The 70,775-nt window shown below is 44.0% G+C and overlaps 5 protein-coding genes across 13 annotated transcripts in view; 1 reads left to right on the forward strand and 4 right to left on the reverse strand.

Moving 5' to 3' along the window:
• Nucleotides 1–4,512: 4,512 nt before the first annotated feature.
• Nucleotides 4,513–22,792, reverse strand: rtn2b (reticulon 2b). Its single transcript, XM_042092994.1, has 7 exons — nt 22,506–22,792; nt 8,780–8,987; nt 7,863–8,001; nt 7,651–7,720; nt 7,160–7,206; nt 6,949–7,007; nt 4,513–6,286 (listed from the first exon to the last, which is right to left on the reverse strand). The coding sequence occupies exons 1-7, from the start codon at nt 22,516–22,518 to the stop codon at nt 6,196–6,198; spliced, it is 627 nt and encodes a 208-aa protein (XP_041948928.1). The 5' UTR covers nt 22,519–22,792; the 3' UTR covers nt 4,513–6,195.
• Nucleotides 22,793–23,319: 527 nt separating this feature from the next.
• On the forward strand, nt 23,320–35,495 carry ppm1nb (protein phosphatase, Mg2+/Mn2+ dependent, 1Nb (putative)). Of its 2 annotated transcripts, XM_042092992.1 has the most exons (7): nt 23,320–23,680; nt 25,269–25,607; nt 27,234–27,805; nt 30,455–30,572; nt 32,593–32,707; nt 33,382–33,445; nt 33,932–35,495. In XM_042092992.1, exons 1-7 carry the CDS (start codon nt 23,581–23,583, stop codon nt 33,959–33,961), a joined length of 1,338 nt encoding a protein of 445 aa, XP_041948926.1. In that variant the 5' UTR covers nt 23,320–23,580; the 3' UTR covers nt 33,962–35,495. The 2 variants fall into 2 exon arrangements, with proteins under 2 accessions (XP_041948926.1, XP_041948927.1); XM_042092993.1 differs by lacking the exon at nt 23,320–23,680 and having other exon boundaries at nt 25,114–25,607.
• Nucleotides 35,496–41,152: 5,657 nt separating this feature from the next.
• On the reverse strand, nt 41,153–47,608 carry LOC121709252 (potassium channel subfamily K member 13). Of its 4 annotated transcripts, none has more exons than XM_042092477.1 (3): nt 46,649–47,608; nt 41,925–42,969; nt 41,153–41,676 (listed from the first exon to the last, which is right to left on the reverse strand). In XM_042092477.1, exons 1-3 carry the CDS (start codon nt 46,995–46,997, stop codon nt 41,640–41,642), a joined length of 1,431 nt encoding a protein of 476 aa, XP_041948411.1. In that variant the 5' UTR covers nt 46,998–47,608; the 3' UTR covers nt 41,153–41,639. The 4 variants fall into 4 exon arrangements, with proteins under 4 accessions (XP_041948411.1, XP_041948414.1, XP_041948413.1 ...); XM_042092480.1 differs by having other exon boundaries at nt 41,888–42,969; XM_042092479.1 differs by having other exon boundaries at nt 41,881–42,969.
• Nucleotides 47,609–50,701: 3,093 nt separating this feature from the next.
• LOC121709815 lies at nt 50,702–54,166 on the reverse strand. Of its 5 annotated transcripts, none has more exons than XR_006032037.1 (4): nt 54,047–54,166; nt 52,468–53,594; nt 51,990–52,121; nt 50,702–51,372 (listed from the first exon to the last, which is right to left on the reverse strand). XR_006032037.1 is itself a non-coding variant. In XM_042093430.1 (4 exons), the coding sequence occupies exons 1-3, from the start codon at nt 52,522–52,524 to the stop codon at nt 51,232–51,234; spliced, it is 330 nt and encodes a 109-aa protein (XP_041949364.1). In that variant the 5' UTR covers nt 52,525–52,664; the 3' UTR covers nt 50,702–51,050; nt 51,204–51,231. The 5 variants fall into 5 exon arrangements, 3 of the variants coding, with proteins under 3 accessions (XP_041949364.1, XP_041949363.1, XP_041949361.1); XR_006032038.1 differs by having other exon boundaries at nt 54,001–54,149; XM_042093430.1 differs by lacking the exon at nt 54,047–54,166 and having other exon boundaries at nt 50,702–51,050; nt 51,204–51,372; nt 52,468–52,664.
• Nucleotides 54,167–57,529: 3,363 nt separating this feature from the next.
• qpctlb (glutaminyl-peptide cyclotransferase-like b) overlaps nt 57,530–70,775 on the reverse strand; it is a 13,414-nt gene continuing 168 nt past the window's right edge. Inside the window, exons 1-8 of the mRNA XM_042093791.1 lie at nt 70,752–70,775; nt 70,160–70,382; nt 69,796–69,942; nt 69,073–69,366; nt 64,213–64,377; nt 60,823–60,922; nt 60,385–60,501; nt 57,530–58,904 (exon numbers count right to left, since the gene is read on the reverse strand). The exon at nt 70,752–70,775 is cut by the window's right edge and continues 168 nt beyond it. Of these exons, the coding sequence (XP_041949725.1) occupies nt 58,759–58,904; nt 60,385–60,501; nt 60,823–60,922; nt 64,213–64,377; nt 69,073–69,366; nt 69,796–69,942; nt 70,160–70,366 (1,176 nt within the window). The 5' untranslated portion in view covers nt 70,367–70,382; nt 70,752–70,775 and the 3' untranslated portion in view covers nt 57,530–58,758. The remainder of the gene's footprint in view (nt 58,905–60,384; nt 60,502–60,822; nt 60,923–64,212; nt 64,378–69,072; nt 69,367–69,795; nt 69,943–70,159; nt 70,383–70,751) is intronic.

Below are 70,775 nucleotides of genomic sequence, written 5' to 3' on the forward strand. Positions count from 1 at the left end.
CTGGTTGAGACCATGCTCTTGCCTTCATACGCTCCGTGGATGTTTCTGGTTGAGACCATGCTCTTGCCTTCATACGCTCCGTGGATGTTTCTGGTTGAGAACATGCTCTTGCCTTCATTCGCGCTGACATCCCTGGGATCAGGTTTCTCTATCGGCCTCTGAGGTCTCACCAGCAGCCCCGTGTGGGCTGACAAAAACAAATATGGATGCCATTGTGGCTGGACCATATACAGCTTTATTTAATATGGGAAGGGGGCCTTCTCTGGCCTATTGTTTTCTTCTGTTGATTTGTTCCTGATGTGGACATCTATTTTAGACCCACGTAGAAGTAGACCTCTTTGAAAATTCAACTTGAAAACTCTAAATGTTTTATTGCTCAAAATAGTTTTCCAATTATAGTATGTTGTATGCATAGAAGTATACTATGTTTCCAATGATGGTGTGTTTTAAATCCAGCCATCTTGGCCCATTCGTTTGGGATAGAAGCGCGGACAGGGTGGAACTACAGCATGGAGTACTGAGGAGAGTACTGAATATGAGGAGAGTGCTGAATATGAGGAGAGTGCTGAATATAGCACTACAGCGTGGAGTACTGAGGAGAGTACTGAATATGAGGAGAGTACTGAATATGAGGAGAGTGCTGAATATGAGGAGAGTGCTGAATATGAGGAGAGTGCTGAATATGAGGAGAGTGCTGAATATAGCACTACAGTGTGGAGTACTGAGGAGAGTGCTGAATATGAGGAGAGTGCTGAATATAGCACTACAGTGTGGAGTACTGAGGAGAGTGCTGAATATGAGGAGAGTGCTGAATACAGCACTACAGTGTGGAGTACTGAGGAGAGTGCTGAATATGAGGAGAGTGCTGAATATGAGGAGAGTGCTGAATATGAGGAGAGTACTGAATATGAGGAGAGTGCTGAATACAGCACTACAGTGTGGAGTACTGAGGAGAGTGCTGAATATGAGGAGAGTGCTGAATATGAGGAGAGTGCTGAATATGAGGAGAGTGCTGAATACAGCACTACAGTGTGGAGTACTGAGGAGAGTGCTGAATACAGCACTACAGCGTGGAGTACTGAGGAGAGTGCTGAATATGAGGAGAGTACTGAATATGAGGAGAGTGCTGAATATAGCACTACAGTGTGGAGTACTGAGGAGAGTGCTGAATACAGCACTACAGCGTGGAGTACTGAGGAGAGTGCTGAATATGAGGAGAGTACTGAATATGAGGAGAGTGCTGAATATGAGGAGAGTGCTGAATATGAGGAGAGTGCTGAATATAGCACTACAGTGTGGAGTACTGAGGAGAGTGCTGAATATGAGGAGAGTGCTGAATACAGCACTACAGTGTGGAGTACTGAGGAGAGTGCTGAATATGAGGAGAGTGCTGAATATGAGGAGAGTGCTGAATATAGCACTACAGTGTGGAGTACTGAGGAGAGTGCTGAATATGAGGAGAGTGCTGAATACAGCACTACAGTGTGGAGTACTGAGGAGAGTGCTGAATATAAGGAGAGTGCTGAATATAGAATCTACTGCAGCCGCACTACGCTCTCCTTCTACCTATGTAAAGACGTTGGGTTGGCATCATAGATCCATAGTTATGGACATAACTTTTAACTCATTGAATGCCAAGCTGTTTTCGGAAGCTTTGTCCTAGAGTGCCAGCAATCTAGACCATTGTTGATGATTTTTGTACAGCCACAGCATATTCTGTGTTATAGCTATGAACACATACAATGTCTCGTTTAAAAGGTGAGACTTTAAGCTCTCAGTGGGTGCAAACCGTGTATTTCTACACGCCTCTGATCCTGAGAAATCCCAAGCTAAACAGTGGCTAGTTTTCATCAAAATCGCTGTTTTTTAAAAAAAAATGGAGATATAACGTCTTTCATGAAATATGAAGTGTTGCCTGTAAACTTTCTGGGAAGTGATCAGCAAGACCTGGCGAGACTGCCACCTAGTGATAGACCCATGAAAATGGTTTTGACCTGACGTGCATGCGTCACTGATTCGACCCAAAGCGGCGACCGAGTTATGATAAAATGTCCAGATAAAATGTCAAGATTGTGCGTTTTCATGAGTTTTCGATCGTCATATATTTCATTTCCATTCATCACAGAGTTCCCAAAATCACATACAAGGTGTGTTAGAGTGTCTAGTTTCGTAATTTAAAAAAAAAAAACTAAAAACATAATATTAAGTTTTTGGCAATCAACACATGGGAAGGAAAAACGTAATATTACGTTTTTGGCACTCATTGAGTTAATAGATTATCAACTCTATTCTGTAAGTATATATATTTATATTGTTTCCATACAGTATCCACACTCCACCCAGGGGCCCATAGAGTCCAATGCCTGCTTGTGTATTGTGGGGCCCGGGGCCCGTAGAGTCCAGTGCCTGCGTGTGTATTGTGGGGCCCGTAGAGTCCAATGTCTGCGCGTGTATTGTGGGGCCCAGGGCCCGTGGAGTCCTAGCCTGGTTAGCACGCAGACCTTCTCAGTAGTAGTTGAGAGTGGGTCTGGAAGGGCCCGTGGAGTCCTAGCCTGGTTAGCACGCATACCTTCTCAGTAGTAGTTGAGAGTGGGTCTGGAGACATTAATTGACTTCTAACGACTTCCAGCAGGGGCGCAAATAGAAATTAAACTTAAATTGGAGCATTACACTCTTACCAAATCTTTTCAGAAGTGTAGCAATCTTCTAAACCAAAGTTCTAAAGACAGTTTTTTACTCAATTACAAAGAAATATATGTCAATGCCGGATTAGCATTTGTATTTGTGTGGCCATACTTTATGGGCGTTAAATGGCCTTCAATGGCCTCTTGGCCAGGCGGATCTGCAGAGCAAATCCCAAATTTAGTATGAGTATTCCCAGGCTGGTAGAGTCCAAAACCTGCATGTGTATTGTGGGGCCCGTAGAGTCCAGAACCTGCATGTGTATTGTGGGGCCCATAGAATCCAGAACCTGCGTGTGTATTGTGGGGCCCGTAGAGTCCAGAACCTGCATGTGTATTGTGGGGCCCATAGAGTCCAGAATCTGTGTGTGTATTGTGCTGCACTGCAGCAGACTGGTGCTGGTTCTGTTTGAGTCCAAGAGTCCACTAAGTGTCCCCTCCTTGCGCTACGCCCACTGACAGGGTTCCTACACATTTTGCATTTCAAAATTCCATACTTTTTCCATACTCAAATTTCCAAACTTCTCAGTAGATTTTTCTGACCATATTCTCGACATTGCGGCCACTTCTGGTTTGGGATAACTCGGTGAAAACAAAGGTATGGACAACTGAAGTGAATTAAAAAATTATACTTAATATTCGTCCATTTAGCTGGGTCATTTTTAGTTGTATCTTAGTTGTATCATAGTTGTATATTGACGATGGGGACTGACAGTTAAGCTGCACAACAGTAGGAATGGTTCATTATGACCTGAGTGAAGTGATTAGTACTGCAAATGCAATAGTCTGGAAACACAAATATTTCTCCATACCCTTGTTTCTTTTTTCCATACTTATCCAGACCTGGAAATTATTAAAATAAACTTCCATACTTTTCCAGGTTTTCCATACTGCGTAGGAACCCTGCACTGAGGAGGCAGATTGTTCCATCTCCGCAGTCCGTAGGTGTGTGTGTGTGTGTGTGTGTGCTCAGACCGCAGGTGACCTACATAACTCAGCTGCTCTTAAAAGTGCTTTAATAGAGACGGCCCAGAATAGTTTCTTACTGCTCTGCATACACAACAACTTTAAATGTAGAGAAGTTTAGAGGCTGCCGTGCCATTACCACACCTTCCTCCTCTTCTACCAATCACATCAGCTTCTACTCTACCAATCACATCAGCTTCTACTCTACCAATCACATCAGCTTCTACTCTGACTCCCAGCAATGACGCCCAAGATGGAGTACGACTCCAGAGTGGATCTAGATTAGAGAAGGTTCCGTTAGATATACCAGAGGTTCTGTTAGATATACCAGAGGTTAGCGTGACATGCGTTTTCTAGAATGGTTTCCTGTTCCATTTATGGAAACTATTTTCATTCCAAGCTTCAGTTGCCTGTGTAAGCACAACATGAGCATTCCATTTGAAATTATATCTAACGCGATTGCCTGAGAAACATTGCAAACCGATAACCAGTTTTTTTAAAAAGACAAAAAAAAAATGTCTGTTTTTGATTGGGACATCACAAATGTAAACAAAGCATGTCGAAGAATGCTCCACTGATTGCACAGCTGAGTGCTCTAAGATCTGCGGTAGCACGACCCTGCATCCTTATTTAACTAAACTCCCCACATCCCAGCTGGGCTAGTTCTGACCGGTCCTCTGGCTTCATTTACCCTGCCAGCATTTGTTGGAAGTGTTCAAAACCACTCAGATGAACCACAGCTCTTTGGTCTCATCCAAGACTAAATGTCCCATTTAGGCCTACGTTCTCCCCTGCTGTCAGGTATAAGCCAAACAAACAAACAACACAAAATGCATAATACGTGCTGATTCACCACGACCACACGTGCTGTTTATCAGGGGTCTCATTTTATTTCTGTTAAAGTAATAAAAAACATTTGACACACAAATGATATTCTGGCGGTATCAAAAGAAAAAGTTTCATGTGTAATGCCGCCCTCTTGTGGGGGAAAAAGAATTAGTCATTCCGGTCTGGACATATTTTGACTTTGTTTTGTCGGTGGGACAGATGTTTTGCAGTCTTAAATTGAATATAAATATAAGTGTACTGCCGGCACAGTGCAATGGCCTACATGGTATATGATGATGATGATGATGATGATGATGATGCTCAAATGCATCCCATTAAACACTTTTGTTGAACATGACAGTGTTTCTCGGCAAATGTGAATCTTTTCAGACAACAGTTGCATCTCAGAGGATTATAAATAAATGTAAATGTTTCAACTGGTAGTAAACATGAACAGAAGGCGCATAACTGGAGCTGCTTTATCTCCAGACAGTCAGAGGTCATACATGTTAAAGAACCTCTCTGCAAAGAGGACTTGCTTTTTTGCCTCAGCTGTAGCTTGCCTTACAGAGGCTGGTTTCATTTGTGTGTGTGCGCGCGTGCGTGCGTGTGTGTGTGTGTGTGTGCGTGCGTGTGTGTGTGCGTGTGTACATAACTCAGCTGCTCTTAAAAGTGCTTTAATAGAGATAGCTCAGAATGGCTAGTTTCTCACTGCATACACAATGCACATGTGTGTGTGTGTGCCACATGAGCTTCTACTCCCTCCGTGCTGACCGGCTGACGACCAAGATAAATAAATTAGGTTCAATAATCACAGAACTGAAATGAAGAGCCCTGTTGCTAAACCTGGCCCTCGGGGAGAGGAAGAGAATGGACGAACACACTCAATCTTTATAGGTACAACTCTGATCTTCACATTTCAAATAATATATAAAAACACACTCAATCTTTATAGGTATACCTCTGATTGTCACATGTCCAATAATATTACAAAAAAACAACAGGAAAAAGTATCACACACTCAAAGTTACTCCATTTAGGTTCTAGATGACCCCCGTCATGTTAACCAGCTACGCTGAGTGTGTGGTACTTCCCCCAATTTGTCTTCCGTAAATGTTTAAATATATTGGTGTGTCTTTGCCCATTCTCTCATTCCAAAAGTGCAGATGAACTTGGTGATCAAAAGAACTTAAGTTACAGTGTGAATGCAGTGTTTTTTTCCTGATTGAATCTGGATGGGATCTGGCTCAGATCCCTAGAGGCAGAGCTGCCAGCGACTCCCAGACTACATTCTGGGACATTATTAGTGTACGGGCTTAGGGGGTAAACCTTTAAGACATTTCAAGATTTTTCTTTTAAGACAACGTTTTTATGAATGTGAATTCTTCCTGACCATTTCGATCAGCGATCCGTTTGCACAATTAAGACAATCTTAAAATCCTGCTCCATTCTTAAGTTATGATCTTAAAATCCTGCTCCATTCTTAAGTGATGATCTTAAAATCTTGCTTCATTCTTAAGTGGCCGATACACTCCACCTGTATTCCATCAGGCTGAACATTAAGACATTTTAATATTTTTTCTATTTCCCCCTCCTGTGCTTTTCACAGATTCTCCATATCTGTTCACAGATCTCCAGTTTCTGCCCATTCACCCCACACCCCCCAATGCCCTCCCCAGAAAACCCACTGCCCCCCCCCCGCCTGTGTCGTTCTCCCTCATCACTTGGCCTTCAGCTTGGCCTTCAGCGTTGGAGTCGAAGCAGGAGGCGGTGGAGGAGACGGGTGGATGAGCTCATAGATGCTGTCAAGGCTGCAAGAACAACAACAAGAGTTAGCATCCAGTACAGTCACAACAACAAGAGTTAGCATCCAGTACAGTCACAACAACAACGACAAGAGTTAGCATCCAGTACAGTCACAACAACAACAAGAGTTAGCATCCAGTACAGTCACAACAACAAGAGTTAGCATCCAGTACAGTCACAACAACAACGACAAGAGTTAGCATCCAGTACAGTCACAACAACAACAAGAGTTAGCATCCAGTACAGTCACAATAACAGCAAGAGTTAGCATCCAGTACAGCCAGAACAGTATTCATCATGCATTGGAGTTACATGCTAGTGTAGATCTACAAAAGTCTGTTTCTGCATATGTGTGTGTATGAATGTATAATTAGAAGATCGAGTTTTGAGCTAGATTGTTTATAGACTCGTTATCTGCATTAGCAACAAAATGGTTTATAGACTGTAGCAACGGGCATGTAGTTATGTCCAAATAAATTGCTCGCTACATGCCTGTTGCTACAGGCAATTTGCTCAAAACTGAAAAAGAATTTAATTGAAGAAGACTTGTACACACATTAAGTGTTTTTGGATCAGGTCATGCTAATAGTTTTGAGATCATATTTCTATATGCTAGTGGTATGTGGTTGCTCTGTGCTGTATTTAAGAATATAATGAAAGCACTTACATTAGTTTGCCTCTATCTAAAGAGGCGTTCACTGCTTTCACGATCCTCTCAATGCGTCCCTAGAACAAACATAACACAGCAGAGAGTGTGAGTCTGTGTATGAGTGTGAGTGAGTGTGTGTGCGTGTGTGTGTGTGTGAGTGTGTGTATGCCTTTAGATGAGTCTTTCTCCCTCCCCTTCCTTCATAGAGGAGGACAAACAATGTCCTTACCTGCTGCAGCCGGTAAAACAGAGGGAGAGAGAAGGCACAAATCACCGCTGTGGAAAGACAAACACAAGGTCAAACACAAGGTCAAACACAAGGACAAACACTGAATCAACTTAGGGAAGGCACATTATTGGTAGAAATCAACTTGTCTGACAAGGAGCTTTGGCTTCATTAAAAAACAGATGATCACTGAACAACATTTTGTCACATAACGTGTGTATGAGACTTCAATATTGGCTTTGTTAAAATCTGTGAACAAATAAACAATACGCAGTATTGTTACACTGATATTTAGTTAATGGCTTTTCCTCAGTGCAGCTTATAGCTTATGAACGGGAGACTATGAACGGGACAGGTCATCAGAGAGGTCATCAGAGAGGTCATCAGAGAGGTCATCAGTTTATCTGTGAGTCCACATCCACTTCCTGAGAGTCAAACTTGAGATGTTGCTATAGTTACAGGCGCTGCCATGGGACGAGTGCTATCGGTCTTACCAGACATGACCAGCGTGAGGCCGTTGGTCTGGACACCTACATAGGTCAGCAGGTACAGCAGCACCAGGAACTATGGGAGGAGAAGGACGGCCATCTTTAGATTTGGATTAAAGATGTGTCGCTATTTGCACTGTTTCGGTGTGCTTTGTTGAGTTGAGAGAGATGATATCAGTCTCTGGTCATTAACTCAGTTTGCATTGACTGTGTAATACCTTGATTGAATCCATCATGTTCTCAACGAACAAGAGTCTCTTTAGCTCTGTGATGGACGTGGCAATCAGGAGAACGATGGTTTCCACCATGCGAATGGTGATGTCATCTGTCAGGGTGGGATCCTCATCCAGGAACGACCTGAGAGCAGAACCCAGACTCAACACAAAGACTCCACAGAACCCACTCAACACAAAGACTCCACAGAACCCAGACTCAACACAAAGACTCCACAGAACCCACTCAACACAAAGACTCCACAGAACCCAGACTCCACAGAACCCAGACTCAACACAAAGGCTCCACGCCACCTCCACAGGTGCTGTATCAATTCATACATGCCTTCATTATCACAGCAGAAATCACTAATAAAAACATATGGCTACATTCAAATGTGCTTTTAACTTACAGTGTAATTGACATTACCCTACAGCAGTGTTTCTCAAAGTGTGGTCCGCAAGCTGACCCAAGTGGTCCGCGAGCAGACGTGGTAAAATATAATATAGATGAGTTTTTTGCTATATTGAACCAAATTGTATGTAAATCCAGACAGTTCTGCAAAACTGCTTATGTAAGCTAGGCCAGTTTAAATGAATCTTCTAACACAATAAGCAAGGTGCAAATACAATAAGCAAGGTGGTTCAGTATAGGTCTACTGTTTTTTTTTTTTTTTTTTAGCTAGGTGGTCCGTGAGGTTTTTTTTTTTTTTTAGTGGTCCTTGGGCTGAAAAAGTTTGAAAAAACACTGCCCTACAGTGACAGTATACTTTTATATCCGCCCCAACACTTTAATTCAGCAGCCATGTATGAAGTCAAAGTTACTCAGTCTGAATGAGTACACGCTGAACTGATGGCGCTCCACTTGTGACTGTTGAAAAGCCTGAGACTGGAGAGGTTATTTTTGCAAAACACAGACTCACTGGAAAGGGTGAGAGGCATCAATGAGGCGAACGAGGTGCAGGGCCTTGCAGAGGAGGCGTACGAACATGGTGAAGCCCAGGATGGCCAGGAGGAAGTTGGACACCACGCTGATGAGGCTGAGCTGGAACAGGCAGGCCAGGCCGACCACAAGGCCCGTGAACACCACGGCCGTCCTCTTAACATCCCGCCAGTACATCAGGTCTATCACTAGGTTTGGGTAGGGAGACAGGGGGGACGGTTACTAGGGAGACAGGGGGGGACGGTTACTAGGGACGGTTACTAGGGAGACAGGGGGGGGCGGTTACTAGGGAGACAGGGGGACGGTTACTAGGGAGACAGGGGGACGTTTATCTTGTTGACAACTGAACACAGGGTTCCTACACATTTTGCATTTCAAAATTCCATACTTTTTCCCAACTCAAATTTCCAAACTTCTCAGTAGATTTTTCTGACCATATTCTCGACATTGCGGCCACTTCTGGTTTGGGATAACTCGGTGAAAACAAAGGTATGGACAACTGAAGTGAATTAAAAAATGATACTTAATATTCGTCCATTTAGCTGGATCATTTTTAGTTGTATCTTAGTTGTATCATAGTTGTATATTGACGATGGGGACTGACAGTTAAGCTGCACAACAGTAGGAATGGTTCATTATGACCTGAGTGAAGTGATTAGTACTGCAAATGCAATAGTCTGGAAACACAAATATTTCTCCATACCCTTGTTTCTTTTTTCCATACTTATCCAGACCTGGAAATTATTAAAATAAACGTCCATACTTTTCCAGGTTTTCCATACTGCGTAGGAACCCTGTGAACATCAAATACACCCACCACAGTATAATGTGATATGTGCCTGCTTGATAACCACAGTGAAATGCTCTGGAACGCTGTTCTGTCAGATGTTTTTTGCCCAAAAAGGTTGATTTGTTGAAAGTAAATAGTAGTGTTGCCACCTAACGACTAATTTTCTAACAACTAATCTTTCGAAAAATTAGTCAACTAATCTAAACGACTAATATAAAAAAAATGTAAAAAACATTGTGTATTAACAATCTAAGCATAAGTATCTGCATTTCTATTAGGCTATAGTATACTGTAGTGGACACTATGGACATGTGTTATTGACATGTAGACTGTCGACTAATTTTCATGGTCGATTACGTCGACTAAGTTTAATGGTGGATTAATGGTGGCAGCACTAGCAAATAGTCTTGGTTGTTGATTTGTTGACGGTAAATAGTCTTGGTTGTTGATTTGTTGATAGCAAATAGTCTTGGTTGTTGATTTGTTGATGGCAAATAGTTTTGGTTGTTGATTTGTTGATGGTAAATAGTTTTGGATGTTGATGGGCCTCTGTGTGAAATCCCCTACCTATAGTTCTAGGGATTTAACATCTCTCTGTATATCTTATTTGAAATGACCATAATCATAACCATACCGTGCTGTGTGAATGTGCATGAATGATGGAGGGGTTTTTCTTTTTTGAAAGGTACACTATGCAAGATTTTCACCTTAAAGGTACACAATTAGTGCTGTCAAACGATTAAAATTTTTAATCACGATTAATCGCTGAATTCCTATAGTTAATCACGATTAATCACATATTTTATCATATGATTAAAATTCTATTATTTTGCATTTCTGAACTTTCCAGGAGTCCATATTAACAATAAAGCAATTATTGTGTATCTTGATTGGGATTCAAATGAAAGCAAAGCAAGTTACTTTATTAACGTAACTTTAAGACGTAGTAGGTCTATTTGATTATTTCAAATCAAATTTCAAAAGATGTGCAGCAAACCTGAGGCAACACAATATATTCTTCAGAAATATAGCTGATATACACTGAAATAAATGCTACCGCAGAAGTGCAAGCACAAAATGTAGACCTACACACATTATAAAGGCATAACAAACAGAACATATTATATTCATACTATATTCATTATCTTTGAGTTCAGTTGAAAATAAGGAACTTTTCAACATGAGTGCACTGCCATTTTATAGGCGTACAGTCTATGGTGCACTGTCACTTGTCACACACATCAACGCCGAAGTTTTTAACAGGCAAACACTGGATGAACAATGGATTTTATGGAGCAGCGTTGACCAAATATAACTGAATCGTGATTTACATGGCGGCAAAGTGTGATGCTGGTGTACGGAGTTGTCTTGAAAAGAATATGGAATCTGTAAATGAATGTCGAAAGCAGAGTGCATCGCAAATAGTAGCAGCCAAAGAGGAATGTTGATAACAGAACAAGTGACAGTGATAAAATCTTTGGCGGCACACAACTAATGCGTCATCCTAGGCTACTACTCTTTGGCTGGCTCGTAAGCCCAACAAAGTGTGTGCAGCATGCCGTTACGTAGCCTAGCCTACTAATGGCAAAGATTGTTAAGGCGGAGCAAGATACTTCGTCGTAGTTCATGTCTATGGGCGCGAAATGGGGATCGAATCCTGTCTTCATAAAGAGGCGTGTCGATGACGTATTGACGAGCGTACGTTGCAACCGGCCAACAGCAGCTGCATAAATAACCGGCGCACACCTGATATAAGGTTGATTTTCTCCAGACTGGAATGCTCAAAAATGCTAAAAATGTACCTGAAATGTTCAGAAGGGTTTGAGGATCATGAAAATGTGCCCGAAATTCACATGCCTAACTCTATAGAACCAAGACCTTAGCATATGTGGTGAAATTCTGAGCTATGCGCATAGACTTCAATGGAGCAGTCGCTGCCTCTGCTCTGCATAAAGGGGGATTTTGACCCCCCCCCCCCCTCGTGCGATCCGGGTTCCCGAAAGTGGCTCCTGATGAAATATCTTGCTCCGCCTTAACAATCTTTGATAAAGATACTGTAACAAACTGCAAAGTTGTCTCAGAATGGTTTTATTGGTTACGCACCAAAACACACGAACGTCATTACACAGGCAACACAAAGGAGGTCAATTTTAAACAAGCACAATACACAAACAGGGTAGTCACATACAATACACGGGGTAAACACATGAGGTACAACATAAAGAAAGACTATACCAGCTAACACATACATGACAAGGTAAACGCAATTACTCATACTAAAACCAACATCAACATTACACACACACACATACACTGCACAGCATTATGGGAGTTCAGTCATGAACCAGCTAGGCTCAGTTCACTACAATACATTTAATCTGCATCACGCCCCATTTTAGCAGAAAACATGTTAACATTATATCATTGGACATTGGACTTGCTCATGTCGAAACGATGTACATTACCAACCTAATTCGTTTGCAATACCCCATGCATTGTACACATTTAGCATGTAGCCACACTTTACCATAATATTCCATGCAAAACGGTTAGCTTGCTGGCTAGCTAACTGTGGAACTTCAGTATAACATAGCTAAGTATCTCACCTAGTTGTAGGAAATAGGCTATGTTCATATTACAAGTGATAGAATGAATGTGTGACTTATGTTTAGTTGATGTTATGACATGTAAAGTTAAGCTTGCTGAACTTAATTATAGTCAGCCACGGGCAGTTTGACTGTGCCTATCGATACATTCGTGACACTCCTGTTAGTAAACTGGAAAGTGCAAAACATAGGAACATCATCACATTAATCCCATAAACACACAGATAACTCTTACACCAACCTTATTATGTGCCTTTTATTCACGTTTGTTTCAAGATTTAGTAAGCGTACTATAAGCCCTTTTCGCGCTCCACTTTGATGCAGCATAGATTTCCATTATATCAGTCATCTTTCCCCTAAAAGGGGGCGTGTACGTGCAGCACATACAACCTTCCATTCCGGTCTAGCTAGATCTGGTGTGGTGTTGTAGTTGTTCTAACGTTACTAGTTGTTGCAACAGCATGTGAAAAAACTACAAAGTTTGTTACACCAAAAAGAACGTTAATCTCGCGATAAAAAAAATTGACGCCGTTAAAATAGGTTTACGTTAACGCCATTAATAACGCGTTTAACTGACAGCACTATACACAATGCAAGATAACCTTTACAAAGCCAATTTGATGGTAAACAAACTTGTAATAGGCAAATTGTTTACCTAGCATAGCTATACAGCATAGACGTAGCGAGTCGCTAACGACAAAACCAGCCATGCAACTTCAAGAACGGTGGGCCAACAAATCTCGCAAGAATCGTGAAACATTACCCTGTCAGTAGATATAGCTCTTTGGAGATAATTTTTGCCTGTTGTTAATCCTTTACCTCCTCAACAAACATAGTTTCATTGTGTACAGGCGGGATAAGTCATGACAAGTTTGCTATTTACAACAGCAAAGTTAAATATAAATATAACACAACTCTAGAGGGAGCTCTACAGTGGCCAAAAATACCTAAACCTGCATAGTGTACCTTTAAATACCTACCTTTAAATTGCATAGAATCAGAATCAGTTTTTATTGGCCAAGTATACTTACATATACAAGGAATTTGACTTTGGTAGGTGTTAATTACTCTCTGTACATTCAACAAATAGACATGTAGTAGTAATAGACAAGTGCTATTTCAAGAAAAAGTCCTTGTAAATGGCTCTAGAGGCATTTCTTAGTAAAAGTTGGGAACAGGACTTTTTATCATATTTAACATGTGCTGAATCCAACTAGCCCTGTTCCCAAGCAGAATTTTGAGTTTTTGACCATCTATTAGCATCAACAAAATGGCTGCCAAAATGGCGATTTTGGGCACTTTCTTCGGACGGGCATCATTATACCATGTAAATAAATTAATATTGTTCACATCTGTGCATCTCAGAAATCTCCCGTGGGCAAAAAATAAAAAGTAAAGGCTATGAAAAATATAAAAATGCAAAAAAATTATAATTAAATAATTAGCCTTATTATCACCTCATGAACCATACTCTTGACTATGTTTACGGTCCTCTTTGGCAAAGAGTCTGGCCTGGCTTCATTGGTAAACATCTTCGTGGTGGGTGGACACGTGTTTGGAGTTTAAAATCATTGGAGTTCCTTTAATAATCACGAACAACTGTTAACTAACAAGCTAGCATCATATCCTTCATTTCCAAATGTGACAGATGGCCAGCAGTCACATGTTTCATTTGATTAGATTATCTTAGATTAGATTCATCTACATTGTCATTGTGCAGAGTACTGAAAATATATAAGTGTATGTGCAGTATGAACAGTATAAATATCAGTAGAATATCGCTGTGCTTAAGTGTAATTACAGTATGTACATTTATTGATGTTGATGGAGGGGGGGGGAGGGGTGTTGATGAAGGGGTGGGTGTTGATGGAGGGGCGGGGGGTGTTGATGGAGGGGTGGGCGTTGATGGAGGGGGGGTGGGGGGAGGGGTGTGAGGAACCAGTAATGTGTTGAGCAGTTTTCACCATTCTCTGCCGTGCTTTCCGGGCGGAGGCAGAGCAGGTGCCATACCATACTGTGACACAGTTGGTGAGGATGCTCTCAATGGTGCAGCGGTCTGAGGAGAGAGGTTGTGTTCTTTAGTCTCCAGGAAGAAGAGATGCTGGTGAGCCTTCTTGATCAAGGTAGAGGTGTTGAGGGTCCAAGAGAGGTCCACAGAGATGTGGACACCCAGAAACATGAACTGGTGACATGCTCCACCTCAGTCCTGTTGATGAGGATGGGGCTTTGTGTGCTAGCTTTTGACTTCCTGAAGTCCACAATGAGGTCTTTGGTCCTCTTGCTGTTGAGAGCCAGGTTGTTAGGTGCTGGACCTCCTCCCTGCAGGCTGTTTCATTAGTGTTGCTAATGAGAGCAATCACAGTAGTGTTGTCTGCAAATTTGACAATGGTGTTAGAGCCATGTACAAGTTTGCAGTTGTAGGTGAAGAGGGAGTAAAAGAGGGCTCAGCACACGCCGGTGTTCAGGGTGAGGGTTGAATAGGTGAGGTTATCTAATCTAACAGACTGCGGTCTGTTGGTTAGGAAGTCCAGAATCTAGTTTCAGAGGGAGGTATTGATGCCCATTTCACTGAGTTTGGTGATCAGTTTGGAGGGGATAATGGTGTTGAATGCTGAACTGAAGTCAATGAACAGCATCCTCACATACTGTACGTAGGTGTTGCTATTGTCCAGGAGGGACAGGGTGGAGGGAATTGCCGTAAAGATGGCATCCTCTGTGCTCCTGTTCTGGCAAATTCTCTTGAAGCATTCTACTGCAAACAAAATCTACCTCTGGGTACAAATAAAGTAACTTGAACTTGCACTAGTTATAAAGTTATTCATCTAGCTATTAATTCACAGGACATTCAATCATTTTACTAACACAAAGGTTATGAAGAAATATGAGTAACACTTTATTGTAAAGGTACATGAATTATCATGAATTCATGTATTAATTAATTCATGATTTATGCATTACTTCATTCCTTTATATCCTATGAATCATCAGGAATTAATATACTATGGAATTGACAGGAATACATATATATGATGACCTCATGTATGAACAACACATCAACTAAAGCATTAGGTGTGATGGGTATATCATTATGATTTATGATTTCTTAAGCACGATCATCATGATTACATGAATTTTAGGTTAATTGGTCATGCATTCATCATGTCTGTGGCCCCTCAACTAAAGTGAATAATGGCATGTGTTTAGAGAACTCCAAAGTTATGTTCAAATCAGAATTTGAGCAGTGATGACCACATTTTTGGCGAAAAATAAATAGTCATGATCATGCTTAATACATCGTAATTCATAATGATGTGCCCACCATACCTAATACTTTAGTAATGTGTTCATGTATGAGGTCACAAATGACAAACTATGAACTCAGTAAATTCCTGATGATTAATTAGATATTAATGAATGAAGTAATACATAAATTGTGAATTAATTTATGCATGAATTCATGATAATTCATGTACCCTTACCGTAAAGTGTTACCGAAATGGGTAAAGGCCTATGTAACTTACTCCAAGACTACATACATTACCAACCTAATTCACTTCAATTATGTAAAATGTAATGTAAATCAGGTTTTATGGCCAAGTATACTTGCGTATAGAAGGAATTTGGCCTCTGCATGTATCCCATCCGTGAATTAGTGAACACACAGGTCACACATTGAAGCTATTTAGAGAAACGAATATTTCCCCCCCTCCGTTTTCAATAATAACATCGTGCACACAACATTGTTTTCAAATACGCTGTCGGGCGCCATAATAACTATGCCAAACCTATGGGTGGCAGTGTAGGGAAAGGAATAAAGCCATGCTGGCCAATCAAAATCTTCAGAATCGACACCAACGACTAACACGAGCAGTAAAAATGCTGACCTCCTTCGCCTCTGCCCCTCCATGTAGAGCAGTTGTTGCCAATGCAAACAGGCCAGAAGCGTTTGCACATAAGTAAAAATTAGTAGCATCTTAACAGCATCCATGATAATCCTGATCAGTAGCCAAAGAAACTGTAAACATCAGGCGCTCACATGACGTTAAGGATTTTCAGGCGCATAATGTGACGTTTAAGAAGCTAAAACGCCGTTTATCCCTGTTGACACGACAGCACATAACCGGCGTTATCAGAAATCTCCACTTTGGCCGGAGGTTTTAGAAATAATCGTTTTCTGTGGTAAAAACAGGGTTTTGGTGTAAACGAGAGGCCAAACCGCAGGGAAATATCTGCGTTTTCCCTTCGTGTAAACGGGGTCTGTAGCACACATTAATCTGGAGCAGTGAGCTGCCTTGCTACAGTGATGCCCGGGGAGCAGTGAGGGGTTAGGTGCCTTGCTCAAGGGCACTTTTTTTCCTACTGGTCGGGGATCGAACCGGCAACCCTTTGGTTTCAAGCCCGAAACCCTCAAAAGTCTCATTCGTCAAATACCGTGTGCCTGCTCAGTTATAAAATTTTAACAATTACATTTTTCAAAGGTTTTTTTCAGGTAATTAACATAGGCATCCTTGATCTATTGGCCGAGGGAGATTTCTTTGAACAATATGAATTAATTTACATGGTATAATGACATCCTCCCAAAGAATGGTGCCCAAAATCACCATTTTGTTTAAGCTAATTAGATGGTCATAAACTCAAAATTCAGCTTGGGAAGAGGGCTAGTTGGATTCAGCACACCTTAATTATGTTTAAGAGTCCTTTTCCCAACTTTTACTAAAAAATGCCTCTAGGAAGCACATATCTCAAAAATATCTCCATAGACATGTAGTATTAACACATAGGCATGTAGTATTAACACATAGACATGTAGTAGTAACACATTCAATAGACAATAATAATAAAGATATGTATACTGTACAATATAGACAACTATATACATGTAGGCACATATCAACGTATTAACATAATATACAAAATACAAATAAGCATATGTAATGTAACCCGCGTTGTGTTGAACCTGCTCGATTCAGCCCTGCACACGCCCGGACTCTAACCGGCGAACAGCAGCACCTCGGATCGGGAGGTGAGCGTGCTGACAGTTGAGCCAATAGCCCAGGCTACTGGCTCACATGAGGCGTCGGGCAGTGAGGTTTACCAACGTTCCCCAAGCACAGCTAAGCTACAGTAACTGGCATCCGTTACACATAGTATCAAGACAAGTACACATGGAGTGGAGTGGATGTAAAGTGCAGAAGTAATAGTGCAGATGTATGCAACTATGCATGTAATGTGCAAGATGCATATTGGGATAATAGGCATGTAATGAGACTGTTTTTAGTGGCAGGCTAACACATACTGATGACTTGCGCTAGCCTAGCACCTGCGAACTCTGCAACTAGAAGGACTGGATGAAACATGTTGAAAACGGTCTCCGGTTTTACCTAGCTCGAGTTGCTACAGCTAGTAGCTAATGCAACCAGGCAACTATAGCGCTACACTCTGATTACATGTAAATTGGAGCTCACGGATGCTACATTGTGATGCTGTTTTGTTGCTGTTGTGATGCTGTTGTAATGCTGTTGTGGTTCTGTTGTGTTGCTGTTGTCGGAGGGCAACACACTCATGTCACTGACGCCGGCGTATGTAGCCTTTAGGCTAATTGCACACATTATCACAGGTGTGACAAATCAAAGGGTGATCGAACCACTTATGGCATACTGCAGCAGGTTTTCATTCCAGCCAAAAGAGCAGTCTGCTTATTCCAATATACATCAACGGCACCAAAAGCACAACCAAAACGTCTTTTCTGACCAAACCTGTTCAGAGAATAACCTACTACGAAGTGGGCTTATTGGCTTACCCAGGTGAGGTAACTTCGGGAGTCATCCCTGATCTCAAAACAATATGTCTCTTCAAAACTAATACATGCAGTAAAGCCTGTTACTCCGGAAGTTACAGGGTAAGCCAGTAACCTTGTTTCAGAGTAGCCTATAGCCCTATGAGCTTCATACAGTACAGAGTAGCCTATAGCCCTATGAGCTTCATTCAGTACAGAGTAACTTACAGAGTAGCCTATAGCCCTATGAGCTTCATACAGAGCAGCCTATAGAGTAGCCTATAGCCCTATTAGCTTCATACAGAGTAGCCTATAGCCCTATGAGCTTCATACAGAGCAGCCTATAGAGTAGCCTATAGCCCTATTAGCTTCATACAGAGTAGCCTATAGCCCTATGAGCTTCATACAGTACAGAGTAGCCTATAGCCCTATGAGCTTCATACAGAGCAGCCTATAGAGTAGCCTATAGCCCTATTAGCTTCATACAGAGTAGCCTATAGCCCTATGAGCTTCATACAGTACAGAGTAGCCTATAGCCCTATGAGCTTCATACAGAGTAGCCTATAGAGTAGCCTATAGCCCTATGAGCTGCATTCAGTACAGAGTAGCCTATAGCCCTATGAGCTTCATACAGAGCAGCCTATAGAGTAGCCTATAGCCCTATTAGCTTCATACAGAGTAGCCTATAGAGTAGCCTATAGCCCTATGAGCTGCATTCAGTACAGAGTAGCCTATAGCCCTATGAGCTTCATATAGAGTAGCCTATAGCCCTATGAGCTTCATACAGAGCAGCCTATAGAGTAGCCTATAGCCCTATTAGCTTCATACAGAGTAGCCTATAGCCCTATGAGCTGCATTCAGTACAGAGTAGCCTATAGCCCTATGAGCTGCATTCAGTACAGAGTAGCCTATAGCCAAAGATCCTTGATTACTAGCGAGATAGAGCAACGTAATTCGTTACTATGGGAGCAAAACGGGACAGTTCCGGTCTGTATAAGTGGGAGTGTCACCTTACGTCACTAAATAAACTTTCTCTCTTAACAAGCAATAAGAGCAGATAAACATAATTGTGTTCACAGTATTATTGTCTATAATCATGATACCAATGAATCGTAGCCTGGCGGGCCATCCTATATCATTGAAATGTATAGTCTGGAATCGAACCATTCACCTTGCTTAATCCAAGGGGAGGGCAGAGAATTGTCTTTCAAACTGCCTAGGCATGCAATAGGCCAGCGCTACGACCATATCCGTATCCGGTCGGCAAAACGGCAAATACATCCTTCTTCGAAAGGAATGACTTAAGTGCATTGTGTTGCTCAACTTTCAAAAAAAAAAAAGACCAACTCCTCCAAAGTTGACGCCAACGCCGATTCAAACAACCGCTCTTCGTTCGCCATAGCCACCTTCCTTGTTGTTCACCGTCGCAGGACTGTCGTTATCCTGTTAAGCCCGCCTTAAGATTCTCTGACAAAAAAGAGCACTGTGATTGGATGATGTCCACGGCGTCAGCCAATAGAAATCCCTATGGTTTGATACTAGACGTACAGGCTGAGCAAAGTAATTTGCCGCCGCTAGGGTGCGTCTAGATTTCTAGGCTAAATGAATCGTTCTTTAGGACATGGAATGAATCATTTAATTAGTCTGTAAACCGAGCTAGCTAGTTAGCTAACGCTAGCTTAAAACGCTATACAAGTGAATGGGAGTAGCTATGGCAATACAGCTATGCGCTAACAAGTGACTAGTAGTTGAAGGACTTCGCTTAATCTTAATATACTGTTGCAAGTTCACTTTAACTAATGTCAGTAATGTTATTCAGCTAGTTGTCATTTTAAAAAAATTACACTTCTCTGTTTAAAAGTTTAATAGAGTAGCCTACAGCCCTATGAGCTGCATACAGTACAGAGTAGCCTATAGCCCTGTGAGCTGCATTCAGTATAGAGTAGCATATAGCCCTGTGAGATGCATTCAGTATAGAGTAGCCTATAGCCCTATGAGATGCATTCAGTATAGAGTAGCCTATAGCCCTGAGCTTCATTCAGTACAGAGTAACCTATAGCCCTATGAGCTGCATTCAGTATAGAGTAGCCTATAGCCCTATGAGCTGCATTCAGTATAGAGTAGCCTATAGCCCTATGAGCTGCATTCAGTACAGAGTAACCTATAGAGTAGCCTATAGCCCTACGAGCTGCATTCAGTATAGAGTAGCCTATAGCCCTATGAGCGTCATTCAGTAGCCTATAGCCCTATGAGCTGCATTCAGTATAGAGTATTATAGCTGGCTGTATTATGCTGGCAATGAGGATAAAAACCCATCAGCACAGTACTAGCACCTGCTGCTAGAGAAGAGAAGCTAACGCACGGCACAGTGCTAGCATATGCTGCTAGAGAAGAGAAGCTAACACATGGCACAGTGCTAGCACATGCTGCTAGAGAAGAGAAGCTAACAGCACAGTGCTAGCACCTGCTGCTAGAGAAGAGAAGCTAACGGCACAATGCTAGCACCTGCTGCTAGAGAAGAGAAGCTAACACACGGCACAGTGCTCGCACCTGCTGCTAGAGAAGAGAAGCTAACAGCACAGTGCTAACACATGCTGCTAGAGAAGAGAAGCTAACACACGGCACAGTGCTAGCACATGCTGCTAGAGAAGAGAAGCTAACACACGGCACAGTGCTAGCACCTGCTGCTAGAGAAGAGAAGCTAACACACGGCACAGTGCTAGCACATGCTGCTAGAGAAGAGAAGCTAACAGCACAGTGCTAACACATGCTGCTAGAGAAGAGAAGCTAACACACGGCACAGATCTACAGGCCGTCATTACACAAGCATCTGGTCATCAGGAACTGGTCATACTTCACCAGCAGTAGGTCAACTTGCTGACTCAACAGTGAGTCATTGGCAATCTGATGTCAGACACAACAGCTTGTGTTTTGCTGGTTGGGATTTACTCAAAGAAAATAATGCTGGAAAATGCTCCCTCTTCCTGAGTTGAGTTGAGTCCTCATGGAGGTAAGATATTTCCATGAGGGGTTTTATTAAACACAATACCGGAGTTCATCATGTTAATGATGAATTTCATATAATGTTTGTGTTAACCCAAACTAAAAATAGGACATGATGCTGTAAAAGTTCCTCTTATCAAATACATTTAGAGATGTATGAGTCTGCTGCTATACTACAGCTGCTGCATGTGTTGATGTGTTATATTAGATATCACGTTTAAAACTGATCACTCACAAAAATACCTGTACAGTGTATAAAATATCTATGTAGTATACAGTGTATATTATAGATAAGTCTGCAGTGAGCATGTGTGTATATTATAGATAAGTCTGCAGTGAGCACATGTGTATATTATAGATAGGTCTGTACACATGTGTCATTGTGTCAAATACCTATACAGTGTATAAAATACCTATATAGTATACAGTGTATAAAATACCTATATAGTATATAGTGTATAAAATACCTTTATAGTATTAGTATACCTATAGCTTCTATAGTATATAGTGTATACTATAGACTGGTCTGCAGTGTGCACATGTGTCATTGCTACAGCAGTAGGATTCCAGACATGCAGCCAATCAGGGACCAGTGTTTACGACTCAACAGCTATGGACAGAGAAAGCGCTATATATGATATACTGTACTGATATCATGACTCAGCTACTTTATGGACAGAGGAAGCGCTATATATGATATAAATGCTGATATCATGACTCGGCTCTAATATATGATATAAATGCTGATATCATGACTCGGCTCTATATATTATATAAATGCTGATATTATGACTCAGCACTAATATATAATATACATGCTGATATCATTACTCAACACTAATAATATAAATGCTGATATCCTAGCACAGGTGTAATCCACATTAAGCCCTCATGAGTTAGATGTTGTTGTTTTTTTTCCCACGTGTAAGAAGTGCACTTGCGACACAGACAGAGTCGAGGCAGAAGAGCCGCGCAGGTCAGTCAGAGCACATCAGCACTAGCGTTGCCAGACGGCTGTCTGGGAAACATTAGCGATCCGTTGGCAGTCTGAGGTGTAAATCTGAACAGCGGAGTTGACTGATTAGATGCACTTGGGCCTCTGGAATATCACATCAAATAGAACTAAGACCAACCACACGCCCCAAAGTCCAGCCTGGCTAACCCGCTAACCCGCTAACTCACTCTGACATGGGCGTCTCAGAATCTCCCCAGTGACCACGGCCAAAATAAATTACCAGGACGGTTTCACGGAGCCAAAACACAAAAGCTTCAGCGCTTCCACACTCTCACTGTCCATCTCCTGTCTGTCTGTTTCTCTTTCTCACAATGTCTAGTTTAAGGTGGAGTTTGCATATCTTAGTCACATGAGAATACGGTGAGTCCACATACACAGGAACAATCCATCATCCAGCTCCTTAAAGAAGGCAAAAAAAACCTTTAGAGCTCCCCCCCCCCCCAACCTGTTCCCGCACAGCGACACTTGTGTTTGTGCTGTAGCATTGTGGCGTGGTGGCATTGTGCGTTATCTCACCTTTGCTGGCCATCGCAGCTGCTTCCTCGCTACGCAGCGGTCCGCCCGTCCCGTTCCGCTTCTCGCCGGTGCGTCGTCCGCCGTTAAAGGCTTTTTTTGGCCTCGCCTGCCCTGTCAGCAGTAAGTGCTCCACCTGCTCCTAATTATAACCCCTTCCACTTGCACAGCCCATCTTCAGAGACACGCACACACTCGCTCATTAGGTTACACACACACACATGCTGTACGTACACACACCAACACTAATATGCCACATACACACACTCACACAGCCACCCACACACTGACACACACAGTTGCCCTCTCACACATATACATGCGCACACACACTCACACATATACATGCACAGACTAACTCTACTAAAAACACTGATACACACATATACATGCACACACTAACTCTACTAAAAACACTGATACACACATATACATGCACACACTAACTCTACTACAAACACTGATACACACATATACATGCACACACTAACTCTACTAAAAACACTGATACACACATATACATGCACACACTAACTCTACTACAAACACTGATACACACATATACATGCACACACTAACTCTACTACAAACACTGATACACATACACATATTCTCTCTGGTTCTCTCTCTCTCTCTCTCACGCACACACACACACACATGCACTCCAGGCACTCTGTCTCTGTCCTTTTTCCAAAGCAGGTCTTGGAACCTGAGACGACCGCATGTGTGTGTGTGCGCATGCCTGTGTGTGTGTGTGTGTGTGTGCGTGCGCATGCCTGTGTGTGTGTGTGTGCGTGCACATGCCTGTGTGTGTGTGTGCGTGCACATGCCTGTGTGTGTGTGTGTGTGCGCATGCCTGTGTGTGTGTGCTCAGCGCTTGCTCCCCAGAGACCCTGCACTATGTCACGCAGTAGGTCATCTGAGCAAACACCCACCACAGGCCCTCGTCCACCACCCGGAACCCCAGCGGCTACACCAGCCCTCGTCCACTCCTGTCCACCATGCTGCCCCAAGGCCGGCCGTGTGAGCGCTAAAGCTGAAGCTGGAGCGGCGCGTATGATGTCCTCACCCGTAAATAATGTACATGCAACTCCGAGGGCTGCGGGGGCTGGCCAGGGGACAGTTCTTCTACCGAAGACTGGTCAAGCTGCAGGAGCAGGAACAGGGGTCTGGAAAGGGTAATGCTAAAATAGGAAACAAGCTACAGTCTGGTCTGGCCTGTTCTGTGGGGTTTGCTTTTTAACAGCATGAGAATCATTGTGTGTGTGTGTGTGTGGGCGGGGGGGGGGGGGTGCTTGAAATGAAACCAAAACAATTACACACAAAAAAACAAACACATTGTGTGTGTGTGTCAGCTTGAAGAGTGAAACCAAAACAAGCACCAAAGCAATATTGCCGTGTGTGTGTGCATGCTGACGGAACAACACAAAGAGCAACATAATATAACTGTCATATAATGCTCCCATGGTATAGCTGCCATATAATGCTCCCATGGTATAGCTGTCATATAATGCTCCCATGGTATAGCTGCCATATAATGCTCCCATGGTATAGCTGCCATATAATGGTCCCATAATATAGCTCCCATATAATGCTGCCATATAATGCTGCCATAATATAGTCGCCATAAGTGTGGTAACTACAGCATTAATGCAACTACTCAATTCTGTAAGAGCCGATCTGCCATACGAGCACATGCGGCCTGAATATTCTCCAGCGTTGTTGGAGTGCGTCACTCGCTGCTGAATCTGCTCCAGGCCAACTGTGTTGCTGCACATGACTCACCCACAAGTAGATCACACCGTTTTCAGAGAGATACAGAGAGGGAGGGTGGGAGAGAGAGAGAGAGAGAGAGGGGGAGACAGAGGATTGGAGAGAGAGAGGGAGGGTGGGAGGGAAAGAGAGGGAGGGAGAGAGGATAGGAGAGAGAGATACAGAGAGGGAGGGTGGGAGAGAGAGAGAGGGACTGAGGGAGAGACAGAGGCATGTGCCAGGGCCAGTGTCCAGAACCCAGGCTACCTGTTAGGAAATCCAGCCGACCGGCTCGGTAATCTGGTGGGGTGAGGTCTGGTAATCCAAACACATCACATGTAGAGATTAACAAGGTTCAACGGCAGGGAGTGAGAGAAAGAGTGATGAAAAGAGAGAGAGAGAGAGAGGGATGAGCGAGAGAGAGAGAGGAAACAGTCCAGTGACAGAAGGAGATTGTGTGTGTGCATGGGAGGGGGAGGAGGGCTCAGCGATGTGATTGGTGGGCAGAAATAGATTAACCAATCAGGGCAGCGTATGTAAAAAAGGCCCGGCTGAAGCAGAGCTGTGAGGAGAGAGAGAGCTGTGTGAAGACAGAGAGAAGAGAAGAGAAACGAGATGGAGAGAGAGATGAAGAAGCATCAGGCACAAGATTCTGTTCTGGAACCCAGCACGATCCACTCAGGGAAACAGCTAGAAAGGATGACATCATCCCATCAGGATATTATCCGCTGAGAAGACAAGCAGAAACAGAACAGCTGGGGAGAGAGAGAGAGTGAGAGAGAGGAGGAGTGGAGAGAGAGAGGAGAGGAGAGAGGTGTAGATTGAGGGAGAGGAGAGGAGGAGGAGAGAGAGGTGCAGATTGAGGAAGAGGAGGATAGAGAGAGGTGCAGATTGAGGGAGAGGAGGAGAGAGGCCCAGGCATGAGGACAGCCAAGAAAGGGAGCGTTGAGGTGCCGGCCTTCGTGCGGCACTTGGTGAAGGAGACGGAGAGACGAGTGAGCTCCTTGTTCAAAGGTGGACGCGGCGGAGCAGTCCGGGGCGAGCAGGCCGAGGGGGAGGAGGGGGCCGCGTCCGAGGAGGAGGAGGGGGGCGCCATCATCCCCTGCCCCTATCTGGACCGGCCCGTACTGGACAAGCTGCTGGAGGAGGGCTTTGCGCCGGGCGGCGGTGTCCACTTCGCCTGCGCCTGCATGCAGGGCTGGAGGGCCACTATGGAGGACTTCCACAACTGCTTCCCGCAGCTGGGTGGCGCGCTGGCCGACTGGGCGTTCTTCGCCGTGTTCGACGGCCATGCAGGCAGCGTAGTGGCCGAGCACTGCTCTAGGAACCTCCTAGAGCACATACTGGCCACGGGTACGTACCTACACACACACACACACACACACATGTACCTATACACACACACACACACACACACAGTCTCCAAAACCTGCTGGAACACTTCCTGACCCTGGGTACACACACACACACACACACTGTCCCCAAAACCTGCTGGAACACTTCCTGACCCTGGGTACACACAGACACACATACACACAGACACACACACGCACACTGTACACACACACACACGCGCACACACACACATACACACACAGCTTGGCTGCAGGGAGTACAGGATTATTCAGCACTGTGGTCATTGGAGTGAAATGTGTGAGATTGTCCTGCAGGAATGAAACAGAATATCTTTACAAGAGCTGCATAGAAATCATGTGTCTTTACTTAATGAGCAACATTTATTATTATTATTATTATTATTATTATTATTATTATTATTATTATTATTGTTATTGTTATTATTATCTGTATTATTATAAAAAGTATGAGATTGTCCTTCAGGAATGGGGCATACTGTAGTGAGGTAATTCCTTTAACCTTACAGCAGCTGCATATAAATGAGCTGTTATTTAATGAGAAACACCCTTAATTCATTCTAAATAATTATTCTGTTCATTCACATTTTTATTACTTGATGAGCAACATTCAGCAGTCCCTTTTAATAATCATTCTATGTTGTTGACATCTTCATTAATGACATTAAGTCCCATGAGATTACATGAACGTAACTAACATGACTTTGCATAATTATTCCATATTGTTGACATTATTTTAATCGAGCAAATGCTACATATGCGATCTGTAAACATCCTTCCCATCACACTCTCTTACGTAAAGCACTAGCACCACCAGGCCTGTCTGGAGCGCTTCTCAGATGGTCATTTCACGTTACATAATGATATGGTTATGCTGGAGCGCTTCTCAGATGATTATGCCATCAGGACACACAGAGAGCAGACGGCCCCTCCTGGCTGTGTCGCCAAGTCCACACCAGACCGCCATATGTGGGCCAGACTCAGCTGGCCTCTGTGTGAATCGTAAACACAGTGTTTGTCCTCAGCTAGCTGTCCTGTGGCTCCACATGAAGTCACATGTAGTGTGTGTGTGTGTGTGTGTGCAGACAAGCAGTCAGAGCATTAGGAACACAAAGTTTCTAGGCTCATAAAGTTGCCCCAAGTCTCATCACCTTAACTGGCAGATGTTATTGGAAATGGGTGTGGCAGACACACTGATGAACCAGTACTATGCTTTAAGTGTACTGCAAGCCTAGTGTAAGTGTGTTAGATATCAGTGCTATGCTTTAAGTGCACTGCAAGCCTACTGTAAGTGTGTTAGATATCAGTGCTATGCTTTAAGTGTACTGCAAGCCTACTGTAAGTGTGTTAGATAACAGTGTCTGCTACAGCATTCTAAATGCAGATGTGTGTATGAAAGGTGATGAGTAAATAATAATAATAATAATAATAATAAATAATAATGCTAAAGCATTCTAAATGCAGATGTGTATGAAAGGTGATGGGTAAATAATAATAATAATAATAAATAATAATGCTTAAGCATTCTAAATGCAGATGTGTGTATGAAAGGTGAAGAACAATAATAATAATAATAATAAATAATGATGCTAAATGTCCCCTACAGGCTCCGTGGGTCCGGAGGAGGACGTGGAGCGTGTGACGGAGGGCATCCATGAGGGTTTCCTCAGCATGGACAAGCAGCTGCACAGTGTGGCCACGCGCGAGGGCTGGGAGCGAGGCGGTACCACCGTAGTGTCCACCCTGCTGACGCCCCAGAGCATCTACTTCGCCAACCTGGGCGACTCGCGGGCGCTGCTGTGCCGAGGCGGCCGAGTGGCCTTCGCCACCGCTGACCACAAGCCCTACGGCCCGGCGGAGAAGGAGCGCATCGAGCGTGCGGGCGGCTCTGTGGCTCTGCAGCGAGTCAACGGCTCCCTGGCCGTGTCCCGAGCGCTGGGCGACTTCGGCTACAAGACGGCGGAGTGGCGCTCGGCGCGCGAGCAGATGGTGTCGCCAGAGCCTGAGGTGACCGTGGTGGAGCGCTCGCCGATGGACGAGTTCCTCATACTGGCCTGCGATGGAGTGTGGGACGCCATCAGCAACGATGACCTCTGCGAGTTCGTCAGCAGTCGGCTGCGTGTCTGCACTGACCTGAGGGAGGTCTGCTCCCAGGTCATCGACCTCTGCCTCTACAAGGTCAGTGAGCCACAGGTGGACTTACCTACAGGTGCCTTGTATTCGGACATTTTGACCAGATTTCACCACATTTCAGTTCAAGTGAAACACTTGTGCGCTCCATATGGAGTAGCCATTGCACTTACCCACTTACACTTATTCACACATTATGCACTTACCCAGAAATGCGTAAACTAAGATGGTGGAATTTCCTACATTTCTTTAAGTTCTGTCTAAATCCCCACCCGGTTGCAAATAGGGCCCAGCTGATTGGTTTACAGGCAGGAGATCTAGAGTCCCGAAGCCATGACGAGATATTCCGCAGCTGTGTGAGCATGCTGGCCATCGCTGTGTGAGCATGCTGGCCATCGCTGTGTGAGCATGCTGGCCATCGCTGTGTGAGCATGCTGGCCATCGCTGTGTGAGCATGCTGGCCATCGCTGTGGAGTTCCGTGGCTGTGGAGTTGCTTGACCATCGCTGTGGAGTTTGTGTGGCTGTGGAGTTGCTTGACCATCGCTGTGGAGTTTGTGTGGCTGTGGAGTTGCTTGACCATCGCTGTGGAGTTTGTGTGGCTGTGGAGTTGCTTGACCATCGCTGTGGAGTTTGTGTGGCTGTGGAGTTGCTTGACCATCGCTGTGGAGTTTGTGTGGCTGTGGAGTTGCTTGACCATCGCTGTGGAGTTGCGTGACCTGTATACTGTATGGACACTCGGGGGACGCTAATGTGCTAGTTCTCTTTTCGCTGCCTGACGTCTGTTATGTAAGAGGGCCGTGGAGAATGAGATGCTGTGTGTGTGTGTGTGTGTGTGTGTGTGTGTGTGTGTGTGGGTGTGTGTGTGTGTGTGTGTGTGTGTGTGTGTGTTATGTAAGAGGGCCGTGGAGAACGAGATGCTGGCCAAGGGGAGGCTGTGCAATGACCTGAAAACGTCTTTTCTCTTCCCTGCACCAGCACTCCTGGACCACACACACACACACACACACACACACACCCACACCCACCCACACACACACACACACACACACCCACCCACACACCCACCCACACACACCCACCCACCCACACACACACACACACACACACACACACACACCCACACACACACACACACACACACCCACACACACACCCACACCCACCCACACACACACACACACACACACACACACACACACAGCCAACACCCCCCACCCCGGTAATATGGTTCGATTGAAACACGAGGTGCTGTACGCGCACACAGCAAATCCTCACTCTATTCTTAGTGCTGAAGGGCTGAAGATTAGGACTTTTTATCTGTACGCAGCAGTGGTCAGCAACAGCAGTGTCCTGCATCGTCCAGCTAACCACCATGAAGCCCACCACACCCTCCTGCCTCCGGTGGGCCTCTGGGTCTGAGGCAGTTGGGAAGGGTTGACCGCTCCTGGCTGAGAGAGAGGGTTGACCACACAGTCACAGTCGGGCAGACGCATCACCTCACACAGGGTTCACAGACACAACAGAACACCACACAACTCAACATGCCCATGTGGTCTAGTCTCTCACAGTCAGGCAGATACATCACCTCACAGCGGGTTCACAGACACCACACAACTCAACATGCCCACACACATGTGGTCTGAGGGCAGCATTCCACCGCTGTGTGTAATCCTAATCTGGCTCTTTAATCTCGTTGACTCGTAGACTGAGGTTTTTAATGCCTCACGCTTCCTTCCTCTGGCAGCTAGTTCAATGACGCAGCAACAACAACCACAATGAAATAGCCTCATTTACAGATTACAGAGTACAGAGTGCAGACAGAGTACAGACAGAGTACACACAGAGTACACACAGAGTACAGAGTACAGACAGAGTACACACAGAGTACAGAGTACACACAGAGTACACACAGAGTACAGCGCACTGGCTTTTTCGGCTGACTTGTGAGGTATTCCCACACACTGAGTGATGTGGCCGTGTGGCTTTTGGTATTTCATTGTGAGATGTCCCAACCCCGAAGCCCGTACTGTGCAAATCTTTTTCTGCTCTCCGGTGGGCTGACCAAAGTGAAGTCTCTCTCCAAAGTGAACTCATGTACTCACATTTATAAAACATTCCAAATAATCCTGTTCAAATGGACTGCGCTTGTTTTCATCTGAGGACTGGCCCTGCACATCATTAGGGTCCATCTCATCTGTAATCTGACTCTTCTCTCTGTTCTTCTCTCTCACCTCAGATTTTGAGAAGTGCACGTCAGGGTGTAGTAGGAGGAGGAGAAGTGCACATCAGGGTGTAGGAGGAGGAGAAGTGCACATCAGGGTGTAGTAGGAGGAGGAGGAGAAGTGCACATCAGGGTGTAGTAGGAGGAGGAGGAGAAGTGCACATCAGGGTGTAGGAGGAGGAGAAGTGCACATCAGGGTGTAGTAGGAGGAGGAGGAGAAGTGCACATCAGGGTGTAGTAGGAGGAGGAGGAGAAGTGCACATCAGGGTGTAGGAGAAGTGCACGTCAGGGTGTAGTAGGAGGAGGAGGAGAAGTGCACGTCAGGGTGTAGGAGGAGGAGAAGTGCACATCAGGGTGTAGGAGGAGGAGGAGGAGAAGACAGGAAGAGTGGACATGCATTGAACATTTTTAAAGCACATTTTTAAAGAACGGTTCCCCATGTTGTGTTGTTTCTCTTCGCTGTGTCCGTCTGCAGGGGAGTCTGGACAACATCAGCGTGGTCCTGGTGTGCTTCCCTGCCGCTCCTCAGCTGTGCCCAGAGGCCCTGCACCAGGAGGCGGAGCTGGACGACCTGCTCGAGTCCAAAGTGGCAGGTGGGGAGTCGGCCGTCACTACCATAGACTGAATAGTATATATAGTCTAGAAACACGGCAAACACATCCTTATCATCAGCCCTCACTACACCCAACACACCCAACACATCAGCCCTCACTACACCCAACACCCTACACCCAACACATCAGCCCTCACTACACCCAACACATCAGCCCTCACTACACCCAACACATCAGCCCTCACTACACCCAACACACCCAACACATCAGCCCTCACTACACCCAACACCCCCAACACATCAGCCCTCACTACACCCAACACCCTACACCCAACACATCAGCCCTCACTACACCCAACACACCCAACACATCAGCCCTCACTACACCCAACACATCAGCCCTCACTACACCCAACACCCCCAACACATCAGCCCTCACTACACCCAACACATCAGCCCTCACTACACCCAACAGATCAGCCCTCACTACACCCAACACACCCAACACATCAGCCCTCACTACACCCAACACCCCCAACACATCAGCCCTCACTACACCCAACACCCTACACCCAACACATCAGCCCTCACTACACCCAACACATCAGCCCTCACTACACCCAACACATCAGCCCTCACTACACCCAACACATCAGCCCTCACAACACCCAACACACCCAACACATCAGCCCTCACTACACCCAACACCCCCAACACATCAGCCCTCACTACACCCAACACCCTACACCCAACACATCAGCCCTCACTACACCCAACACACCCAACACATCAGCCCTCACTACACCCAACACATCAGCCCTCACTACACCCAACACCCCCAACACATCAGCCCTCACTACACCCAACACATCAGCCCTCACTACACCCAACACACCCAACACATCAGCCCTCACTACACCCAACACATCAGCCCTCACTACACCCAACACACCCAACACATCAGCCCTCACTACACCCAACACATCAGCCCTCACTACACCCAACACACCCGCCCTCACAACACCCAACACTCCCAACACATCAGCCCTCACTACACCCAACACACCCAACACATCAGCCCTCACTACACCCAACACCCCCAACACATCAGCCCTTACTACACCCAACACATCAGCCCTCACTACACCCAACACATCAGCCCTCACTACACCCAACACACCCAACACATCAGCCCTCACTACACCCAACACATCAGCCCTCACTACACCCAACACATCAGCCCTCACTACACCCAACACCCCCAACACATCAGCCCTCACTACACCCAACACTCCCAACACATCAGCCCTCACTACACCCAATACCCCCAACACATCAGCCCTCACTACACCCAACACTCCAAACACATCAGCCCTCACTACACCCAACACCCCTAACACATCAGCCCTCACTACACCCAACACTCCAAACACATCAGCCCTCACTACACCCAACACTCCAAACACATCAGCCCTCACTACACCCAACACTCCAAACACATCCTTATCATCCACTTTATATTTCCCATCCAGTGCACACTTGGCAAATTCCCTTATGGTTAACTAGCATTGTAATGAGGGATGTCAGACATGATGATCATTAAGCTTCTGCTGTGCCACGACTGTTAAGGATCTGATATGTAATTCTCATCAGGGGTCTATGACATAACTATTAGGCCTAATACCCTTTATGTGAGCGCATCTGGACACTGTCCAGTCTACCTCAGCGATGAGCTGCTGGCTATGCCTGCAACATCATAACATGACCGAACCTATGAATTCAAAAGGTTATTATGAAGGAGCAGACTGCAACAACAGCAATACTTCTATTAGCCTTCTACAACTAATAATAATAATTGTCAATAATGTCAATAATGTACCATGTTACTAACACTGATTCTCAAATGCAGTCGTGTGTATGAGTGCATTCATTACTTAGTTTGTTGTGGTTTGTTGTGGCAGAGATCTTCATTACTTAGTTTGTTGTGGCAGAGATCTTCATTACTTAGTTTGTTGTGGCAGAGATCTTCATTACTTAGTTTGTTGTGGTTTGTGTGGCAGAGATCTTCGAGGAGCTGAGTGGTAGGGGGGAGGACCCTGACCTGCTGTCTGTTCTCACGGTTCTGGCCTCAACTGTAATTCCAGGGCTGCCACCAGGGGGAGGGCTTCAGAGCAAGTGAGTCCACTCTCACATAGAGACCACTCTCACTCTAACATATTAGTGACCACTCTCACATATTAGTGACCACTCTCACTATAACATATTAGTGACCACTCTCACATATTAGTGACCACTCTCACATATTAGTGACCACTCTCACTCTAACATATTAGTGACCACTCTCACATATTAGTGACCACTCTCACTATAACATATTAGTGACCACTCTCACTCTAACATATTAGTGACCACTCTCACTACCACTCTCACTCTAACATATTAGTGACCACTCTCACATATTAGTGACCACTCTCACTCTAACATATTAGTGACCACTCTCACATATTAGTGACCACTCTCATTCACTTACAGTCAAATAACAGGAAACTATTTATATGACATGAACACAGGCAGACACTCCCCAGTATCTTGTTTTAATAATGGTAAACATTGTATAATTACATTAATAAATAGCCTAGAACAGATGAATAGATGAGTTCAACCTTTTCTATGGCTGTAAACAGAAACATGTGAGTTGAGGAAAGCTTGTGAGCTGGTGGAGTCTCCAGATGCAGTGTTTCATTGGTGTTCCATTGGTGTCCCACTGGTGTCTCACTAGTGTCTCACTAGTGTCTCACTGTTGTCTCATTGGTGTCTCACTGGTGTCTCACTGGTCCTCTGTGTTGCAGGCGCAACTGCATCATCTCCGCTTACTACCAGCAAAAGGAGGCGCGGCAGCTGAGGTTATCTCAGGTGGGTCTGCAGCTTAAAAACAATCCAGTACCTCATTTCCTATATCAGTCTTATCTCAGGTGGGTCTGCAGCTTAAAAACAATCCAGTACCTCATTTCCTATATCAGTCTTATCTCAGGTGGGTCTGCAGCTTAAAAACAATCCAGTACCTCATTTCCTATATCAGTCTTATCTCAGGTGGGTCTGCAGCTTAAAAACAATCCAGTACCTCATTTCCTATATCAGTCTTATCTCAGGTAGGTCTGCAGCTTAAAAACAATCCAGTACCTCATTTCCTCCTAGAACAGTCTCCAGAGAAGTTCTTTATAACAATAACGCTGTCATTGTTATAGTAAAGTGGCAGTATAGTATTTGTAGTTTTACTACAAGTAAAACTAAAATATTCTTGAATATTTTATGAAAGTCACTTTCACTTTATACCTGTAGCTTTTAATGTTTTGAATGACAGGTGTGACAGTACAACTATTTCTGTTTGTTTGTTAACAGGAAACGGGTGGAGCATCAGAGACCTTCTAATTGTAATAATTAATTGTTGCAGTATGTCAAAGGACTATCCAATACCATGTTAGAATCCCACATGTGCGAAATATACAAGAGGATTCATTATTTGCACAAGTATTTTTCAAATGCCACATTGATACATGTGACGTTTGATATTGAAATGACTGTATTTTTTATTTTACATTTTTATTTTATTTCTCTTTATTTTTTCTAAATATTTTTTCTTTTTGAAGATAATGTTTAGGAGTTCTTCTGATGTGCACGTGAAACTTAGACTACTACTGCAAATGATCTGATGTGCACGTGAAACTGAGACTACTACTGCAGATGATCTCCCAATTTTGGACGTGACCAGATTCAGGCCAAATCCACGCCATACCCATGCCAGATTCAGGCCAAATCCACGCCATACCCATGCCAGATCTGGGTGGGATCGGTTGCAGACTCTTCTAGGGGTCGTTTCAACAAGATCAATAACGCATTGAGTCAGACGAGGGAAGAAACCAGGCGAAGGTTTTATTGAATACAGAGTTGTCAGTGCCATAGCATCACTGATAGAGTTCAACTGTACTGAATACAGTATTTGATTGTAATCCCACGACCGATGACGTCACATGAAAGCTTGTCTTTTGAGAGGCTTTTTCCCTTGATGTATGTCATGTCATGTTGCCAAGGAGATTAGGTGGTGCAGGTGCAGTTCATTGTTAAACCCTTGGTCCGCATAAAGGAATGACACGTTTCTGTGAGCTAGTCCAAGGCATGCACTAGTCTTATTTCAGTCTTTCCAAGGCCAGACTAAACCCCTCAGAGTCACACATTACTCGCTTGCTCTCACAAACTATCTGTTCACAACAATTTAGGGTTAAGGTTGGGGCTTGGGCTTGGTTTGGTTAAAAAATATATATATATTTTAAGACTCTACATGAATTTCAACAAACTAAAGTCTCTGTAGGTCGTGGACTATCCGAGTAAAGAGTTACCACCCATAATGCTAGTCTGGCCTTTGTCCAATGTTCATACTTTTCTCAGTACAAGGCTTCCAACCAGCTATTGTGCATTGGATCCAAATGCAGTTCTGCAGTTCACCGAAATATAGTTCGGTGAAACGATACTGTATCCAAATGCAGTTCTCCCTAATGGTGGAACGATACTGGATCCAAATGCAGTTCTCCCTAACGCTGAAATTTTACTGGATCCAAATGCAGTTCTTCCTAACGCTGAAATTTTACTGGATCCAAATGCAGTTCTTCCTAACGGTGAAACTTTACTGGATCCAAATGCAGTTCTTCCTAATGCTGAAACTTTACTTCAGACCACATTTCATGTTCTCTTGGTTTGCATGAAGTGTAGTTCTGCAGCCTTAATGATCTCTATGAAGTTATCCTAACATATATTGGTTAAGAGTCATTACCTTAAACATCAGCCATAATAACTAATATTGTTATGAAGTGTGACATATGATGTTCCCTGTATTGTACACATCATGTATTAAGATGGCATTCATCAAAGTTGGTGATTTAGGAATCATAAAAGTGAAATGGCATAACAAGATTGCTTTCTTCCTTTGTTTGTACTCTGAGGTGGTTATATGAATGCACTTCCTTTAAAGATTTACATTCCACTACTAGTATCCATGATTTCTCTAACTCTGTTAATTACACTGTTTTGCCATTAGTATGTAAGGGATAACGGCCGCCGAGGTGTCCTGTTATACGGAATTAATGGACGAGGGCGAGGGGCAAAAAACTCGCGCAGCGATATAGCGTTATCCCGCTTATCACCCGGTTGCCACTGTAAAGCAAAGGAAACACGCGGTTCCGTTTAAAAAGAAGCTCACTGTTGTACAACTTTCGTTGGCCCTATAACAGCGATAGCATGGACAGTGAGCTTGTTTACACTTGATTCCATTGTTGTGAAGCCTGCAACCAAAGATTCTAGAGCGCTGCAACCGTCGTCCTACTATGGTTGTTATAGTTACCATTCATAATTAAGCATAGACTGTATATATAGAACTGGACAGTGTGGTTGCATTCTACAGTGTTCTATGGAATTGAAGCCGCCGAGGCGACGCCATCTTGGAAAATTTGGAGCCAATTTGAAGTGCGGCTGCGCAGCAAAAGTTGAAGCATGCGCAGTGAAGAGGAGTCGCGGTCAGGCACGCCCACTCAGTTGCCACTCGGCGAGTTAAACACGCCCCTTGTCAAGTGAAACCCGCCCCCTTCTCCTTTCCACAACGCAGGTCGACTCGGCGCAGAAGGCTAGCTGGCTGGATGAATTTTGCGGCTGTAAGTTAGCTAAACAGTACAAACAACAATCGGTTTGTTCTTGTCTGGTAAGCGTTGCGTATCAACTGAAAAGTTTTTTTGTCTATTGGTGTTCTTAAATACGTCTAATAGAGCTTATTATGTTGATTATAGACTGTGACAATTTAGTATGGTGAATACTAATGAGCTAACAACAGAAATACGGACAGCGAAATAGATGCTAACGTTAGCAGCTACATTAACGTTACCGTTAACGGGAGGCTAAGTTAGTCGTTGAAGTGAAGATTAGCACACAGCTCCCGTAACAGTCGATGCATGATATACTTGGTTTTATTGGTTGTTGCTGTTTTCAAATATCTCAATCTTAATGTATGCCATCTCAACATGGAGTAACCATTGACTGTACATGGGGATTAATAACACTAGACAGTCAGTACAGTATATGATGTGATAAAGCAACGCAAGTTAACGTTAACGTAATGTGAAGCATGGACCTCATCAACCCGTCATGTTAATGTAACTACTAGCCAGTTTGCCAGCGTTGCATTTTTTCTAACGTTAACGACAGACACCTCTGTTAGAGCTACTTCTGTGATGGTAGGTCGGTAGCATAGACTGTAAAAAAATAGGTCGGTAGTTGTAGACCGCATAAGTGAATGATAAATGAAACGCCTGCATTAAACACTACGCCAAGAACCAGTCATTTCCCAGGGATATCGGTGAACATTTGAGAAAGACCTTAGTTTGTCATCTAACGTCCATGATCAGTCATACTGATAACGTTATTTTTCAAGCTGACGCAAGTTAATAACATTCACACCGCATATTTAAATGTGTAGTTAACATTAGGTAGGCTGTGAAGTTTATTGCACACACATATTTAATTAATTGGTATTACTAGTGGTGTTGAGTGCCTGCTTAGATGCTTTGTAATGTTGTAAAATTGTCTGACTAACTTTATTGTAACTTTCCTTTTTGCAGGTAAGATATGGGTGATGGCTGAATGTACTGGAGGTGGCGGCAAGGTGGTCTCCATGATCTACATTAGTCTGCAAGCAAGGGAATGCCTACGTGAAGTGGTTTGGCTGGAGTGGTCTGATGTGGCATGTCCTCCCCCTTTCTCCAAGTCCCCTAACATCCATCTCCCTGACATCATCACCCACCGTCACTGGATCAACATGAAGCCCCTTATACATGGGACATGGCACAGCACCACTACGTTCTGAAAACACATGACTTTCAATAACTTGCGTGGCACCAAGAAAAGTCTGCCGCTGCTCTGAACCTTCTGTTAATGTGATATCATTCATACTAGAGTCCGTACACATCCCTTTGTTTCTATTTTCTTTATTGATGTCACCCAAACTTCAACTTTCTGTATGCCCCTGAACTCACACAAATTGTAAATTGCAATGCGCCATTTAACCAGTGGTGTAGTCTAGTTAGTTAGTTGTAGTGGTGGGTATACTGTGAGCAACCCCAAATGTTATTAAATACGTATCCTTGCCTATTTTAAATGGGTATACTGAGATGATGATGCTTTTTAAATGGGTTTACTGTGTAGTCCTGTGTATCACGTAGACTATAACATACCACGGTCATTTAACTGCCTTGGTATTTATGTCAGAGGCCATTGCTTAGTATTTAACTGTAGCCTACACAAAGATGTAGACGTTACTAAAATAATAATTATTTGTTGATACTAAATCAATATTGAATGTTTTTTTTTTTAATTTCTTTTGTGTGATATATCATTCAGAATGCTGTAACATGACTGGTCTTCAATCAGCCAAAGAGGACACATCGTAACTCCTCTCCTAGTTACTCTCCATTGGCTCCCTACAGTAGCCAGAATTAAATTTAAATCTCTCACTTTGGCCTATAGGACACTGACTGGATCTGCTCCTTGTTATTTTAATTCAATGATCAAGATATACATCCCCAACCGTCCACTGCGGTCTTCTGATGAGCTTCAGTCTTAAACGCTAGGTCAAATTCAAGACTCTTTTCCTCAGTGGTTCCATGTTGGTGGAATGAGTTGCCCAGTGCTCTTCGTTCTTGTGATAGTTTTTGGTCTTTTAAGCACTTCTTATACATTATGGTTTGTATGCAGTAGTACTGTTTTATTTTCATTATAGGCTGTTGATTAATTTGACATTTTTTATTATTGATATTCTCTTTAATGTAGTCTTACCATGTTTTTGATATTATTGATTGAATGGGCATTATTATTTATTATTGCTTTCCCCCCCTCATTGTTTATTTCATTAGGCTATTGATTGATCCCTGTTTTAAGTATTATATTGTTTTGTATTTGTTAAGGGTAACCATAACCATCATCATCATAATGTGGTATTTTCTTATGCACTTGAAACAAAGAATAAAAATGTTTCTTTAAACGTAGTACCACTTTAAACACATCACACACTGAACAGCAAAGTAGCTTCCTGATTATGTGTAAAATGTTTACAGAGTATCCTGATGTAGTAGGTCCATGTTCTCATATTTTTACAGCTGACATGAAGGCTGCAGTATTACATTTTTGATTTATAATGGGGCACCCTCTCTGGTGAAAGACTAGCAAGCCTGTGGTAGAGGCATACGATTACAGACATATTGAGAGAGCCTATCAATGAGTTGTCACAGTTTTCAATTTAGACGTATTATTTTGAAATGGGGTACGTCTATGGGAGGATTTACACATCACTGGGAATACCTGATCAAATCATACCAATGCAAAATGCTTCTCCAGCAGTGCAATCGCAGGTAACAACGATACCTTAACGCATTTTCAGATACCGCTGTTATGAGCATACTAAGCAAATTGTCCATTTGTAACTTTGAATCCTACCTCACGTTAAGCTATGGTCCAATAATGTGTTCACTAAAACACAAGTAAAGTTATTTGTCGGGCTGATTCATAAATGAGAATACCGAGGTTGTCGACCTAGCAGGCTAGGTGGCGTTTATTGCCATTCGCAAAACTAAGCAAGAGTTAACGTTAATGAAACTTAACATCGCCTTCTCCAGAGACAAAGTGTATTCAAATGAAGTTGCAACGATGATGGCGGCAATCACTGGTTACGTTAAACCATTTGAAACAAGTAGGACTGTAAATTATGGGGACTATGGCTAACGTCACTTCGGATCAATATAGCAGAGCCCTTTTACTTTACCTATCAACTGGCTAATGCTAGCATGATGTAGCATGCTATGAGCTAATATACTTAGCATCTACGAAAGAACAGCACATATCTTTTTTCACAAAGAATCTGTAACAACTAACAACGATGTCTCTTACAAACAACTACACAATGTATGACTATCAATATGTATTTAGTCAGACTGTGATAAGATATAGCCTAATGATAATGACAGCAACACTTATTTAGGTTAGATTATGTGTCGAAATCAGGTGTCGTTAAAATAAGTGAGCGATGGCGTGGTAGTGTCTGCAGCCTAGACGGTAAAACATAATGGACAAAGCGTCGTGTCTGCAGCCAGCCAGCTGTCAATCATAGGTGTAAACACGCCCTTTTTAGATTTGTTAATATAACATTAAAAAAAATAATTTCAGCGAGAAAAGAAAAATTGTGTGTATTGAAGCATCTTGAAAACTATTTTTTAGAATAAAAAGTTGTTGATACAAAAATAGTTTTAGGTGAGAAAAGTGACACGGACAGTTGGCTACTTGGCCATTGAAATACATGGGGATGGGCGGAGTTACACATTGTACTGCAGCCAGCCACCAGGGGGCTCTGGACGAGCGCTCGCATCACTCTTAACAGACGGCACACTGTCCAGTTCTATATATACAGTCTATGTAATTAAGCAATATAGCACGAGTGAGAGTGGGGGTTTTTTTTACCCAGAAAAATAAGCCGGCAACAACAGCCGTGGGAATATCCATGACCAATCCCACGATCACGAGTGCTATATTGCTTTTATACAACAATTCTAACACAAACTAAATAATCTGAAAACACCCCAATATTGTTTAAAAATGTTAATTTCGACATCGTTCTTACGCATCAAAAAACAGTTCCCTTTTCAATAGACAGCGTCTTGGTTGCTAGGTAACCAACATTCCAGATCCCTCTTTACGGGTCTTTGTGGTTTACGTGTCTTCTTGAAAGAAATGTTGAAAGTCGGGCTGAAATCACATTCATATCTAGCTTTGCTGCATGCATGTTACAAGGACACTGGGCCATGTTATGTAAGGGACATGGTACTGCAAAAAAGCGGAAACATAGCCTACATTGCAGAACCACTCAACTTTATTAATTTATGGTGAATAAATGTTACACTACTGTGCACAGCCCCATATGTTTTTCTGACACGATGCTAGCACGTTAGCAGCGGTTAGCTAACTATGCTAACGTTAGTTATCTCCTCCAAGTGACAATCATATTATAGGCCCTACATCATGCTGGCAATGCTGAGAACAATTAGCATCCTCGTTTATCTTACTTACATTGAGTTGACTGTGTAGCTTAATCCACAGATGTGGTGAAGCACTGTTTCGTTATGGTTTGCTAAGGAGTAACCCATTGCTTAAAATAGTGGAGAGCTGGGATGAGAACATTGTGTCAAATCTTCGCATTGTATCGCGGAGTGATTTATTATTAGCTGTGCAAAGTCTGAGTTGAAATGTCCAGGGATATTCCAACTCATGGAACGTCTCTCGGCCAATCAGAAACAAATAAATAGTTCCATAGAACCGAATTGTTGTATAAGCATTGATATGGAACAGTGTCCTGTTATTCAGAATTAATAGCCACCCCACCAGCCAATCAGAAAAGAGTATTTCTTTTCTCCGGGTGATAAGTGACAATACAAGTTGCCATCACATCAAGTGCAAGTCGGTGCCATACCATTGTGCACACCTTTCCTCTACAATATTTATTTTTTATGGATTAATCATTCTACTAAGTCCATTTTCCAGTATTCTCCTGTTTTGAGGTATAGAAATAATCATACCATGTAGCCTTACTAAGACTTAATTATGAATTACATTAATCCTTACTCATTATATGTGCTTGCTAAGATTGCTTACGACTACTACTAAGGAAAAAGAGTGGTTTGGTTTGATAGACTTAATAGACGTTAGTCCAGTGTTGTATACTAGCTTTGTTTTGCTGTGTTGGAGGATGAACACATGAGGGGCAAACAGCCGAGAGGCTGCTGACCCCTGATGCTGTTCAGAGTGTATTTCTCCCCACTGAGAGTCTCTGAGGGTCTCGGCGGCTTTGTGTCGGCTGCTCTTGTAAATCACTCTGCGTCATGGCGACGCTGAAGAGTGGCCTGAGGATCTCTCTCTCCGAGCGCTCTGATTGCCTACCGCAGCAGCCAATCACTTCAGGAGCTGAACGGGCCTCTCAGAACGCCATCATCAGCGCAGCGACTGTTCTGTCTCCTTTTATCTCAACTCAGACACGCCGTTTACATCTCTGAATCATCCGCTCCCTTACAACAGACGTACACATCTCAGACGCCAAGTGAATGATGCGTAATTTACATGTACAATGAAGCAAGAGCTTTCGGTCAAACGTTAAAAGCAATCTAATCAGCCTTAAGACTGTGAAGCTGTTATCAGACATATAAAAATAGAATTTCAGGAATACTCCAAGAGGTTTTCTTGGATTTTTTAAGAATGATGTTTCTTCTCACGTGAGACCTGTTTCCTGCTGGCTGGCGGACGTCCTGTTTGTCACCTGTCGACGCTGGTCTCCTGCAGCCGGTTGTTCATGATGGCGAAGGCTCCGACTCCCCCAGAGAAGCCGTTGCAGCGCGCGTGGCTCTGGCGTGGGTTTCCGTGCGCCGTCTCACACAGCTGCTTCTGCAGGATGGCCAGCGACACCTTGTTGGACGCCATGAAGTCGTTGACCGAGATCATCTCTCCGGAGAGCCGGCGGCCGGCCAAGTGTCCAGCCTCGGGCCCCTGGCCGCCATCCGTCTCGCTGTCGCACACCGTCTCCACCGAGGCGTTGGTGTAGCGCTGCTTGCCCGCGGCGTCGCGCGTCGGAGTGGCCGGCTGCACCGCGTTGCGCTTGTGCACTCTGGACCTGCCACGGCCGGTCAGAGGGTGCGCAGCGCGGCGCTCTGAGGACAGACAGGGCACACAGGGGCAGCAGCAGCCGCGCCACCTCACCCACCTCCGTCCGCACGCCTGCTGACCCCCCCGCTGGCACGGGCACGCTGCCGCCCGCTGGCAGTCCAGCTTGGCCAGGATCCAGTTGAGCGTCTGCTTGATGACGATGGAGAGGACGTTGAAGAGCGAGTAGATGCAGCACACGCCCATGAGGATGAAGAGGCAGTTGCCGAGGCGATAGGCCTCCTGCGCCGCGTAGCGCTCCCGCTGGCTGCTCACCAGGTCGCCGAAGCCGATGGTGCTGAAGGCCACGAAGCAGAAGTAGAGCGAGTCGAAGTAGCCCCAGTCCTCAGCGCTGGCGTAGAGCGCCGACGCGCTGCAGGCGATCAGCAGAGCCGCCACGGCCAGGATCAGCATCACGTAGTAGACGGACGGCTTCCAGCCCTCCAGGCTGTCGTCCTGACTCCGCTGGTCCTCGCCGCCCACGCCGCCCACGCCTGACCGCTGCAGCTGCCGCTCGTGGCACCAGCGCATGATGTAGGCCAGCATGGTGATGATGCGCTCCAGGAAAAGGTTGAAGAACAAGATGGTGGCCGCGCAACCGATCAGCCCGTAGAAGATCAGGAAGATCTTTCCCCCGATGGTGGCCGGGGTCGTCATCCCAAAACCTGCGAGAAACAGCAGATTAACCACAGATTAACCTGGAGAAACAGCAGCAAAATCAGGTCAGATTTAAGGACATTGGGCCTCATTCACCAACTGTTCTTATGAAGAAGTTTGCTCTTAATACCCACTTATGCAGTTTTTACAAAGATTCAGGCATTCACCAATGTTTTCTTGTTCTTAAGTAAGAACAGAATCTATGAACACTCAAGAGCACTCTTACGCACATTTGAGAACTATCTTCCTAAGTATTTTCTTAACTGTGTTCTTAGGTCCTACGAAACTCTTCAGCAGATTCACAAAGGCGTTCACAGTTTCATTCTTATCATGCTCAATCCCATTTCTCCTGAAGTTGACAGGGTGTGCCAACTGTTCTTAATTAGCATAGAGTAGGTAAACACCCTGTCAATCCCCATAACAGGGCATGATACTGCACACAAATTGAGGCTGGGGCACCAGCTTTCATTTCTACCGTATATTATACACTAATTGAGCAAGACAATTTGATTACCGTATATGACACATGCTTTGAAGTGAAAGCACTGTTGCAGGAATTGAACAGTAAATTCATTCACTCATATTTAGTAGTTAGTACCGTATTTTTTTATATTTTTATATTTTTACCGTAAGTCGCACTTTTTTTCATAGTTTGGCTGGTCCTGTGACTCAGGTGCAACATATATGTATTTATATATATTTATATATATATATATGTTTTTTTCCTCTTCATGACACATTTTTTGACTGGTGCGACTTATACTCCGGTGCGACTTATAGTCCAGAAAATACGGTATAAAAAGTGAGGAAATTTGTTTTGTTTATTTATTTTAAAATACCCTAATGCTTTGTAATATAGTGGAATTTATTTTCTTAAAAAATAATTATAATATTTGTATTCAAAAATATCATACATTTTAAAATATATAGTTGTCATTTAAATTCTATTATATTTTACACCTGCAGATATGATGAAAATGCCATAACCATTGATTTTGACAAACAAGACAGTTCTCAAATGTGCGTAAGAGTGCTCTTCAGTGTTTGTAGATTCTGTTCCTACCTAAGAACAAGAACACATTGGTGAATACCATAATCTTTGTAAAAACTGCGTAAGTGGGTTTTAAGATTAACACATTTCTTCGTAAGAACGGCTGGAGAATGAGGCCCAATGCTGCAGTGGGAGCTTTCTATTCACAACATATACTGAGCTCACTGCTCCTAGTGTGTGTGTGTGTGTGTGTGTGTTCACAACATATACTGAGCTCACTGCTCCTAGTGTGTGTGTGTGTGTTCACAACATATACTGAGCTCACTGCTCCTAGTGTGTGTGTGTGTGTTCACAACATATACTGAGCTCACTGCTCCTAGTGTGTGTGTGTTCACAACATATACTGAGCTCACTGCTCCTAGTGTGTGTGTGTGTGTGTGTGTGTGTGTGTGTGTGTTCACAACATATACTGAGCTCACTGCTCCTAGTGTGTGTGTGTGTGTTCACAACATATACTGAGCTCACTGCTCCTAGTGTGTGTGTGTGTGTTCACAACATATACTGAGCTCACTGCTCCTAGTGTGTGTGTGTGTGTGTGTGTGGGTGTGTGTGTTCACAACATATACTGAGCTCACTGCTCCTAGTGTGTGTGTGTGTGTGTGTGTGTGTGTGTGTGTGTGTGTGTGTGTGTGTTCACAACATATACTGAGCTCACTGCTCCTAGTGTGTGTGTTCACAACATATACTGAGCTCACTGCTCCTAGTGTGTGTGTGTGTGTGTGTGTGTGTGTGTGTGTTCACAACATATACTGAGCTCACTGCTCCAGGGATATTGACAAATGGGTTGCGGACCCACTCATTGGTTTGCTGTGGATCTTTGGAGAATGGCAAGTAACGCTCAAACTCATTTGAAAGCGCAACAAGGTGATCGCTCACCAGCTGCGAGAGAAAGGGCCCTGTCTCAGTCTCTCCCAAAACCCCCACTACTGTTTGGAACATATCAAATACACCCCGATCCACTCGCCGTACCCACAAATCAAGCTTGGCTTTAAATGCAGCGACTTTATCTGCCAGTTTAAAGACAGTCGTCATTCTCCCCTGGAGTGACAGGTTGAGGTCATTAAGCAACCCGAATATGTCACACAGGTAAGCGAGTTTTGACACCCAGCCCTCATCACTAAAATATGCAGCTAACGGTGAGTTTTTTTCTGTAAGAAATCTCTGCAGCGGCTCTCGCAACTCAAACACTCTGGCCAGTGACCTGCTAAAGATGCTTGTTTTTTGTTGCTCATTCTAGCAGTTTAGCTAACTTCGTGTGACACTACCGTTCGCCAAGAACTGATCAAGTGAAGTGAGCTGACCTGAGGCTGCGCAGCGCTGAAGGCAATATGTAAAGTGTTGAAGGCGGGACAGACAGACGTAAGAAAATAGACCTTGCAAAATGCAAACATGCGTGCAATCAAACAACTGCATATAGACCTATGCCATGTAAAAACGTGACATTATTGCAAATTAAATTGAGTTTAGTTGAGTTTTTTTTAAACTCATGTCGTAGGCTACGGCCCGGTTAGGAATGTCCCGCGGCCCAGTGGTTGGGGACCGCTGTGTTAAGTGATACTACGATTGCAGTTATGTGATATATTTGTCAAACTAGGCTTTCAGCTCAGATCTGTGCGTGTTCTCGGTGTTGGGATGACGTTGGCCAATCGTGAAACGTGGAGACGCACAAGACCGCCTCTATTTAAAAACAATTACTTCCGCATTCATGAGCGATAGCTTAATCTACACCGCGGTCATTTTTTGTGTCTAACCTATAACATCAAATAAATCAATTGTCATCAGTTGTTGTATGGTATGCACGTCCATAGTGGGATATTTGCACGCACAGCACTATTAAAGCGCATTCGAGATCCAAAATGTTAGTAGAGGCGGAGCTCCACCTGTGAGATATGTGACAGAATCCTACACGTGAGATAACTTCGTTTTTAAGACAATTGATTGGTCAGTGTGCGGTAGATTACACGATTTGAGCTATAACTTAGCACATAACCTCCTCCCAACCAGGTTTGGTTGACAGCATAAGATACCATGGTGATATAGCGACACTAAAACAGATCCACTTTCTTGTCACAGCATACCCTGGCTTTGCGCGCAACATACCTCGCTAACCCACTAATCGAGATTCGTAGTACACCCCACTGGTGTGTGTGTGTGTTCACAACATATACTGAACTGAGCTCACTGCTCCTAGTGTGTGTGTGTGTGTTCACAACATATACTGAGCTCACTGCTCCTAGTGTGTGTGTGAGCTCACTGCTCCTAGTGTGTGTGTGTGTGTGTGAGCTCACTGCTCCTAGTGTGTGTGTGTGTGTGTGTGTGTGTTCACAACATATACTAAGCTCACTGCTCCTAGTGTGTGTGTGTGTGTGTGTGAGCTCACTGCTCCTAGTGTGTGTGTGTGTGTGTGTGTGTGTGTGTGTGTACACTAGCCCTGGATAAGTTAAATGCAGAGGACAAATAAAGTAACTCAACTGAACTTAGATCTGTGACCCCTAACCTGTGACCCCTAACCTGTGACCTCTAACCTAGTGACCTCTAACCTATGACCCTAGTGTGTTATGAGGGAAGGCAGTTGTGTACTAGTGTGTTATGAGGGAAGGCAGTTGTGTACTAGTGTGTTATGAGCTCCAACTGACCGATAGTGGAGATCACGGTTCCCACGAAGTAGAAGGCCCCGGAGAAGTCCCATCGCGGCCGCAGGGCGTCCACACGGATGCCCGCCATGTTGGCCTCCTCGTACCGCCGTAGCAGGCCGCGCAGGGCGTCTAGGCCCACGCCGTGCCGACCGGTGAAGTCGTCCAGCTGCTCCTGCCAGCGCTGGTGAGCCTGCAGCTCGGACGGACGCTCCAGCGCCGAGAAGACGGCCGCGCCGCACAGCAGGTAGCCCAGGATGAGCGCCGCCAGCAGGCCGAAGCGCGCGTTGTCCTCGTTCATGGCCACTGGGCAGCGGCCGCCCCTACTGGCCCTCGGCCGCTTCCGCACCATGGCCGAACTGCTCACAGAGGGAGGTCAAGCGTCCAGGGGCACTGCGACGCAGAGCTGAGCACGAAGCAGAGCACGCAGGGCTGCCCACCATCGAGATGACCGCTCACAACACACAGGACAGGAAATGGAAACAGGTGGATCCACAGGCAAGTCCACACACACACAGGGGTGTAGGGAGAGGAGTTACGTTCACTAAGAGATGAGCTGCAATACAATGTTGCCGTTTACACAGCGTAATCTTGCACGAAAGCAGAACACATTAAATAAAAAATCATTATACAAACACATATATACATATGAATCAGGTGAAATGCTTCCCATGCAAAGGGATGCTGTTGCTAGGAAGGCTGGATCATTAGACTGTGTATCATTAGACTGTGTATCCTTATTAATGATGTGGTCACAAGTTAATCAGGAGTGCTATGAGTTTCCAGAGACACTCCAGGCTTCCCCGGCACAAAGGTGCAACCGAAGAGAACATCCATCTCCAGATGACCGCGCACAACATAAAGCCACTCTTCTCCAACACTCTTCGTTAAAACTCTTCTTCAACACTCTTCTTTAAAACTCTGCAATAATCAAAGCATTCAGCAAAAACAAAGGCAATCAGAGCTGATGGAATCCTGCATGGCACATCCATGACAACATGTCAACAGAACATGATGATGGAATCCTGCATGGTGCATCCATGACAACAAGTCAATAAAACATGTTGAAACCTCACAAAAATATTTATATCAAGAAGTGAAAACATTTAAACATAAATGACATGACTAATGATAGCCTTGGCACCGTTGGCTTTGTTAGGCAACTACCACAAACAGGAAGAATTATACACATATAGAAAATAATATGAAAACATAATGAATGTTTTCATATGAATGTTGAATGTTGAAAACATAAACCACATAATACTTCAACTGTAACTACTTTATGGATAAAATACAGATAATGATAAATATAAATACAGGCATAAAAAAAATATATATATATATATATATATATATATAAATATATTCATATATAAGGACAAATTAATATTCTAAAGTTTGAATTTCTCATTGTTAGTTATACATTAAACAAGCCCAGATCTGAAATTCATGTATGATGTGAATAAACTTACCCGTCTTCAACTGTATTCCACTCTCTAGCTGATTATTAGATATTATTATTAGGTAGGTATCTGATTATTAGATTAGGTTTTCTGATTCATCGAAGATGGTGTATCCAGTCCACAGACAGACGGACTGTCCTCCACTAAGCAGAGGCTGACCAGCCACAGCAACAGGCATGTTATGAGATCGCTGCTTCAGAAGTCAAATGAGACGGAGTTGCTAGCAAGACTGCCCACCACCAGGGCACAGAGAATGACCCGCGCAAGTGGAGGAGGAGGGGAGAGAGGGAACAAGAGAGGAGAGGGGGAGAGAGGGAGAGAGAGAACAAGAGAGGAGAGGGGGAGAGAGAGAACAAGAGAGGAGAGGGGGAGAGAGGGAGAGAGAGAGGAGGGGGAGAGAGAGAACAAGAGAGGAGAGGGGGAGAGAGAGAACAAGAGAGGAGAGGGGGAGAGAGGGAGAGAGAGAACAAGAGAGGAGAGGGGGAGAGAGAGAACAAGAGAGGAGAGGGGGAGAGAGAGAACAAGAGAGGAGAGGGGGAGAGAGAGAACAAGAGAGAAGAGGGGGAGAGAGGGGAAAAGAAAGAACAAGAGAGGAGAGGGGAAGAGAGAACAAGAGAGGAGAGGGGGAGAGAATGAGAGAAGAGGGGGAGAGAGAATGAGAGAAGAGGGGGAGAGAATGAGAGAAGAGGGGGAGAGAGGGAAAGAAAGAGAACAACAGGAGGAGAAAGGGGTGAAGAAATGGGTTGGGGGTTGTAAGAGAGAAAGAGGATGTGTGTGTGTGTGAGAGAGAGAGAGAGGATGTGTGTGACAGAGAGAGGGAAAGACAGAGTATGTGTGTGTGTGTGAGAGAGAAAGAATGTGTATGTGTGTGTGTGTGAGAGAGAATGTGTATGTGTGTGTGAGAGAGAGATACTGTATGTGTGTGTGTGAGAGATTGTGTGTGTGTGTGAGAGAGATCATGTGTGTGTGAGAGGGAGAATGTGTATGTGTGTGTGATAGAGAGATTGTGTGTGTATGTGTGTGTGAGAGATCATGTGTGTGTGAGAGAGAGAGAATGTGCAAGAGGGAGCGTATGACTGATTGCTGCAATTATTCTACATTTTGGGAATGCAGTTTCCAGCTCTTCAGACCTGTAATCAGTAGCCGCTGCCTCATCAATAGAGACGTGTGGAACAACAGGGTTGCCTCTGTGTGCACTTGCTGTCTTCACACACACACACACACACACACACACACACACTCAGAGCAGAGGGTTTCTGTGTTTCCCCTCGTCACGCTATAGTTGTGCTTTGTCACCTGTGTGCTGTGTGTCTGTGTTTTTTGTCACCTGTGTGTGTGTGTGCTGCCCAGATCAAACAGGTGGGTGTGCTTTGCCCCCTCTGACCCTCCCCAATTTGACTTTCATCACGGGCACTCTGGCTCTACGGGTCAGCCTGAGTCCAGCGCCATTGAGCGCGTGGTCAGGGGTAGAGCCAGGTGCTCCCTCACGTGTGTGTGTGTGTGCTGCCCAGCGCATGGTCAGGGGCAGAGCCAGGTGCTCCCTCACAAGGAGCCGGTGCATCAAAGCAGCACTGCCCATTGCCCTGCCCCTCGGCTGTTATGTTTCTGTCTGGAAATATTCTTTCTATAAAAAACAGCAGCATGTTTAACAACTAGGCAAGAGGTACTTTTTTTATAAAGCTGACAACAGCTCATCAGCAGAGTCTGGGCCAAATAGGCCTTCATCTTTCAAGTCATCAAGGGACGGCATGAATCTGCATGATAATGAGACCCTCGCAGGTGCTCTCTGCTCATCTGCATGCTGGCCAGGGCGCGCGGGAGCTGCCTCTCTCGGCCTCATCTTCATACGCATTGTTCAGGAAATCTCATGTCTCATTTGATGGCCATCTTATGTTTCACCTGCTTATCTGTGACATTCTGAAATAAAACAATCTTAGAAAAGACTACTAGAGCACCTCAACCATATCAGTGTAGAACTACTTACCAATACCCTGATTATATCAAAATGTTACAAACCTTGCACAATCTTTTATATGTAGTTAGGTAAAGTTAGGCTTTTTTTTCACCAATCTGCAAAAATATTTCTTACCAATAGCTTTTTTTTTACTCTGTGTTCCTATAGGTGTCTAGTAACATCTCCCAATTTATCCACGGCCAAATCCTCGGGGAAACACCTGGAGAGCCCATCAAGTTTGGGGTGCCCAGAGGGACTGGGCGAAAATAATGAAAACATTTATCATGCTGAATCTATCCCAGCCATTAGTTTTGAGTAAAAATGACTCCAAGTCCATAAAAAATCCATAACAAGTGGTTTTATTGAACAATTACAAAACAAAACTTCCTGAATTGGTTTAAAATGTATTTGTTATGGATTTTTGTTTTATGGACTTGGAGTCACCTTTACTCAAAACTAATGGTTGGGATAGATTCATAATGATAATTGTTTATATTATTTTTGCCCAGACCCTTGCAGATTGGCGAACAAGATGCCTAATGACATTGAGGGCCTTTAACATTCAGCTGCATCAAACCCCCAACAGGTGCTCAAACTCTTTCACAATGAAGAGCTATAAATATTGAAAACAGAAGCTGAAGTATAACAGTGTTATTTATTTACAATATTATTATTGTTGTTGTTTTTGTTTACATATTTGATATCTAATACGGGCTTGAAAGAAAACACCAGTATCATAGTTTCAAATCAATAACTATATTACAAAAAGATAAAAACAAGATGCAAAATTACACCATAAATCAGATCTCATTAAAATGGTACGAAAACAATATAAATTATGAAATGTTAAAAAAGTGAGAAAGACAAATCCTTGTGTTGCTGTCCTCCAGTAAGGCAAGAGAGGGGGAGAGAGAGAGAGAGAAGAGGTAGAGAGAGCTAGAGAGAGAGTAGAGGTAGATAGAAAGAGAAAGAGAGAGAGAGAGAGTAGAGAGAGAGAGTAGAGGTAGATAGAAAGAGAGAGAGCTAGAGAGACAGTAGAGGTAGAGAGAGAGATGTTAATGCTTTGCCAATATTGTACAATGCACAGTCATGCCAATAAAGCTCACTGAATTGAATTGAATTGAATTGAATTGAATTGAGAGAGAGAGAGAGAGAGAGAGAGGATCTTAGAGGAGGGACCCAGAGTCCAGGGCCTGCACTCGGGCAGCAAACAGCAGGACCTGCTTCTCCACCTCAGTGTTCAGCTGCCTCTGGGAGGCGCTTGGATTCTTCTGGACATAGTCAGCAATCTGCAGAATGCACTCTTTCTGTAGGGGAAGCATTATAGGGGTCAGTCACGCTTATCTGCACAGATGGAGGACCATGCAGTCTTGTAAGACATATGGAGTTATTTACAATCAGGAGAGAGAACCACAGAGTTAAGTCGTGATATGACACATTCAAACTACTCTGATACAACTTCATACATTGCAACCTCAAGACAATTGTCTATGATACATCACAATATCTGTGCACTGTAACTGAAAAAGCAAAATACCCATTACAAAGGATTTGAAACCATGTACAACAAGGTGTATGGAGTCTTAGCTTAGCGTCCCTTTAAGAGCACTGGAATCCTCCTGTTAAAAGCCTATTCTGATGGAATGCCCTCACTGTTTAATGCACTATAAAGAGCTCTCTAGACATGCGGGTGGAGGGAGAGTGATGCTCTGGAAATCTGAATGGCTCTGTGAATAAATTGGTTCTAACTGCATTTGGTGCCAGTAGGCTGATATGAGCAGCTGGAGGATATTTCATGTTGATTTTTACCCCACCCCGTTCATCTAAGAAAACGAACCGAAATGGAACAATTAATTTGTTACGTACCCACTATATACTGTAACTAGATATTCGAAATGTCAACCAAACTGAAAATAGCGTTCACCTTGTAAGCCTCTACTTTCCCCTGTCCAGTCAATCTGTTGAAAATCTCCCGTCCTACTTGCAGTTGGGTGATGGCAGTCAGTATGTCTTTACTCTGAGTAGTATCAGACTTCAGCCAGTTCAGCAATGCCAACTGTTCAAATGAGATGGTCAAAACACATGTTATCACGTATGGATCATATATTGATCCATTATAATAAAGGGTGTTTTTGATCAACAATTTGACTACATAGTCAATATGTTCATCCCCTATTAGGAAATAAGGTTAGTTAACAAGACATCCAACTTCCACTAACGTTGCTTCGCGCAAAATAAATAAATAATGTTGACAGTGTCTACATTAAATACAAGGTAATACATATCTTGTATATAAGCCCAATATAATTAATTTGAGTAGTCATATCTTTATCATAATTAATCATATTTCTATTAGCCTAACTGGCTAACCTTCGCTGCTATCGCTAGTTAACGTTACTCACTTGTTGAATTAGCTGGGCATTGGTCATCTCGCCCGCAGCATTTCCTGGAGCTGCCATGGTATAATCTTTGTGCACTAAATATCCTGCTAACTGCTTTCTTCTAGTCTATATTTAATCACAAATGTACCAGCCTCGCCCACCGTCTCAGCTAGCAAGGTAGTCAGAGAATGTCTACCGTTCTGTTTATTTCCTGTTTGGGTTATTTTTCTCCGTCTTACAGAACTACTGCCCCCTGCCGGCTGCAGCGCATTCACCATGCTTGCTCAACTTCCCCCCCTGGTAGTTATGTCAAATTTGAACCTTACATAATTCAACTCAAGGATGTGCAATAGCTATATATATGTATTCATAGGTACTTACCTCTATGTACATTATATTGTTTTACAATATTTGTTTTGTGTCAAGTGGATGTGATCTTTTGGTCATAAAATATTAACCAGATTTGTGACTGTTACAACCATAGACTGTGTTACAACCAGTAGGCCCAAATTATCAATGGTGTAGAAAAGCAGTGTTTGTTTTATTATTTATTTTTAAATACATTACACAATCAGTAATGTAGACAGTGTCCTTCACAACAGTGTTCATCCAGGTATTGAACCTTGTGCCGCAACAGGTTCTGATCTTTGAGCCATCTGCTCAAACAACAGGCTTCGACAGCCTTCTGACAATATATATGACCTTACACAATGATGTCCAGAGGAGATCCATGAGGCCTGGAAAACTATTACATGAACTGAATCCTATTATCGATAATACATGACAGATATCAGCACTTGGCCTTTACTTGGCATCATCTGTTTTCTTTGCTCCCGGAGAAAGACCCCAGCTGTTTGGTGTTCACATCTTTGAGCTGTTCGAGCTGTCGTTGTCCGCGCCGATATAAGTATTCTATGTGCATGACGTCGGTCTTCTTAATACGAGCATTCTCTCGGAATTCATCTCGAATCCGAGGAATGAATCCAGGTTTGTCCCTTCCAGCGCGCATGAACTCTCGATACAATGCCAGAACTTGCTTCTGTAATTTGCTGTAGCGGATCATTGTGCATCAACAAGGCGGCCAGTGGAAAGTAGCTCTGCAATCAGTGTAGATATTTAGGTCCAATCAACAGAGATAGATGTTGCTCCTGCAAACAAGTAAGTGCACAGGTATTCGGTGAATGCAAACACAAATGCAGCCCAATGATTAGCACCGCGTCTAACAAAAGTGCCGCTTGTCATTCAGACTCACTAACAAAGAGCACTGGTCAAAAATAACTATTTAGTAGGCTACGCATCTGAAAAGCTATGACGTTAACTGGTTCGAAGTTCAGGGTGGTCTGGCAATTCTGTTACGTTAGTACAGTAGGCTGATCAACGCTTTTGCATTGGCACCATGCGCTGGCATCAATTCCTTCCTGCCTGAAATCAACTGGCCAACTTTCATTACATTACATTTGTAATGTACTTGGCCTCAAATGGCGAACGTCGAGATTACTTAGTTTCTGAATTGCTTACTACCTGACTTAGTAATCATAAATAACATTGCATCACCTGTTTATCGCTATCAATCGCATTGACATCGTTCTGCTGCTTTTACCATTCATGTTGGTGCAATTCCAAGACCCATGTCAGTAGTTAACTTCGGTCTCTCTCATTCTGGCAGCATGACCTTATGTTTAGATGTCCCTCACATACACCCGTAAACGGGCTTACATCATAGCGCCAGTTGGGTCAAAATGAATGTTCAAATCTACATTGCCCTCTAGTGTCGTGGATGTGTTTTAACCAGGTACTTGGTCAAATCCGGACTCGAGACATCTCTTGACTTGCTGCATTTGGTCTTGGACCTAGCTCTCGCCCAATATTTTTGTAATTTAGTAAATTGTAGCCTACACAAAGATGGTACATTCTACCGAATTTGTGCAAATTCAGAGTTTGGAACATTTTGGAAAAAGTATGTTTTCCCCCAAAAACTTTTCATTCACATGATTTGTTCACACTGCAAGTCTTAATGCTCAATTCGGATATTTTGCTCAGATCCGGCTGGCTGTTCACATTACCTTTTAAAATGTGGTCTATATTAGGTTTGCACGGCGTGTCGTCAGATAGGGACGTCGCCATATTGGAGATACAATATTATTTAGAGTCAGATGTTTTGGTATAAAATGTAGAAAATATCAGGCTATTGAAAATATATCAACATAACTCCTCCCTAATCAAACACAAAATATAGATAGGAGGAAATCTGTAATGAATAGTTTATGTTGGTGTTACTGAAGTGGATATTTCTCCTCCACAGTGTACAGAAACCTAATTTTGAGAAAACACCCTTTAAAGATTATAATGAAAGGGAATACATTTTTTCAGCAGAAACCACTATAAACAGACAAGTCATTGATTTTGAAATCTGTAAACAGACAGTACGTACCCAAAACCACAACTCAAGAGACAGATGTAGAGTGTTTGGCACAACTTTGGCCTTTAGTCTCGAAAAAATATATGGTGAGCATCTATCTATGGCGGTAGACTTTTAGTATATGATTCAGGAGGGTATTAGGACCAATAAAAAACTATGAGACATTTCTGTTGCAATTTTTTTGTCTTTTTGGGCTAGATTGACTGGCCTAATAAGGTATCCAGCGTGGTAGACATGGTTCTAATCACTTAAGGTATCCAGCGTGGTAGACATGGTTCTAATCACTTAAGGTATCCAGCGTGGTAGACATCATAGACATAATATACATAGACGCCGCATTGGCTGCTGGAAACAAGAAATGCGGCCGCCATCTTGGACCTGTCATACTCCTCATTGCGTTGCAGCAGAAAACACAAGATGACAGCACTGTGCAGCATGTGCCTGCTCAAATCGGCGGACCATACTCGGGGGGATTTACTTTTCACAAGTAAGATTTAACATTACCGTACTATTGGTTGTATTTTGTATTTTCGAACAATGTGGCCTGTATCATAGCTACATGTATGACCTTTGCAGCAAAAAAAAAACGCGTGAAAATCTGTTCAGTATTCAGTGAGATATGATTAATTAAGTGTGCTGACAGCTCATTGCACCGGCCAAACAGATTACACTGAGTGGAGTGGATGACCGGTCCAAGATGGCGGCTCCAAATCTCGTCAGCGCTAGTAGGGAGCAGCGGTCGATGCGGCGTCTATGTATATTATGTCTATGGTAGACATGGTTCTAATCACTTAAGGTATCCAGCGTGGTAGACATGGTTCTAATCACTTAAGGTATCCAGCGTGGTAGACATGGTTCTAATCACTTAAGGTATCCAGCGTGGTAGACATGGTTCTAATCACTTAAGGTATCCAGCATAATACTCCATTGTGCTTCATTCAGTTCTTTACGCCAAGTGCCTCCATCATTAACCTGACCCTCGCCAGATGGTCTACTACATTAACCTGACCCTCGCCAGATGGTCTATATTAACCTGACCCTCGCCAGATGGTCTACTACATTAACCTGACCCTTGCCAGATGGTCTACTACATTAACCTGACCCTCGCCAGATGGTCTACTACATTAACCTGACCCTCGCCAGATGGTCTACATTAACCTGACCCTCGCCAGATGGTCTACTACATTAACCTGACCCTCGCCAGATGGTCTACTACAGTAACCTGACCCTCGCCAGATGGTCTACTACAGTAACCTGACCCTCGCCAGATGGTCTACTACATTAACCTGACCCTCGCCAGATGGTCTACTATATTAACCTGACCCTCGCCAGATGAATTTCGCTCTGCCTAGCTCCACTCATCCATCTGGAACCGATCCATTGAAGTGTTGCTTCAGAAGGCTGGGCCTAATCAAAAAATGCTTGCATATGATTGAGTAAGCCACTTGTCCGTCATTTATTGACGTGCTACTTCAACCACTCACATCGAAGCCAACCCGTGACGCTGATAACAGTCTCACGGTCGCTTCTACGCTATGTCACATCTATGAAACTCCCGCCCTGCGTCCTGATTGGCTGAACCATAAAGTCGGTTGCAGAAATCACTCTCAATGGAAGAGGTCCCAGATGGATGTGAGTGAAGCTAGGCGGAGCTATAGCGGAACGAAATTCATCTGGCTAGGGTCAGGTTACTCCAACATGGCCATGCAGCTGGATTACCGCCAGAACGTGTTGTCCGTGCAAACCCCTAATTTCAATGGCTCATTTGACCTCTAATCAGATTTCAGTGTGAACTGTTTGCGGTTTTCGAACTGACCCGCATGCGCAAAAGAACAATAACAATGACATCAGCTAACTCCCGCAGCGTTTAATTGTGACAAATGTCGATGTAGATTGACGTAAAAGTCACATCAAATCCACCTTGGATGTTCACACTGAAAAACTCAGACCTGGGTCTGATTCAGGACCACATATGGAAGTGGTCTACTGTAAATCTGATTTGAACAAATCAGATCTGGACAAGATTTGAGTGTTCACACTACTTCTGAAGAAGTCTGACCTGGTCACAATCAGATTTGGGCCACTTTTGCCTGCAGTCTGAACAGGGTCTAAAACATTCTTCATAAATATGTAACATTTTCCAATATAAATGCTTTATAAGTAAAAAGCAATTTGCACGAATTGGGTAGAATGGCCCAGATAAGTAAGTGGTGTAAAGAGAATATTATTCCCAGTCTCAACTCTGTCTCTTATTTTCGACTCGGCCTTTACTTGGACTCGGCCTGGTCTTGGACTCAAACCTCTTTTGACTTGGTCTCGACTAGTCCAGCTCTAGTCCAGCTCTTGGACTCAACACAGGTGGTGGTCTTGACTACAGTTCTGGTTTCAACACCCTTTTTCTAAGGATTTCCACAGACATTGAAATCCGGCTACTTCCAGCCACATAAGACAGGCCTATATTTATATAAATCTTATGGATCAAATCTAGCCCCCCCCCCCACACACACACACATACACATGGAATGCATGGTCTTGGAAGAATAGTTATGAACTAATACTCCCCCCTCCCACACACACACACACATACACATAGAATGCATGGTCTTGTAAGAATAGTTATGAACTAATAATTTTTAGTTTTCAATTTTATTCATAAAAGTGCTGTGATATTGCAATACACTGGTTTAACCTCACAATATCAGTGCAATCAGTGCAACTGTATATAATCACCATGGTCACAACTGACCAGTGACCCCTCGCCACACATACAGCAGGTCATCTCAAATCTAGTAAGAACACCAGAGGGCATTTGTGCCACTACACATGCGTGCCGCTGACCAGACGAAGACTTTGTTGCATATGGCCTACCTGGCCTTACTGGCCTGCTCCGGGCTTTATTAATCCAATAGATATATTTCATATGTGTGAGCGTATATAGTAGGCTGGCACCATCCTGTTGAGATATTTGATGTTTGCAGTCACTCCTGAGCTGTATACAGAGGACCCGAATGCTGTATCATAGCTAAATTATTTACATTATTGCATCACTATGTTAATAACTATGTTATTGCACTTCAACACATGCTCACATAACCATGGCTTCAAGTTAGAGGTTCTCTAAGCAAAGCTGGGTAACGTCACTTCTGTTGACCTTCAAACAAACCAGAGAGCTAGCTCACCCCTCCCGCCCTCTCTAAGCAAAGCTGGGTAACGTCACTACAAACCAGAGAGCTAGCTCACCCCTCCCGCCCTCTCCCTCCCGTGCTATTGAAACGAACATGAACGTCGATGATTGGCTGGAACAGTTTGTTATGTTTCATGGTCCAGGCTGGACCAGGCTGTTTTTATTGCCGTTTCTGGAGCCTGGGCTGTCTACAGAGACAACATTTGTTTACCGTGTATTCAGGAAACAGGCAGCTAGCGGATCGTGAGGAGATGTTTGCTGTACGTGATAAAAAAATCTTTTAGCTTAAAAACCTCATCTCATGACTTAGAGCACCTTTAACAACGCTGGATGCCTTTTGGCATTTCCTACTTCCCTTTCTTTCGATCATATTTGGCTTTTTATCTCCACAGGAAGCTGGAGCTGAGGTGTAGTCCATGGCACATGTACACACTAGAACTGATGTCACTGCTTCTCCAGAACAAGAAGGCAGCACCCTGTCCAAATCATACATAGTATATGCGTCAAAGGCACATAACAAAGGTGGATAGAGGCTGTAATTAAATTATTGTCATAAACTCAATGCATATTGCAACATGATGCCCTTGCAATGCAATGATATGAGTTCATTTGCTGACAGATTTCATATCAGATCTGCTCCTCTTCCTCCCTCTCATCCATCATCTTCATCCCGACGACGTAAAGTGCTGAAGCAGAGGCCACGGAACGTTTAAAGGCCCAGATATTCCGACAGAAACACGGCCAGGACCTTGGTCAGATTCTCCACCGTCTGGACGTGGATGTGTCCGGCGGTGTCCTCGACGGTGTGCATGAAGGGAGGGAAGGGCGTGGCGATCATGTGCAGCACAGGGACCCCTGTGGGCAGCAGAGGGCACATGGAGGTCATTTACAACACTGTGGGCAGCAGAGGGCACATGGAGGTCATTTACAACACTGTGGGCAGCAGAGGCAGAGGGCACATGGAGGTCATTTACAACACTGTGGGCAGCAGAGGCAGAGGGCACATGGAGGTCATTTACAACACTGTGGGCAGCAGAGGGCACATGGAGGTCATTTACAACACTGTGGGCAGCAGAGGGCACATGGAGGTCATTTACAACACTGTGGGCAGGAGAGGCAGAGGGCACATGAAGGTCATTTACAACACTGTGGGCAGCAGAGGCAGAGGGCACATGGACCTCTATAAAGCTCTGATCCTGGGTAATGGGGGGGGTTACCTTACTGCATGGTTTTAAGTTGAGCTAGTCTTGTGTGGGTTACTGGGTTTGGTCAGTAGACCTAACATTCTTATGTGTGTTACTGGGTTTGGTCAGTGGACCTAATGTCCGTTACTGGGTTTGGGTTTGAGCCGTGGATCTGCCCAAGGTTTCTTCCTTGGTAAGGGAGTTTTTCCTTGCCCCTGTGTCTCTTGGGTGCTCCTTGTTGGTGCCCCCCCCCCCCCCCAATCCCAATCCTCCCCCACCTTTCTTATGCAGCCCTTGCCACTTAATCTACTAAACCCCTCTAAAAAACTAAACTTTTTACCCCCCCCCATAAATGCACAAATAGGCTGACACCAGACATAATTTTACTGCATTTCTTACTTCCAGTAACTATATGCATGTGACAATAAACTTCCTTGTATCCTTGGTCAGTAGACATTCTTGTGTGCATTACTGGGTTTGGTCAGTAGACCTAATGTGCATTACTCAGTTTGGTCACTGTTTACCATGTTGTTAGTCGCTTTGGTTAAAAATGCGTCAGCCAAATGTAATGTAATGGTAGAGCTAACATTCTTGTGTGGGTTACTGGGTTTGGTTAGTAGACATTCGCATGTGCGTTACTCAGTTTGGTCAGTAGACCTAACATTCTTGAGTGTTACTGGGTTTGGTCAGTGGACCTAATGTGTATTACTGGGTTTGGTCAGTGGACCTAATGTGTATTACTGGGTTTGGTCAGTAGACTTTAGTAAAAATACTGGGTTTGTAATAATAACACTAAAGTGCGCACATCCACATTCTAAAACTTGGTGCTGGACGAAATGGGCAATACGAAATTAGTGAAGAACATCCGCTACACCAATAGCTCCCAATAAATTAATGTAACGTTTCATTCATCATTCATTCAACGTTTCATTGTCTGATGAAGGGCTAACGCCCGAATCGTTACATAAAATTATATTTGGAGCTATTGGTGTAGCGGACTTTCTTCACTAATTTCGTTACTCAGTTTGGTCAGTGGACCTAATGTGTGTTACTGGGCTTGGTCAGTAGACCTAACATTCTTGTGTTCATTACTGGGTTTGGTCAACAGACCTAATGTGCGTTACTCAGTTTGGTCAGTGGACCTGCCTCACCTCTCTCCAGGAAAGGCACATGGTCATCCTCGACTGGGCCCATGCGGACGTCCTTGGTAAAGTAGCTCTGGGGGTTGGGGTGGGAGGACAGCAGGCCCAGTTTATGGAGTCTCTTCTCTGAGTGGAAAGGTCAGAGGTCATGGAGGGGTCACGGAGAGGTCAATCACAGCACACTCAGTCAGAACACGTTAAAGGCAGGACAGCTAAAGGCATGCAAGTCAAGAAAGGTCTACTGAGGTGAAAAACTGGCTGGACATCGTGCTTTTACTGAAGCTGAATCTTAGAGAGACGTACTGGTATCTTAAGGGTTTTTTAAGGGTTCATGAGCTTAGTACTATTCAACCTTTTTGTTTTTATCACATGAAGTTCCTGCAGTCCAATCAAATAGGTTTTGGATAGCATCCGCTCCTGACAAAGAGAGGGAGACAAATACGTCACCTGCAGACATGAGGCGGTCAAACCAGCGGCCAGTGTTGTCAAAGTGATTCACAAACATCGGAGCTGGAGCTCCAATTAGGTCCAATAACAACAGCAGGTCCTATAACAGAGCTCCAATTAGGTCCAATAACAACAGCAGGTCCTATAACAGAGCTCCAATTAGGTCCAATAACAACAGCAGGTCCTATAACTGAGCTCCCCATCACTACAGTAATCAACCTATATGATGCAAATCAGGATCTGAGTAGTGCTGCCGCGATTAGTCGACTTAGTCGATGTAATCGACCATGAAAATTAGTCGACGGCAATTTTTTTAGTCGACGTGTCGTTTTATTATTGACCGCCTATTAATGTTTGGTCTCCCGTCTCAAACAGCTCACTATAATTCACCTCCAGAGCATTCAGAGCTAGTCTGTACTGTTTATTAACTCTTAGTGCAATGATTTGCAATGATTGTCTTTGGATGTTAAACAGGCTATTTAGACTTTGGCAGTAATGTCTTAAACGCCGCCATGCACGCAAGTGTAAACACGAGCAGCATAGCTGCGTGCCTGCCTGCTTTCAGCGCGATTCGTTATTAGGCAGAACTAATCGGGGGGAGCTACGCTAAGAGTAGTAGGTTAGGTTACTCTGACTAATATGGTATACTACTGTATAGCCTAATGGAGAGCTAAGCGTAGTAGGTTAGGTTACTCTGACTAATATGGTATACTACTGTATAGCCTAATGGAGAGCTAAGCGTAGTAGGTTAGGTTACTCTGACTAATATGGGGTGCGTTTGTAAATTGCCACTCCGAGCACCATTTTCCGTTCGTAAATTTGGAGCGTGAATGGAATTATCATGTGTTTATTCACAGCGTCACACTGTCAGAGCCTCCACAACATGCCAGATTATAAATACGAACGCACCCATGATATACCCATGGTACACTATAGCCTAAAGGAAATGCAGATACTTATGCCGCACCCCATGGTACACTATAGCCTAAAGGAAATGCAGATACTTAGGCTTAGATTGTTAATATATGTTTTAACAGTTAAGGTGAAAGCCTTTTAGTTAAGTTATTTATGTTGTTTACATTTGTAATTGTTTATTTGGTAACATTTAAGTTATTTAGATTGTTTATGGCACAGGTAACATTTTATGTTTTGGCCCTTCAGTTAAGTTCAAAATTAAATGGACACAACAAAATAACAAACATTAGTCGAAAGATTAGTCGTTAGAAAATTAGTCGTTAGTGGCAGCACTAAATCTCAGTCAACACCTATCCCAATAACACACCACGTGACCTATTCTATCCAATTACACACAAGAGACGTTTTTGTTTTCTCGCAAAGGTCACACAAAGTTATGATGATCATATATGTTTATTTCTCATTGTCTTTATTAGAATTCAACTAGAAGATAGGCAGAATAAAAAAATAAAAAAATGTGCATTTCTGGTTCAGGTTCTATTCTTTTGCATGCATTCAATTGATTGTTTTTGCAGTGTTATAATGACCACTATTGAGGGGGAAGCTGGAGCCGGTTGGTACTGGTTCTGGTTCTGGTTCTGACACAGGGCAATTCCACGGAAAATTGACTTTTTGTCACATCCATAACGCTAGTGAAATGCCTTGGCAATTGTATGATGTGAATGATAACATTCATTTTTTGTGCATTTTTTCTCATGTACATTCTTCAGCCAAAAATAGCAAATGCTCAAATTTCATGTAATCATTCACATCATACCATACCATCACATTTTATTGGCCTTATGGATGTTACAAAAAACGTAATTCTCCATGGAATTGCCCCACATTGGTATCCGAAGTGGGAAGGAGATGACGACACTTTGACAGATCGAAGATCTCATTGAAAAGTTACAGCTGGAATCATTGCTCACATAAAGCAAATAGTCCTAAAGTCATAAAGCGTCACACTCTCAGAGCCTCCACAACATGCCAGATTATAAATACGAACGCACCCATGATATACCCATGGTACACTATAGCCTAAAGGAAATGCAGATACTTATGCCGCACCCCATGGTACACTATAGCCTAAAGGAAATGCAGATACTTAGGCTTAGATTGTTAATATATGTTTTTTAACAGTTAAGGTGAAAGCCTTTTAGTTAAGTTATTTATGTTGTTTACATTTGTAATTGTTTATTTGGTAACATTTAAGTTATTTAGATTGTTTATGGCACAGGTGACATTTTATGTTTTGGCATAAGCATAAAGTCATAAACAGTCATAGAGCATAGCCTACCTGCCTACCTAGTCCAGTCATAAAGCATAGCCTACCTGCCTACCTAGTCCAGTCATAAAGTTGCCAGATTTTATGACAAAAAGGTTTAAATTGAAAATAAGTATTTGTGTATGTGTAGGATGTATTTCATACACAATCTGGCAACCTGGGAATGTCAGACTAACAGACAAAAATAATGGATCTGTGATTTTAAAATTAAGTTTGATGGCCATGCAAATTACTGGAGTTTTCCGGGAGAAATAACAAAACGGGAGGGTGCCGGGAGATGACCTTGAAGTGGAAAATGCATCAAGATTTTAAAAGATATTCAAAGAGGCTTTATGAGGCAAGCTGACTCTGTATTAGCACCTGGGAGCACAATGCAGAGGGTCACTGGAGATGTGCAGTGCTGTTCAGGTGGCTCCTCCACTTTGTGCTCTTGACACCGCAGCGTCAGTTTTAGGGTGAGCGTCAGCAGCTGGTCAGTTTTAGGGTGAGCTACGGTCACGTCAGCAGCTGATCAGTTTTAGAGTGAGCTACGGTCATGTCAGCAGCTGGTCAGTTTTAGGGTGAGCTACGGTCATGTCAGCAGCTGGTCAGTTTTAGGGTGAGCTACGGTCACGTCAGCAGCTGATCTTGAGTCCCCCCATCATAGCTGTATGTACCAGCAGCTCCTGTCAGGCCAGGCATGCCCATCAGTGGCCTGGGTGGGACATGACAGTTCCATCAAGAGCTTCCCCCTTGGGGGATTGGTCATTATAACACTGCTAAAACAACACATCTAATGGTAGCTTGAGACTGAAATTGAACTGGTATCAGAAGAAAAACTACATTTTATGTGTATTTAAATGGCCTCCTGTCTACAAACTACATTTTATGTGTATCTAAATGGCCTCCTGTGTACAGCACTACTATCTCATGTGTTTTCTGGTCCTGTTCTAACTACAAAAAAAGTGAGAAATAAACAATATGGTCCTTATAGCACTGCTGAAACAAAACACGTAAGGTGCCTGAGACTGTTGCACAGTACTGTATGCATATATGACATATCAAAAATTATATCTTAGCCAGGTCATCTCATTTGCCCCTTATCCCTGTAACCTGTTTATGTGTGTGTGTGTTTCTCATTTCTATATTCTATGACGTGTGTGTCTCACCACTGCGTCAATCAAAGTGGTTTCCGTGGCACCAGGTGGATGAGGTATCTGGGCCATCCTCTGAGCCAGGTGTCGCGAGCCGTAGAGGGAGTCGCTGGCCGTCCACTCCTCGATGGCCTCTTTCCCATCAAAGAAGACCAGCTGTAGGGTCACCTGAGAGATCCTCTTACACGCAGGACAAGGAAGAAGAGCATCATCATTCACTCTGCCACGCAGGACAGTAGTGTGACTGACACTGCACAGTAGTGGGACAGTAGTGTGACTGTAGTGTGACTGACGCTGCACAGTAGTGGGACTGTAGTGGGACAGTAGTGTGACTGTAGTGGGACTGTGAGCATGTTGTGGTTGAGCTGAAAATTCATAAATTAAGGCAAACTACCATCAATTCCACAGACACTACACAAATATAAGATAAAAAGACAAAGATAGCGATTTTAACGAACCACAAGATTATTGAACAACCTTGGAAACCCGATCAGTTAGGACAGAAAGCTGGATGCATCTCACATGGGGGGATTGTTAGCGGGGCGGTCGTGGACAGTTCTGTAAGGCAATATATCCTGTTACTGCGCCTGGAAATCTAATGCAGAAATACAGACTTATGTTGTTTAGTTTGCTCACCTGTTGCCCATCTAAGCTACCGACTTCATCAATTCCCAATTCATTCAAATGGCTGGGCTACTTGCCACTGTGATGAGGGAAAACAAGGTCCATGAAAGCGCTTACAGAGGCCGGATTGGGAAAGAGCCTGTGTCATCGACTTTCAATGTGACACAGAATCTCCCTGTGGGCTGGGACGTCACTTCCATCGTTCTTCCTCTCCGAGCCACTTGCCCTTCTCAAGCACTTCCCGTATTGTACGAGACAAATCAATTTCACTTCAAAAACAGCCTGGTGAGAGACCGTGGTGAGATACATGGATTCTGATCTGTCCCAATGACTCTTATCACAGCAAACGTATACACAGGTACAGTAGATCTTCTGATGCCAGTCCATGTTGTTATTTCATCAAAGATGATTTCATATCAGCCTCATATAACTTACTAGCCAAGTATTTGACTGTCAACTGCCAATGTAAATGACTCAATACCCCAACCGTTCGACAAATTCCATTCCCTGATGCTCTGCACCTATTTATATAATACATATGCCACCTCACGGTCATATCAAATAGAAACATCTGCATTATTTTATATGTTAGAGTGCTGCCTTGTTCACATACTATTCATTGTCTTTTACTATTACAGTAGACATATTATTAGAATTGGTCCACTTACCCTGGACCTTCAAACTGACATAATTTAAAAAATATATATTAAAGAAGCCCTATGCAACAATTTTAGCAAAAATTACCTTAATTATGCAGGTTGAGAGTCGTTCTGATGGTTCTACACTTTTTGGGTCGTTTGGTGGGTGTTTCGTCTCCCCCTAGTGCTTCTCTGCGGAAAAAAACGAATATGCAACTTTCTGGTCCCGGACCAAAGAAATCCGGATGTGGCTCAGCGGAAGTATCCAATCGCGCCTCGAAAATGTAGTCAGATTGTAGTTTCTAAGAAGACTGCAAAACGGACTCTGACTTGACTTTGTTGCTTTTGAAATTGTAAGTAGCCTACCCTTGGGTGAACTTTGTTTTTGTAATGTGGTTTGATAGTCTCTTGAACAATGTGTTTGCTCGACCGTTTTATTGTGAGCCCTGTATGTGTTTAGCTTGGTTTCTTGATGGCTAGCTCGCTAGCTAGTGGGGGTTTAGCGTAGCAGTCACTTGCTACCGAAGCTGCAGGGGGAGCTATGTCGTGAAAACTGCGAGCCCAAATCAGGTGAAAACCTAGCATGACGAGCCAGACCCACATTAAAATGTAGCACTCACCATTCGCAGTGCTCAGTCCGAGGGGCGGGATAATCGGTTGTCTATCAAATTCCCTCTGCACGCAATAGGACAGCGCTATGAGTCCCATGCGTTTTCCCACCAGCGGAGCTAGTTGGCTAGTTCAAACGTTTGCCAACTTAATAAAAGCTTAATAAAAGCTTAACTCGTGTCACACTGTTCGCCAACAGCAACATCCATCTGCTTTGTTTTCAAGTAGCAGGGAATTCAAGCCAAACCGTTGCAACTCTGCCATCAATCATTATGTTAAGCCCGCCTAACGACTCTATACACGATTTGATTGGCCTGATAGAAGTTTAATTTTTCGAGCTCACAAGCCAACGGAGAGTTGCTAGACTAGCCCTGGCAGCAAATGTAATTTGCTAGATTTCTAGGCTAGTGAAAACCCAAAAACAACGAAGGAATAACCAGACCTGCATAGGGCTTCTTTAACGTAGCAAGTTATAATTTTGACATTATCAAGATAACCGAGACACGCTGATTTGATCATTCTGGCCATACTGCTACCATATGATTACATGAGTGGAGACTGAGACAGATTATGCTGTGTGTGTGTGTGAGTGTGTGTGTGTGTGTGTGCGTGCGTGCGTGCATGTGTATGTGTGTGTGTGCGTGCATGTGTATGTGTGTGTGTGTGTGAGTGTGTGTGTGTGTGTGTGCGTGCGTGCGTGCATGTGTGTGTGTGTGCGTGCGTGCGTGCATGTGTATGTGTGTGTGTGTGTGTGTGCGTGCATGTGTATGTGTGTGTGTGTGCGTGTGTGTGCGTGTGTGCATGTGTGTGTGTGTGTATGTGTGTGTCTTTGTGTGACAGTGTATGCTGATTTTTCCTGTTGCTACCACATCCAGTATGTAGGACAGTGCACATCAGCTGATGTGATAGTCGTGGCCGTATGTCCAGAGGCCTCTCTGTGAGGAGGGAGATGCCGCTGAAGTGAGCATGTGTGTGTCCTGTTCCTGTAGTGTGTGTGTGAGTGTGTGTGTGTGTGTGTGTGTGTTTGTGTGTGTGTGAGTGTGTGTGTGTCCTGTTCCTGTAGTGTGTGTGTGAGTGTGTGTGTTTGTGTGTGTGTGAGTGTGTGTGTGTGAGTGTGTGTGTGTGAGTGTGTGTGTGTTAGTGTGTGTGTGTGTGTGTGTGTGTGTGTGTGTCCAGAGGCCTCTTTTACCACTTTTCCACCAAGGCAGTTTTGGTTCTGGTTCAGAGTCAGTGCCAAATATGGAACCGGTTCTGCTTTTCCACACAAAATAACCAGCAAAATCTGGAACCGATTCTTTGCTTTTCCACACAAAATAACCAGCCAAATCTGGAATCGGTGGAAAATAACCTGGCTCTTGGTCAGGAAAACAGGTTCCAACTCAGCACCAGCTTTGAGCTGGTCCAGAAATAAGAACCACTTACGTCAGGTGCTGGGAGCAGGATTTTCATTACGTTTCAAGCCACTGGCAGCAAAAACGCTGCGCAGCCATAACAACGGGTGCTGAGTTAATGTTGGCTAACATGCTAGTTTTTCTAGCGACTGCAATAAATACACACGCTGACCAAAACAATTAGGGCACGTCCAGTTTTGCTCCACGAATGAATACAGTGATAAGTTACAGTTAAACTCTCTCGACATATAGCTGTTTGTGCTCCAAGTTGATCGTAATAAGTAATACAAATATCTCAATAACGTTAATCAGCTTATCAAAAAAAGCCCCTGACCAACTTAACTTTCCACATTTTATTTGTAGGCTATACATTGTATAGGCTAACTTTACTTTATTATTCAATTTGCCTACCATTCGCTAGCTAACTAGATAGATAGATAGATAGATAGATAGATAGATACTTTATTGAACCCGAGGGAAATTTCAGAACCAATGTTTTTAAAAAACGTAATGTTTAGGTTAGTTTATGTTGTTAGGGCGTTTAGGATAGTTAATGTTGCTAGGGTATTTAGGATAGTTAATGTTGTTAGGATGTTTAGGATAGTTGATGTTGTTGGGATGTTTAGGATAGTTAATGTTGTTGGTGTGTTTAGGATAGTTAATGTTGTTGGGATGTTTAGGATAGTTAATGTTGCTGGGATGTTTAGGATAGTTAATGTTGGGATGTTTAGGATAGTTAATGTTGTTGGGATGTTTAGGATAGTTAATGTTGTTGGGATGCACCCTGCGTTCAGTATGCAGTGACTGCATGGCATGGCCCCTCTCTGGCTTTCAGTCCATGGAACAGCAAGTTGGTTCTTCAAAAGTGGCCATGTAGAACCAACACCGAACTGGCACAAGCACCGACTCCGAACCCCAGAGCTGCGCTGGTGGAAAAGTGATCTGAGGAGGCTGAGAGGGCTGGCGAAGTCGGCAGCGGTACAACTGTGCCAGTGTCTGTGCCCAGCGGGCACAGCTAACACACTGCAGGGGTAAGACACTGCAGCTGTAAAATTGTGCCAGTGTCTGTGCCCAGCGGAGTGTAGAATGAGGAGGTGAAGGGTGCCAGGGGGGTGGTGAAGGAGTGGCGCTGACTCAGAGCTTTTTAATCAATCCCTCCCTCACCATTATTTATGCCAACTGGCACAACCACAACGAGCGGCTGCAGCTCCACAGGAAGCCGTAAGTCACGTCACATGCTACTCTACCCAGTCAAATGGAACAGCACCTCTGGGGCACAGTGGCACACCAACGGCCCAGAAGAGTCACATTCACTGAAAACAGCTGAGTAGCTTCAGTTCTTTACTATGCATTTGAGTTCAATTGTATGACATTTTTGAGTGGTCTTCATACACATGCCAAAGACTTATACACAATCCAAGCTATAGCCAATGGAAGCCAACTCAAAACCTTACAGAGCAATCATCTTTCCATCTGCCCTCTGACCCTCTCATGTGCCCTCCACCCCTCTATCTACCCCTCTATCTACCCCTCTCATCTGCCCTCTACCCCTCTCATCTACCTGACCTCTCATCTGCCCTCCACCCCTCTGTCTACCACGTCTCAGCACCTACCTGCTGTTTCAGCACCCTGAGGTATTCGTCCAGCGCTGTCACCAGCTCCAGGATCATGGCACAGGGGACGGCCGAGTCACTGGCGCCCACGAACACCTTGAGCGAGCCGCTGGGGGTGACGCGCAGCGCCTTGGTGTCGTAGTGGCAGGCCAGCAGGAGCCTGCGGGGGGCCAGCGGGTCCAGCACCGCCAGGATGTTGGAGAAGTTAATGGGGCCGCGAGGGGTGGCGTGGTTGAACGAGTCAAACTCCACTGTCCAGCCAGCTGACAGTGTGTACAGTCGCGAGGAGATGTGCTGATTGGGCACAAGAAGAAAATAATGGAATTGTATCACAGCGTAGGAATGTGGTGATGCTGTGTCCACATAATCTGAGCGCTATTCTACACACACAGCAGAGCAGTGCAATCAGGAATAAATCCGATCAGCATAATGCAGAGTGAACAGTCCCAGGTGTTCACCTTTGCATACTATGCTACTGCTACACCACAAGGCACAAGCATACTTAGCCCTTAAATAAATGTCTAGTTGTATTTAGCATGCAGGACTGTGGTGACGGTGTGTCCATATATTTGACCAGTTTTTCTACAAAGACATAGGCACAGCATGCCTGGCATAACTACTGTTAAGAGAGACCTGCTGTTGTACAGTGTACCATGTTAGCAGCATCTAATTAGCTCTTAAACGTGCAGTCTTATTTAGAGTGCTGAGAGGCGAGTGGCTGACCTTACGCACAGCGCGGCTCCCCTTGCTACCAGGCTGTCTCTCGATAAGGAGGGGCTGGAGGAACGCATGCCACAACCTCTGGCCGTCCACCTGGGACACAAGCCTACGCACCAGGGCTACCGTGCGCTTCCGAGGTCTGTGAGAAAGCTGAGTGAAGAAGGAGAAAGAGTTATCCTCCTGAACTCTGTGTGTGTAAAGTGCGATATAAGCTATAAGTTGCTCATTACTGTTTAAACTAAACAATTACCTATTACATCATAGGTTATTCCTACGCAATACTAAAACAAATTATTCTTTTTTTTTTTAAATGGAAAGAACCTGGTTACAATGCAGAAACTTGCGATAGCCTATTATAGTTAATTACCTTGTCCTTCGTCAGGTCAGGTATGTGAATGAGAACTTGGTCGCTGTCGGTGTCGCTGCTGGAGAGAGAGAAGCCGAGAGCCAGGGCGAGCGCCAGCAGACCCCATAGGCAGAAGAACACGGCTCTCACTCGATGGATCCGCGGCTGGTCGCATCGACAGATCGCCTTGCCGAGTCGGAGCGGCACAGCTCGGTACCGCAGCCTCATCCCAGATCAAGGAACGCTAAATTACAACGATTAAATGCTTAGTGAACAAGACATGACGAAATATTACAAGCATACTTTCTGCGTAGTCTACCACCCCAACCGTGAGACCTATTTAGTCTACGGAGCCCACGACAGCCAGCATCCCTGGATACCGTTACATCCTCCCGGTACTTTTGACATTGTATGTCGTCAACACTAATGAATCATAAAGAGCGTTAACGTTAACTGCCACACGTTTTTTCCCTCCTTGACTATTAGCTCTCACGACAAAAACTGACTGCGCAAAAATCCGAGTGATAACTTCACGCCGTGGTTTTGCAGATGAGAAAGCATAGCCTCCTGTCATTCACATTTCTTTAACAGTATAATCTGATGCATGTCCTACCTTGGAGTTGTCTATTTAGGCGTT

This window comes from Alosa sapidissima, chromosome 5 (assembly GCF_018492685.1).
Source record: "Alosa sapidissima isolate fAloSap1 chromosome 5, fAloSap1.pri, whole genome shotgun sequence".
Classification (NCBI taxonomy): domain Eukaryota; kingdom Metazoa; phylum Chordata; class Actinopteri; order Clupeiformes; family Clupeidae; genus Alosa; species Alosa sapidissima.

Bases quoted from the DNA above. Each gene is read 5' to 3' on its own strand.
- rtn2b (XM_042092994.1), bottom strand. The intron at 8,002-8,779 runs GTGAGTCTGTGT...TTCTGCTCTCAG, and splicing joins GATGCCTCTCACCCTTTCCA to GTCGTTCCTGGATGAGGATC. The intron at 7,721-7,862 runs GTATTACACAGT...CTCCTCCCATAG, and splicing joins ACATGATGGATTCAATCAAG to TTCCTGGTGCTGCTGTACCT.
- ppm1nb (XM_042092992.1), top strand. From the start codon at position 23,581: ATGTACATGCAACTCCGAGGGCTGCGGGGGCTGGCCAGGGGACAGTTC. The intron at 23,681-25,268 runs GTAATGCTAAAA...CCTTGTTCAAAG, and splicing joins GGAACAGGGGTCTGGAAAGG to GTGGACGCGGCGGAGCAGTC. The intron at 32,708-33,381 runs GTGAGTCCACTC...TCTGTGTTGCAG, and splicing joins GGGGGAGGGCTTCAGAGCAA to GCGCAACTGCATCATCTCCG.
- LOC121709252 (XM_042092477.1), bottom strand. From the start codon at position 46,997: ATGGTGCGGAAGCGGCCGAGGGCCAGTAGGGGCGGCCGCTGCCCAGTG. The intron at 42,970-46,648 runs GTCAGTTGGAGC...TGTTTCTCGCAG, and splicing joins AACCGTGATCTCCACTATCG to GTTTTGGGATGACGACCCCG. The intron at 41,677-41,924 runs GTGACAAACAGG...GTCTGTTGTAAG, and splicing joins CAGGAGACCAGCGTCGACAG to GGAGCGGATGATTCAGAGAT.
- LOC121709815 (XM_042093430.1), bottom strand. From the start codon at position 52,524: ATGGCAGCTCCAGGAAATGCTGCGGGCGAGATGACCAATGCCCAGCTA. The intron at 52,122-52,467 runs GTGAGTAACGTT...TCATTTGAACAG, and splicing joins ATGCCCAGCTAATTCAACAA to TTGGCATTGCTGAACTGGCT. The intron at 51,373-51,989 runs GTGAACGCTATT...CTTCCCCTACAG, and splicing joins GGAAAGTAGAGGCTTACAAG to AAAGAGTGCATTCTGCAGAT.